Consider the following 72,089-nt stretch of genomic DNA (forward strand, 5'->3'; position numbering starts at 1 on the left):
TCTATAGTAGTCGTGTATCATTGAGATGTAAATGAAGCGCCTCAGCGGAAAGTAATTTGTGTCGTGCAGTACGTATTGTTTCAGAGACAATGAGAACATGTTATAAGCGCACAAAACGTGTATTATATAGTAAGTATATACTATTATTTGGAGAAGCTACCGCCAAACCCGTTTACTTTTACATTCCGCTCAGTTGTCGTGGTTGAATACAGGTTTTCTTAAGGCTACATCTAATGCACAGCGCTTACAAGGAAGTATAGTTTCCTGCGTCATGCTATTGCTAGCTAGGTGAAATATTTTGTGGTAGCCATGTTTAAAATGAATGTATTTTTGAAAGTATTGTTCGTCAAATGTTTGAATAAATAGTCAACTGTACATCTACATCTACATCTACACTTATACTCCGCAAGCCACCCAACGGTGTGTGGCGGAGGGCACTTTACGTGCCAGTGTCATTACCTCCCTTTCCTGTTCCAGTCGCGTATGGTTCGCGGGAAGAACGACTGTCTGAAAGCCTCCGTGCGCGCTCTAATCTCTCTAATTTTCCATTCGGGATCTCCTCGGGAGGTATAAGTAGGGGGAAGCAATATATTCGATACCTCATCCAGAAACGCACCCTCTCGAAACCTGGCGAGCAAGCTACACCGCGATGCAGAGCGCCTCTCTTGCAGAGTCTGCCACTTGAGTTTATTAAACATCTCCGTAACGCTATCACGGTTACCAAATAACCCTCTGACGAAACGCGCCGCTTTTCTTTGGATCTTCTCTATCTCCTTCGTCAACCCGATCTGGTACGGATCCCACACTGATGAGCTATACTCAAGTACAGGTCGAACGAGTGTTTTGTAAGCCACCTCCTTTGTTGATGGACTACATTTTCTAAAGACTCTCCCAATGAATCTCAACCTGGTACCCACCTTACCACAATTAATTTTATATGATCATTAAACTTCAAATCGTTCCGCACGCATACTCCCAGATATTTTACAGAAGTAACTGCTACCAGTGTTTGTTCCGCTATCATATAATCATACAATAAAGGATCCTTCTTTCTATGTATTCGCAGTACATTACATTACTCTATGTTAAGGGTCAGTTGCCAGTCCCTGCATCAAGTGCCTATCCGCTGCAGATCTTCCTGCATTTCGCTACAATTTTCTAATGCTGCAACTTCTCTGTATACTACAGCATCATCCGCGAAAAGCCGCATGGAACTTCTGACACTATCTACTAGGTCATTTATATATATTGTGAAAAGCAATGGTCCCATAACACTCCCCTGTGGCACGCCGGAGGTTACTTTAACGTCTGTAGATGTCTCTCCATTGATAACAACATGCTGTGTTCTGTTTGCTAAAATCTCTTCAATCCAGCCACACAGCTGGTCTGATATTCCGTAGGCTCTTACTTTGTTTATCAGGCGACAGTGCGGAACTGTATCGAACGCCTTCCGGAAGTCAAGAAAAATAGCATCTACCTGGGAGCCTGTATCTAATATTTTCTGGGTATCATGAACAAATAAAGCGAGTTGGGTCTCACACGATCGCTGTTTCCGGAATCCATGTTGATTCCTACATAGTAGATTCTGGGTTTCCAAAGACGACATGATACTCGAGCAAAAAACATGTTCTAAAATTCTACAACAGATCGACGTCAGAGATATAGGTCTATAGTTTTGCGCATCTGCTCGACGACCCTTCTTGAAGACTGGGACTAACTGTGCTCTTTTCCAATCATTTGGAACCTTCCGTTCCTCTAGAGACTTGCGGTACACGGCTGTTAGAAGGGGGGCAAGTTCTTTCGCGTACTCTGTGTAGAATCGAATTGGTATCCCGTCAGTCCAGTGGACTTTCCTCTGTTGAGTGATTCCAGTTGCTTTTCTATTCCTTGGACACTTATTTCGATGTCAGCCATTTTTTCGTTTGTGCGAGGATTTAGAGAAGGAACTGCAGTGCGGTCCTCCTCTGTGAAACAGCTTTGGAAAAAGGTGTTTAGTATTTCAGCTTTACGCGTGTCATCCTCTGTTTCAATGCCATCATCATCCCGGAGTGTCTGGATATGCTGTTTCGAGCCACTAACTGATTTAACGTAAGACCAGAACTTCCTAGGATTTTCTGTCAAGTCGGTACATAGAATTTTACTTTCGAATTCACTGAACGCTTCACCCATAGCCCTCCTTACGCTAACTTTGACATAGTTTAGCTTCTGTTTGTCTGAGAGGTTTTGGCTGCGTTTAAACTTGGAGTGAAGCTCTCTTTACTTTCGCAGTAGTTTCCTAATTTTGTTGTTGTACCACGGTGGGTTTTTCCCGTCCCTCACAGTTTAACTCGGCACGTACCTGTCTAAAACGCATTTTACGATTGCCTTGAACTTTTTCCATAAACACTCAACATTGTCAGTGTCGGAACAGAAATTTTCGTTTTGATCTGTTCGGTAGTCTGAAATCTGCCTTCTATTACTCTTGCTAAACGGATAAACCTTCCTCCCTTTTTTTATATTCCCATTAACTTAACTGTAGGTGTGCCTGCACATGTTATAGCAGCTGTAGCTGCGTTAGTTTGTTCTACAGACTTGGGTAGATTAGGTGTAACTTTGGATCCTTCAAGGGGTGACCGTGGCCCTACGGCCCGGGTCTGTACTAGCTGCGGCTCACAAGCTACGGGCCAGCCAGGCTGGCCGAGGCGAGACGCAAGTGAGCGAGCTGGCGGAGGCGTTGGTGAGCCAACAGCCCGGGACGAGGCAGCACGGCTGCGCCGCATGCCTCTGCCGCTGCCGCTCCGTTTCACGTAAATATGTTTACCTCCTCTCCTGGAATCAGTATAAGAGCGGGCAAGCAAAAATACACATCAGGCTGTCTGCCGTAATGGCTCGCTGAGAGAGGTCTATTCGAGGTAGAGTCAAAAAATGGTTCAAATGGCTCTGAGCACTATGGGACATTATCTGAGGTCATCAGTCCCTAGAACTTAGAACTACTTAAACCTAACTAACCTAAGGACATCACACATCCATTACCGAGGCAGGATTTGAACCTGCGACCGTAGCGGTCGCGCGGTTCCAGACTGAAGCGCCTAGAGCCGCTCGGCCACTTCGGCCGCCCGAGGTAGAGTCGTCGCTCTCATTGAGGAAGGAGGATGTTCCATCAGAGAAGCTGGCAGGCGGTATGGCGTACCACATACCACTGCAACAAGATTGTGGAGGATCTGTCTTGAAAGAGGCACCACCAACAGGGCGCCTGGCTCAGGCAGGAAGAGAGTGATTTCACAGCAGGAAGACATGGACCTACTGTCTAGGAGCAGAGAAAATCCCTTTCTGAACGCGAAGCAGATGCGGCGGGAGACCAACTTCCCCGACTCCAGTGACACGATTCGCCGAAGTCTGAGGGACGCTGGACTGCATGCACGACGATCCGCCGTGAATCAAAAGCTCAGCGAAGACAACGTTTTATACCGGCTGGCATTTGCGGAGCTCCATCTGAGGGCGTCGTGGGCAACGTCATTTTCACTTATTAGAAGGTGTTTTCCACCAATAACGACGGTCCACGAATCGTTTACAGGCCGCAAGGGACTCACCATCGTCGCGAATATGTAACCACGACGAGAAGAAGTGGCCGGCTACATGTTACCTGCTGGGGTTGGAATTCTGCGAGAGGGGCGGGAATTCTTCACAGGATAGAAGGAACTCTGGACAGCGCGCAGTATGCCCACATATTGGAAAATGTGATGCTTCCGTCAGTGCGAATGCTGTAGGCAGAATGGGACGTCACGTTGGAAGAGGACAATTCTCCCATTCACAAGTCTGCATTTGTTCAGCAGCGGCTCTCCACGATTGGCGTCAACGTCATGGACTGGCCGCCACGGGCGGCTGATATGAACCCCATGGAAAACATGTGGGCTGAGGTCGCCAGAACATTAACAGAGAACTGGCCACGAAACAAACCAACTACTGCGGACGCTCTTTGGGACTGCGTCCTGGAAGCCTGGGAGGAAGTTGCTTCCTCAGGCTGTTACGTCCGAAGGCTTATACATTCTGCCGGCCGAAGTGGCCGTGCGGTTAAAGGCGCTGCAGTCTGGAACCGCAAGACCGCTACGGTCGCAGGTTCGAATCCTGCCTCGGGAATGGATGTTTGTGATGTCCTTAGGTTAGTTAGGTTTAACTAGTTCTAAGTTCTAGGGGACTAATGACCTCAGCAGTTGAGTCCCATAGTGCTCAGAGCCATTTTTGAGCTTATACATTCTATGCCAAGACGCGTGATAGAAGTACAAAATAATGAAGGATTCTGGATAAAAATTTTTTGTTTTCTTTTTCGTCATTTTTCCTCATTGGAAGCTAGTGGAAGATCGCGTGGCAACAGAAAAGATACAAAATGGGTTAGCTTTCGTTTGAGTTGCCCTTTTAATTCAAGTGGGTTTCTTTTGAATATACAGTTTGTTAAGTATTCTATTTTGATTTCATTTATACCATGTCTACGTACTTACAAACTAATCAGCGTAGATGGACTCTGTCACAGTAGTTTTTGTTATTTCAAATACGTCTCTCTCTTCTCCTCCATCCATGAATACACCCTCCGTCCTTCACACAATACGCCAACGATTTCATATTATGTTTACTCGCCGCGCGGGATTAGACGAGCGGTCTACGGCGCTGCAGTCATGGACTGTGAGGCTGGTCCCGGCGGATGTTCGAGACCTCCCTCGGGCAAAGGTTTGTATGTTTGTCCTTAGGTTAATTTAGGTTAAGTAGTGTGTAAGATTAGGGACTGATGACCTTAGCAGTTAAGTCCCATAAGATATCACACACATATGAACATTTATGTTTACTCGTTGTTAATATTTCTTCTATTCTCTCACACTCTCTCTCTCTCTCTCTGACACTATCGCCGCAAGTGCCCTTCTATTACATTCTCCCAAAACTTTGTAAACAAATCTAGCGGTTTCCAATGACGCGACATTTTCTCTTTTAATTGCTGCTGTCTTTACTCTCTATCGTTCCTCTCACCACCTATGAAACCGTATTCGTTGATCTCCCCTTCCCTATAACCCAATCTTCGTTCTGAGAACAGTCCTTCCTTATCTCTCGGTCCTAAGATAAAACGAACTGTGGCACACATCTAAGTAAGCAATACTTTGTTAGCATTTCACGTTATATTTTGCACTTCTGCACTTCTATCCATTCCCAGATCCCGCCCTCCTTCCTGTTACCCGTCCCTTTACATCTGCATCTACATCTAAATGAATACTCTGCAATTCATAATTATTTGCTTGGCAGGGGGTTCTGTGGTCTGATGGATTAATCTTGTATTGATGTGTAAAACGTGTCTGTTCACATCTCACGTCAGGCGTGGATTTTTAACACACACAAGTAGCTCTTCTTCACCCCTAGTAACGCCAAGTGCAGAACGCCAGTAAGCTCCGTAGTTCAATATCCACAGTAAGGATAACATCCCTTCGCTGCCGACTGGGCATTCGTTTGAGCTGTGACAGATGGAGAAACCCCGTAAGGCAGAGACTTTGTCACCAGCAAGCTGTCTTAAACTAGAAAACGTATTTCATTTAATGAACCAATGCCCATGTAAGTTCAACAAGGGTCTTACTTTATTTGAAACTGAGACGTTGAAAATTGTGGTGCTGGACTGGGATTAGAATTCGATTTCACTATGTTCCCCAAGATTGCAAACTCTTCTAGACGTCCTCGAAAGGCACCTATCTGGTTTCGAATCCTGATCAGCACTAAATATTCATTATTTCATTTCAAGCCCTAGCATGTGCACTCCGAACTACTGGTGAAAAATAGTTGCATTTTCAACGTCTCTTCTTGCGTTGTCAGCTGTAACGTGTTCGTTTCAACTCACAGCCACATGATGAGCGTTCTATCACAACATTACAAGATCAAACGTTTCCTTACATCTTTTCAAGTTCAAACATTTCTCTCCATCCTACTGGTGAAAACGGATTTGGGTTTGGCATTGTGTTCGTTGTAATCACCAGGGACAACATGTTGTGGATTCAACTTCTAGCCAAAAGAGTATTTTCCTTCACATCATTGAAAGTACAAACATGTCATTCCTAGCTATTATTGGAAAAGAATTTGATAGTTAAAGTTTGTTGATGACCACGTGTGCGGGGTTTGAATTCCATTCCCACAGAACTTTTCGTCGCCTGATGTCTAGCTAAACATGGGCCCATCTCGCTACTGGTGAACCAACAATAGCTATTTATCGTCTGTTCCTGGCTAGAAAACGACGGTGCTAGATGCTGGGTTCGAATCCCAGTTAGGCAAAAACAATTCTATCGTCAATTAAGGTTCCAGCATTTCGCTATTGGTGAAAACATTTGATATTTAATTTCTGATTTTATGTACAGTCGTGCTCAAAAGTATCCGAACGACCTGAATTGCATTTCAACTGATTCCCATGCGACCTACATAACGCAGCTGTCTAGCAGGTCCTCTAATCGCTCCTTGGTACAGTCGTTTGACCATTGAAAACGTTTCCAACAATTCACTACTAGAAAACACTGCTCTGTATCGCAATAACTCAGGATGTAAAGTAATACCACGATACTAAAAATATCAAGGAACACCTCATCACGGATAAGACTGTCCTTAAGGCATGTAAGCTCGCATTTATTGCAATAACTGACATACCTGAAATGTTAGCACTCTCATTATTACGTCAGATAGGTAATGCACGTAGTAAGTTCGTCGTATAAATGATTTCCTCTTCAAAGTAACATACCTTACTTGTTATTTAACACAAAATGTCATTAAAAATTTACGTTATTTACGAGCAGCTAGTTGAGAATATGTATGAACTTCAAATGACACGACGAACCGCCTCGTTCTGCATATGGATTCAAACCCAAGTCATGCAGGCTAGGCCGCGGTGGCCGTGTGGTTCTAGGCACTTCAGTCCGGAACCGCGTGACTGCTACGGTCGCAGGTTCGAATCCTGCCTCGTGCATGGATGTGTGTGATGTCCTTAGGTTAGTTAGGTTTGAGTAGTAGGTTCTAGGGGACTGATGACATAAGATGTTGAGTCCCATACTGCTCAGAGCCATTTGAACCAATCATGCAGGCTAAGATTTCGTGGCTGACCGAAATTAACAGTCATTCCTGACTAGGCATAAAGAGAGTGATATACCTCATTTTTGGACAGTATCAGTTAGCCAATATCAACTTTAAATTACATAATGTAACATTTTTAACGGACGCGAATTCCTACCCAGCATCTATTGTCCCTGTTAACGAACTACGAGAGATGTTAAATACTGTTATTTCACAAGTAACTTACTTGAAATGCAGTGAGGCAACGCTTTGTGTTGGACAGGGATTCGAACCCAGAATGTAATCAGATTGTTATCGAAGTTCAATCAACTTTGACATATCGGATTTTCTCGGCAGTAGCTAGATGTATTAAATGAGAGGAAATAGTAATTTTTCCTTTCCAGGACTCCAACCCGGCACATATCATTGTTATATTCTAGAGAAAAGGAACGATGAGTATGGGTTTGTTACACAAGCAGCGACATGTGAGCATGTTTGAACTAGAAATAATATGACGAAGTGTTCAGTGCTGACTGAGAATCGAACCCCAAACATATCGTTGTTGACTACACACAAAGAGACGACACTTACCGAATTTTTCTCCACCAGCAGCTCGGAATAACATCCCTGAACTTACAGTGATCTCGGAAATAGTTCTGTGTCTCACTGGGAGTCAAAAACGTCAGATATCGTTAGTGTTGACAACGAATGAAAATGCATTAAAAATAAAAATTCTTATCCACCAGCAGATAGGTGTTCTCATGCTAGAGCATGAGAATACATAGTGAAAAGTTTAGTGCTGGACCAGGATTCCAACCCATTCATGCGCAATATGTGGAGATATTGAGGAATCTGCAGTTTTGAACAAACAACAAGTTGTAGTCGAGCTGTATTGTCACGAAGGGATCAAATTCCGCGTTAAGGGCGGTCTGAGTTGCATTCCCAGTTCAGAACCAATTTTATCGACATACAGAAGCTCAAATAAAAGAAGGAATAAGTGTCCTGTGACCATACAGAGGGTTTGTTTCGTCACTAGAAATAAATAACTTGTATAGGAAAAGTTACTGGTGATGGAGATTCTACAAGTCGCCACTCCTTACTTTATTGTGGTTCCACCTAAAATCTACTTAGTAGAGAAAGAATATCATGTTTAATGTCATTTTCAGACCACAATGCCATTATACCTTCTTCACTTGGCGTAGCCTCTCCCTATAAAAAAACATCGTCAGAAATTGGAATCGAACCGTGACCAACGTCATATGAAACTATCATCAGTACAACTGACCACCACACCCACATCTCTACCGCTCATTTCTCTATCGTAACACTGTTGCGACACACAAGATGAGAATTCCGACACACAGGCTCTCTGTAGTGGTTTGCAGGATGTTCAGTACATTCATTTACTCGGTTGACCGAAACACCATGAACTAGCTGCCTTGGCTACCCAGTGCATGCATTCGACTCTATTTTGTAATCACCGCAATAAAATAATGTAATTGCCACCCACACAGAACTGCCAACAGTGTAGGATGCAGAAATGTAAATAGGAAGTGTTTTTTTTTTCATTTGAGCTACTCTATTGCGCTATCTATTTGTTGAAACCATCGTGCAGTGCAAAAGAAATGCTGTAACCGTCTGTCTCTCAGAAGTCTATATCCGGCCATATGCATTATCTCACAGCACTGTGGAATGCCGAAGTTCTGGAGGAACTTTTATTCACTACCAGAGGTGCTGTAGCTACGTCACAGCTAGTAGGGTAACGGTAAGCGTCGTGCACTGTTGATGGGACGTCGCGTGTTCTATTACATTCGCTACTACATTTTTTTTAAACGCAATTCTGCTGTCTTGTAAAGTATCAACTTAATGGAACTTTGAACATAATTCTCTTCACTTCTCAACCCAAAATAGTCGCATGTGGAAAAGAGGGTAACTACTGCGTTATTTTGTTCTTTTCAGGTTTAATAGACGGCCAGGCATCAGATGCGCTCGAAGCTATTGTATTATGTATGGGGTGAGCGCATCGTGCCAAAATAGTCAGAAAAGTATTTTCTACATTAGCTGTCGTCTGGTAGTGGCATTTTATTCTTCTTCAAACCTTGTTTGACAGCTTTAACTCAGAACAAGTTTTCTACCTGCATGTAATCAATGAACTGCATGTGCATTGTCAGACTGTTGTAGATAACATAAGAGAATTCGCATATATCGTTGATGATTAATTTCTCTCTCATGTTTAGCATTGTTTTAACAACACTAAAAGAAACCTTACGAAAACTGTGCACTGTATTGTAAGAGATGAAATAAAACTACCCGTGATAACCTTACGACGAAAGTCTGTTTTAACAAAACTGAGTATCTGTACACAAGCGTGCCTCTATCTGCACGAATTAGTAAAACACTATTCACTTGGATTTCGATTGGGTCTGAGTTTAAACGGTATGCTGTGTCACACTCAACAGGTATGCAAACGTGGAATTTCATAAATAAAGTTACATATTAATAGAAACCCAAAATTTGCTTGTCAGCAGAGGAAAGAGGCGTTACCTGTTGTGCAGCATTGTAAGTTATCCACCATTGTACTATGAGCTGAAAGTATTTTCTTACGATTTGCTAACCAATTTATTTCCATCATACTTATCACCCAGAGTGGGAGTCTTAAGTGAAGATCATTATTGAATTTCGTATCGTTGACGGTCGATTCGAATTTCTTCACAGACGCTTATATTGTATAGCAGCTTGGCAGCCAGTAAGCCGAGATCTACAACCATTAACACAACTTACTGAGTCGAGCTGCCAAGAGGATTTGATGTGTAAAGGTCTTCTTCTGATTTTGTTACAGAATTTTTTCTGGTAATTCGCAGCTCCATGGAATAATACACAAAAACAGCTCGCATGCTCTGCCCCTATCACGGTTAGAACTAACGATTTTCTCAACCGGTGGAACACGAGACACGGGCGGTACCACGTGGCTACGGACACACTGCTGCCAGCACGCCACTCCCGTCATGGTATTGGTCGCTTAGCCTCATAACGCATCGTGAAAGATATTAAAAGTCGTCACTTATGTGAAAAATAGCATTTCTGAAGCCAAAAACTTGAAATTTCTGTCTCAGTGTCTTAGTTTACGCGCGGATTATATACCAAGAGTCATTCCAATGGAAAGGAAATATCAAGTGAATTTAGCGAGTCAGTTCAGTACCATACGCGGAACTAATTGCACTATAACAGTGTTGCCAAATGTTTGTGACGGTGTTGCCAATTCTCAGCTGTGCTAGAAACAGCTCTGTAGCGTTATAGGGGGAAAATCCTGTGCTCATGTCATAGGAAGATACGGAGAGGAGGCGCGGGGTTTGCTTAATATGCAGCGTTTTCTCCTACCAGCTGTGTCAAACATTTAGGTGTGTAATCTTCCATCGCGATTACAGTTTCCCACAAAATATATACGAATAAAACACTTACCATGTTACTTTGTTACAAAAGATTATTTCAGTACAATAAAAAGTCTTTGGAAATCAACTTTGCCAACCTGTCACGAAAAGTAAGATAACAAACACTTTGCACCTCGAAATCGATTGCATCTATCTGCAGTCTTGTGATCATACAACTAGAATTTGATGAATTGCACGAGAATGTAGAAAAATGTTGGTGAGAATGGAAGCTGTAAGAAACCCAGTTACCTAATTATTCTGTACCACGTAATAATCAATTAATTTGATAATTCAGAAGAGAAGAAACTATAAATTATGGCCATTAAGACAGAAACTAAAGTGCAGATGCGGGCACTGTGCAGATCTGCGCTTTTTCATCTTCAGATCTATACAAATAATGTATACTAACCAGCGTATTCATTGCTTTCGTAATGTTTCCCTCTTGTTTAGTCTTTTTATGATGAACTTATGATGAACTGGATCCACACCCATGAGCCTGATTTTTTCTTTGTATCCTTCCATCTACTATCTCTGTGTGTTATTGTTCGGCGTTCAAAAAGCAAAATATTATGCCTCCTCCCACGAGGTATTATAATGAGGTCGCAAACTGTGGGAAGTTTGTTTTACAACCTTCGTACCTGGATAAAGAGCTTTTCCTATTTGAGATATCTGTGAACGTTGCTGCATAAGACGATTTAAGAAGAAACTAAATTCCTTCAGCTACGCCAATGTTTAAAGAAACCGTGTTAACGGCACTAAATCGTGGTTTGTAAATCGTTTACCAGCCGTACTCTGCCGCATTTCGCTGGTTCGAAGGCAAAAAGCTTACGACAAATTTCACAGAAGGAATAGGGGGACGAAATGTCTCCCACCCGAAGGTAATGTTGTTTTACTTAAATGATTACAAAATCGGGTAAAACGAACATTGAGGTTGTCAGTATAAGCACATTACTGTTGTCAATATGATGTTGCACCACCCAGGGACTGTAATGATAAAGGGCCCCTATAGGTCAGGCATATTGTACACAGAAGTGGAAGAGAGAGCACCACTAAATTCTACAATCCGTATGCATTGCATACACACAGAAATTACTGTTACAGTGTACCTATGGAGCCCAATGAGTGAATTGCATATTTTACGGCGAGAAAGAGCACTGGCAAACAGTCTTCGCTACATTAGGTTACTTAAACTGGCGTCACTTTGAGCTAGAATTTACGGCCAGCGACTAAGTGTAAGGACAGTGAGTCGGATGCAGGTTTTGCAACTGTGAAATACTTTCCTAACATTATGGAAGCGAATATTAAATTTGGACTAATATTGCGAAAATTCTTGACTTGGATAGCTTAGAATGAAAATCTTTCTGTTTATTGCAAAGGAAAAAATCGATTTTCTAAAACATTCTGTGTCATACACAACTTGAATCTGGCCACGTCGACCAAATAATATCGAAGAACCGACAGCGGCGTATATTGGCTTTTGGTTTGGCAGTATTCGGCAGCCATTTCTAGGCGCAAGTAAATGAAGAAAGACAGCGCGTTTTCGTTATCAAGTAAGGTCTTCATCAATTACTTTAGTTTCAATGTGATCTACGAGTAATTGCTGATGTTTGATATTAACATGAAAAGTCTTCCGTAGACAGGGAAAGAACTTGTTCTTGGGCAACTACTTCTATAATGACCAAAAGAACTTAAATGATCTTCAAGCGCATGTGTTCCAGCAGCGGTATTTAGAAAATGATAGTAACAATGACGGTGGTAATCGAATTATCCAGTAACTTCACACTTCACAGTGGATTTTCTGGAACTAAGAAATTTCCTGAAGTAGCGAAAATTTCAAAATGGCTTCAAATCAAGGCTATGACGCCTAGAAGAGTCTTTACATCCTGCTGACATGAGAACAGCATAATCTCCACGTCAGAGGCTTGCTTCTACTTAACCATTTAATAGACTCGCGTTTTTTCCACCGTGACTAGTTTAGTAAGCTAAGCACATCATCCATTGCAGCACACTTCTGGGGCTGGGAAATGTGGCCACAATGGTCTGGTGGAACGAACTATCACAGATGCAATGCGTGGGTTCAGGCATTTACTTTTAAGAGGCACAAACTGATTTACTTTACCTCTGGTAACCTCAAGAGAAAGCTGTTATAATCCAGAATACGCATTAAACATCACGTTCCTTTATTCCAATCTGGGCAGAGCCGGTTTACGTTGGAAAATGACATAGGTGGAGGTCAGGGTAAACAGAAATATTGTCACCAGTAAACTTACTTACATTAGAAAAAATTATTTTATTTGATAAACTGATAACCGCCTAAAGGAACAGGGCTCTTATTTTACTTGCTCTTGATTGAACTAGAGACGTTGAAAAATTTGGTGCTGGACTGTGATTCGAAGTCGTATCTCCTCTTTCGAGGATCTGAATCTCTCGGAACAGTATAGTTCAATCATTTCATTCCTTTTCCCAAGACTGCAGTCTTCTTTAGGTCTCCTCCAAAGGTAAATATGCGAGTCCGAATCCTGATCCAGTACAAAAATATTCATAACTTCATTTCAAGCCGTATCACGTGCTCACCGGCCTGCTAGTGAAAATTAACGTGCATTTTTAATGTCTTTTCATGTTGCCAACAATTTCTGGACAAACACGCACACATCTTACTGTTGGTGAGTAAGCAATTGATACTTAAGCAATATTCGTGGACAGTAAGGAAGAAAGATAGGAGTGCGGTTCGATTGTCGCTCAGGCACAAAAATTTGTATCCCTATTTTAGATCGAACACCTAGTAGCTGGCAAGAAAAACCGATACGTAACATTTGATTTTACTCAGTTAACAATCCGATTACGTCTTGGGTTCGTATCCCCGTCGCAGAACTTCACATCATGCGCTTCATCTTTAAAGTCATACACACTTCGTTACTTCTGAATTGAGATATATGAGACATCTTTCATGGTTAGTTAACAGGGATGAAAGGGTCTTGATAGGAGTCCCGGTTTATTACAAAAACTGTCGTCTTTTATTTTCAAGTTTAGATTTGGTGACTGATATAGGCGAAAATTTCGGTACTTCATCACTCATCATGGATAGTATGCAATATGATATGATTAGATTAGATTAATACTTGTTCCATAGATCATGAATACGACATTTCGTAATGATGTGGAACGAGTTATTTTAATGAAAGATTTCTTTACATACCAGTATTCAATTTCTTTACAACAATTTTTTACCCTCTCTCTCTCTCTCTCTCTCTCTCACACACACACACACACACACACACACACACATTCTCTTTTTATTTTTGTTTGTTGTGCTCGACTATCGGGGAATCACGAAAACGTCCGTGAATGAATTTCTTAGTTTTGACTACAGTTACGAAAGAAATATAAAAACAACTATGAGAGTTACTGATTTATGATGCTTAGTAGCAGTCAGTTCTGAGTATTATTAGCAACTAAGCTCCAGTCCTTAAACCTAATTACAGAAATGCGAATCAGAAGCATTACGTATTCCAGGCCATAGCAGCCGCGTCTTTGAGACGCCAGCTATGGTCACTTCCCAGCCCGCTGTAGGATCACATCGGTTCGTCTTCTTCCTGCTAGTAATGTAACTGAGATTTGGCAACAGCGCTAGGTATGTTTGGCAACTCTGTGATCGACGAGTTACTTCCTGGTGTGCACGGAATTAAGCCTCTACGTTCACTTGATTTCTCGTGTCATTTCCATTGAATAACCTGACTTGTTATCGCTTGAGGTGTAACAGAAGATTGTAAATTTACGGTTTTCAGCCCAGCAAAGCCATTGAACATGGCAATCGCAACTAATCTCGTCCTGTAAATAGCGTTTTACGGGTTCTAGTCACTACCTATGGTCTAGGGGCGCCGGCACGGTAGCTCAGCGTGTTCGGTCAGAGAGTTATGTGCTCTCTGTAATAAAGAAACTGAGTCAATAGATCAACAAAAATGGATGTCTTACGACGTCCGCCCCGAGTAGATGCAACGAACTATAGCGAACAAAATGAAATTAAAAAAAAAGGGGTAGCGTCTTCGGTACCGGGTTAGAACCCCGTCAATGCCTAAATTTTGGTAAATGATCAGCATTGGCGGCCGAAGACTTCCGGCATAAGAAGTCAGCCTCATTCTGCCAACGGCCTTGTCAAAGAGGGCGGAGGAGCGGATAGAGGTTCAGGGCACTCTCTTGTCCTAGGGGTGGGAAATTGCCCCTAAAGGCGGAAGAATCAGCAATGATCAACGACATGAGGATGCAGAAGGCAATGGAAACCACTGAATTAAAGACACGTAACGTGTATCCACAGGACATGTGGCCTGTAATTAAAGAAGTGTCATGATGATCTCTCCATTGGCAAAAGATTCCGGAATAGTCCCCCATTCGGATCTCCGAGAGGGGACTGCCAAGGGGGAGGTTACCATGAGAAAATGATTGAATAATCTACGAAAGCATAACGTTCTACGAGTCGGGGCATGGAATGTCAGAAGCTTGAACGTGGTAGGGAAACTAGAAAATCTGAAAAGGGAAATGCAAAGGCTCCATCTAGATATAGTAGGGGTCAGTGAAGTGATGTGGAAGGAAGACAAGGATTTCTGGTCAGATGAGTATCGGGTAATATCAACAGCAGCAGAAAATGGTATAACAGGTGTAGGATTCGTTATGGGTAGGGCAGAGGGTGTGTTACTGTGAACAGTTCAGTGACCGGCTTGTTCTAATCAGAATCGACAGCAGACCAACACCGCCAACGATAGTTCAGGTATACATGCCGACGTCGCAAGCTGAAGATGAACAGATAGAGAAAGTGTATGAGGATATTGAAAGGGTAATGCAGTATGTAAAGGGGGACGAAAATCTAATAGTCATAGGCGACTGGAATGCAGTTGCAGGGGAAGGAGTAGAAGAAAAGGGTACAGGAGAATATGGGCTTGGGACGAGGAATGAAAGAGGAGAAAGACTAATTGAGTTCTGTAACACGTTTCAGCTAGTAATAGCGAATACCCTGTTCAAGAATCACAAGAGGAGGAGGTATACTTGGAAAAGGCCGGGAGATACGGGAAGATTTCAATTAGATTACATCATGGTCAGACAGAGATTCCGAAATCAGATACTGGATTGTAAGGCGTACCCAGGAGCAGATATAGACTCAGATCACAATATAGTAGTGATGAAGAGTAGGCTTAAGTTTAAGACATTAGTCAGGAAGAATCAATACAAAAAGAAGTGGGGTACGGAAGTACTAAGGAATGACGAGATACGTTTGAAGTTCTCTAACGCTATAGATACAGCAATAAGGAATAGCGCAGTAGGCAGTACAGTTGAAGAGGAATGGACAACTCTAAAAAGCGCCATCACAGAAGTTGGGAAGGAAAACATAGGTACAAAGAAGGTAGCTGTGAAGAAACCATGGGTAACAGAAGAAATACTTCAGTTGATTGATGAAAGGAGGAAGTATAAACATGTTCCGGGAAAATCAGGAATACAGAAATACTAGTCGCTGAGGAATAAAATAAATAGGAAGTGCAGGGAAGGTAAGACGAAATGGCTGCAGGAAAAATGTGAAGACATCGAAAAAGATATGATTGTCCGAAGGACAGACTCAGCATACAAGAAAGTCAAAACAACCTTTGGTGACATTAAAAGCAACGGTGATAACATTAAGAGTGCAACGGGAATTCCACTGTTAAATGTAGAGGAGAGAGCAGATAGGTGGAAAGAATACACTGAAAGTCTCTATGGGGGTGAAGATTTGTCTGATGTGAAAGAAGAAGAAACAGGAGTCGATTTAGAAGAGATAGGGGATCCAGTATTAGAATCGGAATTTAAAAGAGCTTTGGAGGACTTATGGTCAAATAAGGCAGAGGGGATAGATAACATTCCATCAGAATTTCTAAAATCATTGGCGGAAGTGCAACAAAACGACTAATCACGTTGGTTTGTAGAATATATGAATCTTTCGATGTACCATCTGACTTTCGGAAAAGCATCATCCACACAATTCCGAAGACGGCAAGAGCTGACAAGTGCGAGAATTATCGCACAATCAACTTAACAGCTCATGCATTGTGGTGTCACAGCCAGACACCACACGTCCTAGGTGGTAGCTTAAATCGGCCGCGGTCCGGTAGTACATGTCGGACCCGCGTGTCGCCACTGTGTGATCGCAAACCTAGCGCCACCAAAAGGCAGGTCTCGAGAGACTGACTCGAACTCAGCCCCAGTTGTACGGACGACAGAGCTAGCGACTAGACGTACGAAGCCTTTCTCTCTCATTAGCCGAGAGACAGAATAGCCTTCAGCTAAGTTAATGGCTACGAACTAGCAAGGCGCCATTAGCCTTACAGTGATTGTAATTAGAGTCTCACTTGTGTTCACCATAGAGATGTACAAGAAGACATTAAAGATAAGTATATGAGAAGCTCCGTTCTTTTCTTCATAGCATTAATTACGTATCCTGTTCCAGTACTTCACGCCCGTCTGCGTTAGTCTCGCGTGCCCTTTAAGCCACCTCTTTCTACAAGGTGTTGGCCCAGCTGCCGACACATCATGCATCGAAGCTGCTTACAAGAATAATATACAGGAGAATGGAAAAGAAAATTGAGAATGCGCTAGATGACGATCAGTTTGGCTTTAGGAAAAGTAAAGGGACGAGAGAGGCAATTCTGACGTTACGGATAATAATGGAAGCAAGGCTAAAGGAAAATCAAGACACTTTCATAGGATTTGTCGACCTGGAAATAGCGTTCGACAATATAAAATGGTGCAAGCTGTTCGAGATTCTGAAAAAAGTGGGGCTGAGCTATAGCGAGAGACGGGCCGAATACAATATGTACAACAACCAAGAGGGAATAATAAGAGTGGACGATCAAGAACGAAGTGCTCGTATTAAGAAGGGTGTAAGACAAGGCTGTAGCCTTTCGCCCCTACTCTTCAATCCGTACATCGAGGAGGCAATGATGGAAATAAAAGAAAGGTTCAGAGTGGAATTAAAATACAAGGTGAAAGGATATCAATGACACGATTCGCTGATGACATTGCTATCCTGAGTGAAAGTGAAGAAGAATTAAATGATCTGCTGAACGGAATGGACAGTCTAACGAGTACACAGTATGGTTTGAGAGTAAATCGGAGAAAGACGAAGGTAATGAGAAGTAGTAGAAATGAGAACAGCGAGAAACTTAACATCAGGATTAATGGTCAAGAAGTCATTGAAGTTAAGGAATTCTGCTACCTAGGCAGTAAAATAACCACTGACGGACGGAGCTAGGAGGACATCAAAAACAGACTCGCTATGGCAAAAAAGGCGTTTCTGGCCAAGAGAAGTCTACTAATATCAAGTACCGGCCTTAATTTAAGGAAGAAATTTCTGAGGATGTACGTCTGGAGTACAGCATTGTATTTTATTGAAACATGGACTGTGGGAAAACCGGAACAGAAGAGAATCGAAGCATTTGAGATGTGGTGCTTTAGACGAATGTTGAAAATTAGGTGGACTGATAAGGTAAGGAATGAGGAGGTTCTACGCAGAATCGAAAGGAATATGTGGAAAACACTGATAAGGAGAAGGGACAGGATGATAGGACATCTGCTAAGACATGAGGGAATAACTTCCATGGTACTAGAGGGAGCTGTAGAGGGCAAAAACTGTAGAGGAAGACAGAGACTGGAATACGCCAAGCAAATAGTTGAGGACGTAGGTTGCTAGTGCTAGTCTGAGATGAAGAGATTAGCACAGGAAAGGAATTCGTGGCAGGCCGCATCAAACCAGTCAGTAGGCTGATGACAAAAAAAAAAAAAAAAGCCACTATTGAACTCGTAAAAGGATGGCACAAGCCATATCTATCCGCTAGCTCTCTGTTGACGTGCTGACCTGTGGAAACGCGACTGTTATGGTTCGCGATTCCCGCCTCGCTGAATGTAACATTTTTATCCCTTCTTTGTAAGAGCTGCAAGGCCTCAGATCAAACATCGATAAGCAAAACGTAAGAAAATACTTTCAGCTCATAGTGCAATGGTGAAAAACTTACAACGCTGCACAACAGGTAACGCCTCTTTCCGCTGCTGACAATCAAATTTTTGGTTTCTAGGAATACGTAACTTTATTTATGGTGGTGGCTGTTGTTAGTGTTTAACGTCCCGTCGACAACGATGTCATTAGAGACGGAGCGCAAGCTCGGGTTAGGGAAGGATTGGCAAGGAAATCGACCGTGCCCTTTCAAAGGAACCATCCCGGCATTTGCCTGAAACGATTTAGGGAAATCACGGAAAACCTAAATCAGGATGGCCGGAGACGGGATTGAACCGTCGTCCTCCCGAATAGCGAGTCCAGTGTGCTAACCACTGCGCCACCTCGCTCGGTTAACTTTATATATGAAATGCCACGTTTGCATACCTGTTGAGTATGACACAGCATACCGTTTAAACTCAGACCCAATCGAAATCCAAGTGAATAGTGTTTTACTAATTCGTGCAGATAGAGGCACGCTTGTGTACAGATACTGTTTTGTTAAAATAGACTTTCGTTGTAAGGTTATCATGGGTAGTTTTATTTCATCTCTTACAATACAGTGCACAGTTTTCGAAAGGTTTCTTTTAGTGTTGTTAAAACAATGCTAAACATGAGAGAGAAATTAATCATCAACGATATATGCGAATTCTCTTATGTTATCTACAACAGTCTGACAATGCACATGCAGTTTATTGATTACATGCATGTAGAAAACTTGTTCTGAGTTAAAGCTGTCAAACGAGGTTTGAAGAAGAATAAAATGCCACTACCAGACGACAGCTAATGTAGAAAATACTTTTCTGACTATTTTGGCACGATGCGCTCACCCCATACATAATACAATAGCTTCGAGCGCATCTGATGCCTGGCCGTCTATTAAACCTGAAAAGAACAAAATAACGCAGTAGTTACCCTCTTTTCCACATGCGACTATTTTGGGTTGAGAAGTGAAGAGAATTATGTTCAAAGTTCCATTAAGTTGATACTTTACAAGACAGCAGAATTTCGTTTAAAAAAAATGTAGTAGCGAATGTAATAGAACACGCGACGTCCCATCAACAGTGCACGACGCTTACCGTTACCCTACTAGCTGTGACGTAGCTACAGCACCTCTGGTAGGGAATAAAAGTTCCTCCAGAACTTCGGCATTCCACAGTGCTGTGAGATAATACATATGGCCGGATATAGACTTCTGAGAGACAGACGGTTACAGCATTTCTTTTGCACTGCACGATGGTTTCAACAAACAGATAGCGCAATAGAGTAGCTCAAATGAAAAAAAAAAAAACACTTCCTGTTTACATTTCTGCATCCTACACAGTTGGCAGTTCTGTGTGGGTGGCAATTACGTTATTTTATTGCGGTGATTACAAAATAGGGTCGAATGCATGCACTGGGTAGCCAAGGCAGCTAGTTCATGGCGATTCGCTCAACAAAGTAAATGAATGTACTGAACATCCTGCAAATCACTACAGGGAGCCTGTGTGTTGGAATTATCATCTTGTGTGCCGCAACGGTGTTACGATAGAGAAATGAGCGGTAGAGAAGTGGATGTGGTGGTCTGTTGTACTGATGATAGTTTAATATGATGTTGGTCTCCGTTCGATTCCAACTTCTGTCGATGTTTTTTTTTTTTTTTTTTTTTTTTTTTTTTTTTTTTTTTTTATAGGGAGAGGCAGATTCTATTCTCTTCTGGCTACAACAAGTGAAGAAGGTGTAATGGCATTGTGGTCTAAAAATCACATTAAACATGATATTCTTTCTCTACCAAGTAGATGTTAGGTGGAACCACAATAAAGCAAGGAGTGGCGACATGTAGAATCTCTATCACCAGTAACTTTTCCTATTCAATTTATTTATTTCTAGTGACGAAACAAACCCTCTGTATGGTCACAGGACACTTATTCCGTCTTTTATTTGAGCTTCTGTATGTTGATAAAATTGTTTCTGAACTGGGAATGCAACTCTGACCGCTCTTAACGCGGAATTTGATCCCTTCGTGACAATACAGCTCGACTACAACTTGTTGTTTGTTCAAAACTGCAGATTCCTCAACATCTCCACATATTGCGCATGAATGGGTTGGAATCCTGGTCCAGCACTAAACTTTTCACTATGTATTCTCATGCTCTAGCATGAGAACACCTATCTGCTGGTGGATAACAATTTTCATTTTTAATGCATTTTCCGGGTTCCCGGGTTCGATTCCCGGCGGGGTCAGGGATTTTCTCTGCCTCGTGATGGCTGGGTGTTGTGTGATGTCCTTAGGTTAGTTACGTTTAAGTAGTTCTAAGTTCTAAGGGACTGATGACCATAGATGTTAAGTCCCATAGTGCTCAGAGCCATTTTTGCATTTTCATTCGTTGTCAACAGTAACGATATCTGACGTTTTTGACTCCCAGTGAGACACAGAACTATTTGCGAGATCACTGTAAGTACAGGGACGTTATTCCGAGCTGCTGGTGGATAAAAATTCGGTAAGTGTCGTCTCTTTGTGTGTAGTCAACAACGATATGTTTGGGGTTCGATTCTCAGTCAGCACTGAGCACTTCGTCATATTATTTCTAGTTCAAACATGCTCACATGTCGCTGCTGGTGTAACAAACCCATACTTAACGTTCCTTTTCTCTGGAATATAACAGCGATATGTGCCTGGTTGGAGTCCTGGAAAGGAAAAATTACTGTTTCCTCTCTTCATTTCATTTAATACATCTAGGTACTGCCGAGAAAATCCGATATGTCAAAGTTTATTGTACTTCGATAACAGTCCGGTTAGGTTCTGGGTTCGAATCCCTGTCCAACACAGAGATTTACCTCACTGCATTTCAAGTAAGTTACTTGTGAAGAAGCAGTATTTAACATCTCTCGTAGTTCGTTAACAGGGACAATAGATGCTGGGTAGGAATTCGCGTCCGTTAAGAATGTTACATTATGTAATTTAAAGTTGATATTTGTTAACTGATACTGTCTAAAATGGAGGTATAGCACTCTCTTTATGCCTAGTCAGGAATGACTGTTAATTTCCGTCAGTCACGAAATCTTAGTTTGCATGACCTGATTTTGAATCCATATGCAGAACGAGTCGGTTCGTCGTGTCATTTGAAGATCATACATATTCTCAACTCTGCTGCTCGTTAATAACGTAAATTTTTAATGACATTTTGTGTTAAATAACAAGTATGGTATGTTACTTAGAACAGGAAACTAGTCTTACTGTAAGTCAAGACACCAGAACTTTTAAACAGGAAACAGTTTCGGACATTGTCTTCCAAAATTAAGAGAGTTTGTGCAGTTGAGTGCTAACAGTCATGAGGACTGAGGACACCGCGCCAGGTAGTGGCGGTTTACTATGCTATTCCGGAAACAAGAGTAGACCTCCTCCTGTTCGGTGGACGCACTATTGCGTCGCATCAGAATTATTACCGATTAGTACGTGGAAACTGACTACTGAATGTACTGTAGGGAGTCGCGTGATGAATGGCCGGTATCAATATGACAAGCATGCGCCGGCCGAAGTGGCCGTGCGGTTAAAGGCGCTGCAGTCTGGAACCGCAAGACCGCTACGGTCGCAGGTTCGAATTCTGCCTCGGGCATGGATGTTTGTAATGTCATTAGTTAGGTTTAATTAGTTCTAAGTTCTAGGGGACTAATGAACTCAGCAGTTGAGTCCCATAGTGCTCAGAGCCATTTGCACCATTTGACAAGCATGCACACCCGTGGATAACAGCGGCAAACCACTTGCTGACCATAGTCCCGAACTTGTTCCAACTAAGAACTAATTTCAGCTTAACATCAATTCCCGTCACTTTTGTGTACGAAAATCTAAAGAGCAGACAGAAGAATAGGTCCAACACGTGTGGCTCTTGCGAATAACGTCTGGCTCTTTAATGCAGTCCCTGTAGCCCACAGGTCAGGAAACGGAATAGCAGGCCAGGGTGTGTCCCTCCACCGCTGGCGAAGAAGGATTGATATTCAAACTGATGTCTGCCTTGGCATTCCAGAAACATGGCCTATTGTACAGATTCAATATTACTGAAACCAGATATCAGAAAATTATAATCTCTTCAGAAGCCAGTATTCCGTAGGTAAGGCAAGCCTACGGAGGCCTCCAACTTCTGGGAAAGTCATTTGATGCGATTTATTCGGCTTTTAATTAAGTAGAACTTTAGACTACTAGGCCGTTTAGCCCTTGAACTATATCACTCGACTAATAACTAAAAGATAAATCTGCATCTGCGATCAGGAGTAGTAACTAAATTTGATTTGTTCACTCTCCTTTTGTCAGAGGGCTCGACTAGTTGCCACCGTGCTTCCACGTGCTTTATGGCTAGGTAGCACGATAAATGAGTGCTACAAGTCCACGTATCAGTATGAGGAAATGAGGTTGCACCCACCCTGTCCTGGAGGCACTCTGTTGAGATGGTTGTCATAAGGCGGTTGTATTCTCTCCGGAGACCAGCTGGCCAACAGCTGTTGTAACTGGTCCTTATTAACCTAGAAACTTACGCTGGGACGGATCTGACGTCCGAGATGTTTCCAAACATGTTTTATAGAACACACTTTTGAGGCTCCGGATTACCTCAGCATCATGCAAAGAATTCAGGGCAACACATATTATATGTGGAGAGCATTGCCCTGTTGAGAAAGGGCACCATGGTACTGATGCATGAGGGGTAACACAAGAGGACGCAGAAAGTCAGTGACGTGTCAGGGTCCCGTCAATGTTCCCTCAGTCAGTCATATAGCAGCGGTGACCTAAGGCCATATCCGATTACTCCACACACCGTGACAGCAGGAGTGGCAGTTCTGCCTGCCATACTAACCTGTTATATACCCAACGATGGTGTGTACGTGTGCTAAGTTATATTTAACGCGCCTTTTTTTTTTGGTTGCTTAAAATATTTTGTCAAGCAGTCTATATGCCCATTTACGTTTCTTTTCAAATGGCTCTGAGCACTATGGGACTTAACATCTGTGGTCATCAGTCCCCTAGAACTTAGAACTATTTAAACCTAACTAACCTAAGGACATCACACACATCCATGTCCGAGGCAGGATTCGAACCTGCGACCGTAGCAGTCGCGCGGTTCCGGACTGCGCGCCTAGAACCGCTAGACCACCGCGGCCGGCACGTTTCTTTTCCTTCATTTCTGTAACAGTCACTCATTGGTTTTCTTTCGTACTCTTCTCTATATTCTGTCAAGTCGACGACTCAAATGCCTTCAGCCTTGCTGTACTTTGCTATGTCCACAACTCACAGTCCTTCAGTATTGCTATACCTATCTTCCTCATTGTCCACATTTCACCTGTACTGAGGAGGACACTCCACACCGCATAGGCTATTCCTAGAACATTTGTCCATGTTGCTGCAGAAAACATTTTTTTTATAAAAGTGTCTTTGGCTAATGCTCTCCTAGTTTCAAGATCTGTCCTCCTCTTCTAGACTCTTTTTTATCGTTCTACCTAGGCATCTAAAAGCTTGCTCGTGTTCGGTATATCTCCATTCAGCATTATATGTACCCTTTGATTTCCTCCTAGTGTCAGATACTCCGCAAAATACCGTACGGTGCGTGGCGGTACCCTGTACAGCTACTTGTCACTTCCTTTCGAGTTACCGAGCGAGGTGACGCAGTGGTAGCACACTGGACTAGCATTCGGGAGGACGACAGTTCAATCCCGCGTCCGGCCATCCTGATTTGGGTTTCCCGTGATTTCCCTAAATCGCTCAAGGCAAATGCCGGGAAGGTTCCTTTGAAAGAGCACGGCCGACTTCCTTCCCCGTCCTCCCTAATCCGACGAGACCGATGACCTCGCTGTTTTGTCTCTTTCTTCAAACAATCTAATCCAAAACCTTCATTGTCGTCGCCTTTCCTGTTCCACTCGCAAACAGAGCGAGGAAAAAACGACGATCTGTATTCCTCCATATGATCCCTAATTTCACGTATCTTATCTTCTTTGTCCTTGTACGCAGTGTATGTTGGTGACAGTAGAATCTCTTCGGCAGTCAGCTTCAGATGCCAATTAAATTTTCTCAATAGTGTTTCACGAAAAGAACGTAGCCCTCCCTCTGGGGATTCGCATTTGAATTCGCGAAACATCTCCGTAACACGTACATGTTATTCGAACCTACCAGTAACAAATCTAGAAGCACACTCTGTTTTTCTTCGATGTCTTCCTTCAATCCGTCGTGGTACGGAACCCAAACACTCGAGCAGTACACAGGAATAGATGAACCACCCTTTCCTGAAACTCTCCCTATAAGCCGAAGCCTACCATTCGCCTTCTCTACCACAGTCCTCACATGCTCGTTCCATTTCACATCGGTTTCCAATATTGCGCCCAGATATTTAAACGGCTTGACTGTGTCAAGCAGGACCATAGTAATACTGTTCTTACTACTCATCCACATCAACTCACATTTATCTAAATTCAGAGCTAGCTGCCCTTCATCACACCAACTAGAAAATTTGTCTGTCTTGTATCTTCCTACAGTCACTCAATATCGACTCCTTGCCGTGCACCACAGCATCATCAGCAAACAAAGCAGACTGCTGCTCATCCTTTCAGCCAAATCACTTATGTAAATACAGAACAACAGTGATCCTATCATACTTCCCAGGTGAACTGTTGACGATACCCACTGTCGAGGACAACATACAGGGGCACAGTGTCAAATGCTTTGCGAAAATCTAGAAATATGGAGCCTGCCTGTTGCCGTTCATCCAGAGGTCGCACTACATCATTCGACATAGGGGCAAGCAGAGCTTCACACGAGCGATGCTTTATATAACCATGATGATTCGTGCACATAAGCTTCTTAGTACCAACAAATTTTTATTATTTTCGAATTAAGAATATGCTGAAGGATTCTGCAGCATACAGAAGTTAGGAATATAGGTCTGTAATTTTGCAGATCCGTTCTTTTACTTTTCCTATATACTGGAATCACCTGCGCTTTCTTGCAGCTGGGTAAGGGACCATTGCCGCACAGTACTATTTCGAAATAGAACTGGGATTCCATCCGGACCTGATGACTCATTCGCATTCATATGCTTCAGCTGTTGCTCTGCGCTAGGTATGCTTATTACTGTGTCGTCCATACGGGAGTCTGACTGATGGTCAAATGACGATTCTCCTGTGTGAACGATTTCTTGTACATGAAATTTATAACTTGGACTTCCGTTTTGCTATCTTCAACTGTCACACCGGATTGGTCGACAAGGGACTCAATGGAAGCCGTAGCCCCTCTTAGTGATTTTGCACACGACGAGAATTTTCTCGGGCTCTCTGCCAGACCTTATGCTAAGGCGTGACGGTGGTAGTTGTATGTTTCGCGCATAGATCTTCTTTCAGACGCTCGAATCTCTACAATCTTTTGCTTGTCGTCACTTGCGTGTTCCCTTTTGAACCGACAGCCTCTGCTTCCTCAGCATCAGCCGAAATTTTTTATTAAATCATGGTGGGTGTTTTCCATTCTTCATCTACTTAGTAGGCACGTAACTATCCAGACCACGATTCACAGTCTGCTTCCACTTTGCCCATAGCACTAAGTCATGCCAGTTCACTGTCTAAGAGAGATGTTAATAACTGCTCATCTGCTCTGTCTAGAAGAAACACGCTCCTTGCCTTTTTGACTGATTTATTAACTTCCATAATCTTAGTTGCTCTAACACCATGATCGCAATTCCCCGTTTCTATAGTGACACTCTCAGTACCGTACGGCCTATTTGTTGTTACAAGGTCCAAGATATTTTCATAGCGTATTGGCTGCCATGCTAGCCGCTCAAGACAACTGTCAGAAAACGTGTTCAAAAGTATTTCGCTTGAGTGTCTGTCTGTACCCCTGGGATGTCTGAATCCATAGACATCCCAGTTTATACCCAACACGTTAAAGAGTTGCCTCCAACCAGTATTGCATGGTCTGGGTATTTACGCACTACTTAGCGTAGAGTTACTTCGAATGACTGAAGAACTGTCGCAGTAGAATCGAGTGGCCGGTAAAACGTCCAACAAATAACTTGGTTTCACCTATACCTGTTGTACCTGACAAGCAGACTTCACTGTCACACCCAACTTCGACCTCAATAGAGACAATATGTTTGTCAACTGCAATGAACACTCCCTTTCCTACGGCCTCTAATCTCTCTTTCCTGTATACGTTCCACGAATCGCTAAATATTTCAGAGCTTTCCACTTTGGTTTCAGTCAGCTCACGATCCCAAGAATAATTTGAGCACGAGAACTTTCCTGGATGACAGTAAATTCGGGAACTTTATTAAAAATACTTCAACAGTGCAATGTTAGTTGCCTTTACAGGGCTATAAACATGCGCGCAAACATATGCTCGCACCACACACACACATTTGCGAGAGTCCTACTGCATCTCTTGTGCCTGCATTCCGTCTGAAACTTAATTCTTCCTGAAACTTCCTGGACAACTACAACGGCGTGCCAGACCGAGACTCGAACTCAAGACGCCGGCCGCGGTGGCCATGCGGTTCTAGGCGCGTCAGTCCGGAGCCGCGCGACAGCTACGGCCGCAGGTTCGAATCCTGCCTCGGGCATGCATGTGTGTGGTGTCCTTAGGTTAGTTAGGTTTAAGTAGTTCTAAGTTCTAGGGGACTGATGACCTAATATGTGAAGTCCAATAGTGCTCAGAGCCATTTGAACCATTTTTTTTACTCGAGACCTTTGCCTTTCATGGGCAACTGCATTGCCATCTGAGCTACCAAAGCACGACTAGCGACCCGTTCTCACTGCATCTATTCTGCCCGTACCTCGTCTGCTACCTTCCCAACTTCACAGACGCTCTTCTGCGAACCTTGCTGTCTCGGTCCGGCACACCGTTTTAGTCTGCCAGGAAGTTTCATATCAGCGTACACTCCGTTGCAGAGTGAAAATCTCATTCTGGAAACATCCCCCAGACTGTGGCTAAACCATGTCTCCGCAATATCCTTTCTTCCAGTAGTGCTAGTTCCGCAGGGTTCGCGGAAGATCATCTGTGAGGTTTGGAAGGTAAGAGACGAGGTACTGGCAGAATTGTAACTGTGAGGGCGGGTTGCGAGTGGTATTTTGGTAGCTAAGAAGGTAGAGAAGGTACCCGCGAAAGGCAAAGGTCCCGAGTTCGAGTCTCGGTCCGGCATGCCGTTGTAGTCTGCCAGGAAGTTTCATATCAGCGCACACTCCTCTGCAGAGTGAATATCTTATTCTGATAATTCTTCATTTCCTCCTTAGCATGCATCACACGAAATAGCTTCCAAATACTAAATCATAGTCTCACGAAATTGTGTTCAAATATTGAATCACAGTTATTTTCGCTGAACTACTTCCACTCTAATGTCAAAACAGATACCCAGAGGGCATTGAGAATGACGGAGCCCACCCACATTCATAGCCGAGACATCTTATGAACTCTGAAGTGGAATTCGCCTCGCGAGGAAGAGAGTTCCAATTATGGTGGTAGAAAAAGTTTATGATCACCACACTTGATGCAACTGTGTTGGAACGAATTCCCAAACTCTTCGCAATGACTCGTGGAGCAAGGTCATGTATCACTATTGATGATCATTCGTTTGTCAGATGTGGACATTACGCCACGTGGTGCGCCTAACATTATTACAGAAGAGTAGGATATGTTGGGGTAGAGATTTCATTCTTTCCCTCCACTCATCATGATGTAACGCATACACGACACTACATTGTTCACATATTCATTACTGGCGATGACACTAAATGAATACGCAAGGACACAAGGCCCACTGCCAGAAAAGAACCACTGTTCTCATAGGAGAACAACCCTTTCTAATTAGGCGGCTGAAGCCTCATCTTTCGATTTCCCATCAATAATTACATAAACGTTTCGCTTTCATTCTTACGTTACGTACATCAGCACAAATGTGCCTCAGACGTACGGGTATTCTCCATAGATATACTTCCAGACGAGGTACAATGGATTTAGTTGTCTATGGACAAATTCCGTTCCTTGTTTCCTCTTTCCACTGACCAGCCAGTGCCTTTATTCACTGCAAGGCATCATCAGTGGCCTGGAGTATGTACATATTTTTAGTATTTGGTTTGATATTTGGGAAAATTTTTTTTTTTTTTTGGTCATCAGTCTACTGACTAGTTTGATGCGGCCCGCCACGAATTCCTTTCCTGTGCTAACCTCTTCATCTCAGAGTAGCACTTGCAACCTACGTCCTCAATTATTTGCTTGACGTATTCCAATCTCTGTCTTCCTCTATAGTTTTTTTCCCTCTACAGCTCCCTCTAGTACCATGGAAGACATTCCCTCATGTCTTAGCAGATGTCCTATCATCGTGTCCCATCTCCTTATCAGTGTTTTCTTTATATTCCTTTCCTCTCCGATTCTGCGTAGAACCTCCTCATTCCTTACCTTATCAGTCCAACTAATTTTCAACATTCGTCTAAAGCACCACATCTCAAATGCTTCGATTCTCTTCTGTTCCGGTTTTCCCACAGTCCATGTTTCACTACAATACAATGCTGTACTCCAGACGTAAATCCTCAGAAATTTCTTCCTCAAATTAAGGCCGGCATTTGATATTAGTAGACTTCTCTTGGACGGAAATGCCTTTTATGCCATAGCGAGTCTGCCTTTGATGTCCTCCTTGCTCCGTCCGTCATTGGTTATTTTACTGCCTAGGTAGCAGAATTCCTTAACTTCATTGACTTCGTGACCATCAATCCTGATGTTAAGTTTCTCGCTGTTCTCATTTCTACTACTTCTCATTACCTTCGTCTTTCTCCGATTTACTCTCAAACCATACTGTGTACTCATTAGACTGTTCATTCCGTTCAGCAGATCATTTAATTCTTCTTCACTTTCACTCAGGATAGCAATGTCATCAGCGAATCGTATCATTGATATCCATTCACCTAGTATTTTAATTCCACTCCTGAACCTTTCTTTTATTTCCATCATTGCTTCCTCGATGTACAGATTGAAGAGTAGGGGCGAAAGGCTACAGCCTTGTCTTACACCCTTCTTAATACGAGCACTTCGTTCTTGATCGTCCACTCTTATTATTCCCTCTTGGTTGTTGTACATATTGTATATGACCCGTCCCACCCTATAGCGTACCCCTACTTTTTTCAGAATCTCGAACAGCTAGTACCATTTTATATTGTCGAACGCTTTTTCCAGGTCGACAAATCCTATGAAAGTGTCTTGATTTTCCTTTAGCCTTGCTTCCATTATTAGCCGTAACGTCAGAACTGCCTCTCTCGTCCCTTTACTTTTCCTAAAGCCAAACTGATCGTCACCTAGCGCATTCTCAATGTTCTTTTCCATTCTTCCGTATATTATTCTTGTAAGCAGCTTCGATGCATGAGCTGTTACGCTGATTGTGCGATAATTCTCGCACTTGTCAGCTCTTGCCGTCTTCGGAATTGTGTGGATGATGCTTTTCCGGAAGTCAGATGGTATATCGAAAGATTTATATAATCTACACACCAACGTGATTAGTCGTTTTGTTGCCACTTCCCACAATGATTTTAGAAATTCTGTTGGAATGTTAGCTATCCCTTCTGCCTTATTTGACCATAAGTCCTTCAAAACTCTTTTAAATTCCGATTCTAATTCTGGATCCCCTATCTCTTCTAAATCGACTCCTGTTTCTTCTTCTATCACAGCAGACAAATCTTCACCCTCATAGAGGCTTTAAATATATTCTTTCCACCTATCTGCTCTCTCCTCTGCATTTAACAGTGGAATTCCCGTTGCACTCTTAATGTTATCACCGTTGCTTTTAATGTCCCCAAAGGTTGTTTTGACTTTCTTGTATGCTGAGTCTGTCCTTCCGACAATCATATCTTTTTCGATGTCTTCACATTTTTCCTGCAGCCATTTCGTCTTAGCTTCCCTGCACTTCCTATTTATTTTATTCCTCAGCGTCTTGCATTTCTGTATTCCTGATTTTTCCCGGAACATGTTTGTACTTCCTCCATTCATCAATCAACTGAAGTATTTCTTCTGTTACCCATGGTTCCTTCGCAGCTACCTTCTTTGTACCTATGTTTTCAATCCCAACTTCTGTGATGGCCGTTTTTAGAGATGTCCATTCCTCTTCAACTGTACTGCCTACTGCGCTATTCCTTATTGCTGTATCTATAGCGTTAGAGAACTTCAAACGTATCTCGCCATTCCTTAGTACTTCCGTACCCCACTTCTTTGTGTACTGATTCTGCCTGACTAATGTCTTAAACTTAAGCCTACTCTTCATCACTAATATATTGTGATCTGAGTCTATATCTGCTCCTGGGTACACCTTACAATCCAGTATCTGATTTCGGAATCTCTGTCTGACCATGATGTAATCTAATTGAAATCTTCTCGTATCTCCCGGCCTTTTCCAAGTATACCTCCTCCTCTTGTGATTCTTGAACAGTGTATTCGCTATTACTAGCTGAAACTTGTTACAGAACTCAATTAGTCTTTCTCCTCTTTCATTCCTTGTCCCAAGCCCATATTCTCCTGTAACCTTTTCTTCTACTCCTTCCCCTACAACTGCATTCCAGTCGCTTATCAGTATTAGATTTTCGTCCCCCTTTACATACTGCATTACCTTTTCAATATCCTCATACACTTACTCTATCTGTTCATCTTCAGCTTGCGACGTCGGCGGTGTTGGTCTGCTGTCGATTCTGATTAGAACAAGCCGGTCACTGAACTGTTCACAGTTACACACCCTCTGCCCTACCTACCTATTCATAACGAATCCTACACCTGTTATACCATTTTCTGCTGCTGTTGATATTATCCGATACTCATCTGACCAGAAATCCTTGTCTTTCTTCCACTTCACTTCACTGACCCCTACTATATCTAGATTGAGCCTTTGCATTTCCCTTTTCAGATTTTCTAGTTTCCCTACAACGTTCAGGCTTCTGACATTCCACGCCCCGACTCGTAGAACGTTATCCTTTCGTTGATTATTCAATCTTTCTCATGGTAACCTCCCCCTTGGCAGTCCCCTCTCGGAGATCCGAATGGGGGACTATTCCGGAATCTTTTGCCAATGGAGAGATCATCATGACACTTCTTTAATTACAGGCCACATGTCCTGTGGATACACGTTACGTGTCTTTAATTCAGTGGTTTCCATTGCCTTCTGCATCTTCATGTCGTTGATCATTGCTGATTCTTCCGCCTTTAGGGGCAATTTCCCACCCCTAGGACAAGAGAGTACCCTGAACCTCTATCCGCTCCTCCGCCCTCTTTGACAAGGCCGTTGGCAGAATGAGGCTGACTTCTTATGCTGGAAGTCTTCGGCCGCCAATGCTGATTATTTATCAAAACTTAGGCAGTGGCGGGGATCGAACCCGGGACCGAAGACGTTTTGATTATGAATCAAAGACACTACCCCTAGACCACGGGCTACCCCTTTGAGACAACTTATAAATAGATTATGAACAGTTTCCGTATCTCCCGGTCTTTATTAAGTACACTCCCTCCTCTTGTGATTCTTGAACAGAGTATTCAGTGGTACTATCTGAAATTTATTACAGAGCTCAATTCGCCTTTCTCTTTTCTCAATCCTCTTAGCAAGCCGATATTCTCCCGTAAGTCTTTCTTCTAATCCTTCCCCTACAGTCACATTCCAATCCCCCCATGACTATAAGATTTTCATCTGCCTTTACATGCTGAATTACCAATTCAATATTATCATATACTTTGTCTATCTACTCATCCTCGGCTTGCGACGTCGGCGTGTATACCTAAACTATACTTGTTGGAGTTGGTTTGCTGTCGATTCTGGGGAGAACAATGCTATCACTACACTGTTCACAGTTACTCGCTCTCTGTCCTACCCTCCTATTCGTACCGAACCATAATCCTAATATACTTCTGGTGCTGTTGATGTTACCCTATGCTCACCAGACCAGAAATCCTTGTCTTCTTTTCATTTCTCTTCACTGATCCACACTATATCTGGATTGAGCCTTACTTAGCATTTTCCTTTTCCCGTTTTCTAGATTTCTGACGTCCACACTCAGTCTCGTAGAACGTTATGCTTCAGTGGGCCCGTGGGTCACATTCGCCATTGAATTATAGACCACGTGTCCTGTGAAAACACATTATTTCTCATTAATGCAGTGGTTTCCATTGCCTTTTGGATTCTCACGCCATTGATGATTGGTGATTCCTCTGCCTTTAGGAGCAGTTTCCCACCCAAGGGCAAATGGATTCCCTGAATCTCTCTCTGCTCCTCCACCCTCTTTGACAAGGCCGTTGGCAGATGAAGGCGACGTCTTATGCCAGAAGTCTTCGGCCACCATTGCTGATCATTTTTATTCAAAATGTAAGCTGTGGCAATGTTCGATCCCAGACTTTACACTTTCTTGCCCTTTTTTTAAAAACTTTCGCTGTGGGAAGTATTGTACTGAGTAGTGATCATAATATGTTGCTGAATAAAGGCCTACAACATAACATCACTCCACATGTTAGTCAAGCAAATATTAAGCGAGTAATAGTTGAAACTAAAATGGCTTGTGAAGCGGTTCGGATGACGAAATTAGAAATTGCGGACACAGCTGTTAAGGTTAATAAGGCATCGTCTGTTCAAAACAGCTATAATAATGTGGTTAATCATGAGAGCCGTATTTTAAAGGGTCTCAATACCAAGTTACAGAGGGAGAAAGCAATAGTCATTCGTGCTGACAAGGGGAACACGGCTGTTCTTATATATGAAGACGATTACATTAAGAAAACAGAAGATTTTTTTGAAGAAAATGATATTATAGACATTCACAAAGACCCAACGGATAAGTTTCAGACTAATTTGAGGCGAAAGATTGACAGCTCTCAGTTTCTTCTTAACGATTATGAAAAGAAATCACTCAAAATGATGAATGTCAAACTTCCCCAGCTCATATCTCAAGTTAAGATCCACACAGTTGGAAATCCGGTTCATCCGATTGTTAACAGTATGTCATCACCATGCTATAAATTAAATAAGTTCCTTAATAATAAACTTAAATCAGTTTACATGTTCGGTAATTAATTTGGGGTCAAAAACAGTGCTGAGCTAGCGAATGTAATTAAGGGTATACATATACCAAATAATGTGACATTACCATATTTGGACGTAAATTTTTTTTATAATAATGTCCCAGTAAAAGAAACTATTGACATTATTAGACGCAATCTCTTCTCCCACAAGATTAGTACTGCAGAGTGTACAGAAGTAACTGAAATCCTCGATTTTGTCTGAGCTTACAATTTTTTTTTTACATTTAATGACAAAGGACGGACTTGGGATGGGTAATAGCCTAGCTTGCACTTTAGCTGACATTTTTATCAATGATTTAGAAAGTAAATTTTTTTCCAAGTATCTACAACTAAAAGCAAAAACGATTTATTACAAACGGTATGTCGATGACATTTTATTACTGCTAGAAGGTGCCACCGTCGAGGTCAACACATTCGCCCAGGCAATAGGTAGCATGCATCCCAAAATAACTTTTCCCACTGAAACAGAAGAAGATGGCTACCTTGATCTCACTATTAGGAAAGTTAATAACAAACATAAGTTTTCGATTTTTAGGAAACCAACTTGTACAGACAATATCATCAATGCCAGTTCATGCCATCCTCCCCGATACAAAAAGCTTTCTTCACTTCCATTGTTCACTGGTTCCTTCGCCTGCCTTTGGACGAAAACGAAATACGTGAAGAACTTAGCATTTTAAAGCAGATCGCGGTAGCTAACGGCTTTTCTATAAATGACGTCACGTGCCCCTACAGTAGGCTAAAGAAACGTTTACCAAATAGCACACACACGCACACCCACACATAAAAAGAGAACCGGCAATGATTGAATGAAAAACATTCCTATGGAATTTAACGGCAAAATGTCCCTGCTAATAGAAAAATGTTTTAAAAAGTCTCATTTCAGATGTGGCTTACAGGTTAATAACAACCTAAAACTACGAATAAAATACAAACTGAAAGGGAATCATCATAAATTTGAGGGCTCAGGAGTATACAGGATTGACTGCAGTAACTGCGACAAACATTATATCGGTCAAACAGGCCGCTCTTTTAAATTAAGGTTTAAAGAACACTCACAGCCACGAAACAAAATGACTTTGGCACAGCAATTTTCTGATACTGTCATTCCGCAGGGAATATTTAGAATTGTATGCGTATTCTTCGCAGAGTAAAAAAGGCCGGGCTCTTAATTTGTTAAAAAAGCTTGAAAGTTATAAAGAAACAATTAGAGAAACCAACCGAAATGCTGAACTGGCAAAATAACTTTTTGCCCAAAGCCTACTTTGCTTTATTTTACTATGTTTTACTCTAATCACATTTTTTTTTGTTTTATGTTAAACACCTTGTACAAAGGTGGGCTGTCAGCAGCATAATACGCTGCTGTTCAGCTACGAGTGGTACAATAAATGACATAAAGTAGGTACAGATAATACAATAAAAATGGCGGGTAAAAACTGTAGACACGAAAAACAAGATGCATGAAGCCGTTCACGCTGGACAAAAAAAAACACGGACGCCTGCGACGGCACAGGTGAACGGTGGTGGCGTGACGGCGAAGAACACTAAACACAAACATGAAGGCACACACACTAGACACTGATGGCGATAATATCCGGCGCGCGAATGTCCACTGAGCGTGTACAAGTCCAGGGACATGCCAAGAGAGGAGGAGGGGGGGAGGGAGAGGGAGAGGGGAGAGCAGAGATGCCATGGGCAGGGGAGATAGGGGGAAGGAGGAAGGGATGAAGGGGGAGGGGAAACCTGGGGTAAGAGGGGTGGAGGAAGGGGGGATGGGGGGAAAAGAAGAGAGAAGGGAGGGAGGGTGCCCAAGGGAAAAGACACAGGAAGTGGGAGGATCAAAGTAGATAGGAGAGGTAGATGGAGGGGAGTACGACATCATGAGGGAGGGGGAGCTGGCGGAAGCCACCTTGGGAGAGGGTAAGGAGGGTGGAGAGATGGAGACCGGGTGCAATGTGGGCATACAGGTGCGGCAGCGGGGAGGGGTGGGAGAGGATGGGTGAGACAATCGGGTGAGGAGGATCGAGTTTATGGGAGGTGTACAGGATCCAAATCCATTTGAGGAAAAGGAGGCGGTGGGGGAATGGAATAAGGTGGTACGGGATCCGCGTGGGGGAGGGTAGACGGAAGCTATATGTGAGGTGGAGAGCATGGCGTTCAAGGATCTGAAGGGATTTATAAAAGGTAGGGGGGGCAGAGATCCAGGCAGGATGGGCAAACAAAGGATAGGGCAGATGAGGGATTTATAGGTGTGGAGCATGGTGGAGGGGTCCAGACCCCACGTATGACCGGAAAGAGCTTGAGGAGACGGAGTTGGGAGCATGCCTTGACTTGGATTGTCCGGACATGGGGGATCCAGGAGAGCCGACGGTCGAGGGTGACGTCAAGGTACTTAACGGTGGGGATGAGGGCGATAGGATGGCCATAGATAGTTCGATAGAAATCGAGGCGGCGGAAGGAGAAGTTGGTTTTGCCTACAATGATCGCCTGGGTTTTGCGGGGATTGACCTTTAGCAACCATTGGTTGCACCAAGTGGTGAACCAGTCAAGATGGGATTGGAGAAGGTGTTGGGAACTCAGCAGGGTGGGGGCAAGGGCAAGGAAGGCGGTGTAATCGGCAAACTGGAGAAGGTGGACGTGGGGTGACGGAGACGGCACGTCCGCCGTATACAAAATGCCAATATTGACGAAAGATCCAAAGGCTGGTAACAGACGTAACGCAATCGTGACAGGCATAAGTAAGATGTGGGCCAGTGAGACAGACGAGAAGCCAGATAGGTGCTGAAAAAGTGTGTTCGTTGAATGATTGGTCGTTGGTGGACGACGGGAGCCCTGACGTGTTGCAGAAGGCGCCGACAGTTAAGGACAGCTGTCCAGCGTACGTCGCTATTGAATTCGAAGCATAGCCACTTCATTGAGTGACAAAGTCGGAGGGGGTGACACATACGACCGATTTTTCGACATCAAGGACGCTATGTGAGGACATACAGTATGCATATATCCAGTCGAGTTCATTCGAGACATTGTTGCCATTTTGGAGCACAACCACCGTCGGCGCAGGCTGTAGATCGAAACATAACTCCACCGAACATCATGCCCATAACTGTCTGCCGATGGCAGCATAACAGAGGTTCAAACGCCAGATACAGGCTTTTCAGTGACGGATATCCGTGCCGCACCGAACGTTCGACGGGAACAAGACACGTGGTGCAATCTTTGATCAGTACTACCCTTAGACTGCGGGTGTAACGCTCGTACTATCCTAACAGTCCCAAATTAGTTCAATACGGTCCAGCGTACCCTCTACACGACCTGTTGAAAGGGAACACAATAATATGCAGAGCGTAATTTCAAACGCATATTTCAGAGCTTGCATTTGAGAAGCTATGAGGTTGTCCCACATTCGTGCTACTATGAGGTCATCAGTGTGGGACTGTGGCTTAGTGATAAAGAGCCAGACGACGAATCCATGAATATAGTATTTGATTCCTGGTAAGTCCTAGGTTGTTTATCTATCACTATTCACGTCTTGTTGTGAAGCATACCCAGCTGCACAGTTGTTCTGAATTCATGTTAATCTGTAGGTGTCCCTACAGGTGTGCTGATGGGTAAACCTATTCAGAGGTCGGAAGAGGACAGCGGCATACCACCTCTGATACCAGCATGCCGAATAGAGCATTGTGGTATCAAACCACCTTCTGGTTGTTAACAGAGTTGGATTAGAAATCAATAAAGATACTCTTTCGGAAAGGAACGCTTTGGCTTGGTAGATACGTATAAGTTAAAAAAATAATAAAATGTTTATATATATACTGCCGTGACAGTTCAGCAAAACCAAGTATTTTGTTTCCGATCACAAAAATACGAGACCGAGCTTTCAGCACAGCGTATTGTGTCTCAGTAGCTTTCATTCGTTTCAGAGGATCGATGACGTGTGAGTGAACATATTACACATTGGAAGAATACAGTCTCGCCGTGGTAAGGGGGGAGAGGATGGAGCCTTGGGGCACACCGGCGGAGGAAAGAAAGATGTAGGAATCCGTGTTATGGATGGTGACGTAGGAAGGACGGTGGGAGAGAAAGGAGCCGATCAGACGGACGTAGTTAATGAGAAGGGCGAAGGTTTGGAGCTTGAAGAGGAGTCCGGAATGCCACACATGGTCATAAGCACGTATCTGGTCCAGGGAGAGGAAGATTTTGGAGCGACGGGAGTTAAGCTGTTCGGAAAGGATATGAGTGAGGTGAAGGAGAAGGTCATCGGAAGAGAAAGACGTCCGAAAGCCACACTGGGTAACGGGAAGGAGGCGGTGCTGGCGGAGATGCTGGTGGATGCGTCAGGTGAGGATGGATTCCAGGACCTTGCTGAAGATCGAGGTAAGGCTAATGGGAAGGCAGCTTACCGGGTTTAAGGAACATCAGGATACGGGAGGTTTTCCACAGGTTGGGGTAGTATCCGGTGGACAGGAGTCTAATCACAGCACGCCTGTGTTATATATAGTGTGTTGATAAGCTCTCGTGGTATTGAGTGCATCACATATTTACTTCTTTTTCATACGTTTTACACATGACTCTGCCGGCCGAAGTGGCCGTGTGGTTAAAGGCGCTGCAGTCTGGAACCGCAAGACCGCTACGGTCGCAGGTTCGAATCCTGCCTCGGGCATGGATGTTTGTGATGTCCTTAGGTTAGTTAGGTTTAACTAGTTCTAAGTTCTAGGGGACTAATGACCTCAGCAGTTGAGTCCCATAGTGCTCAGAGCCATTTGAACACATGACTCTAGTATGTTCTTCTTCCTTCTCTACTCATGTCATAGACTGCATTAATCAGATACTGTGGATCATCCACTGATACGGAATTTCATTATTCTTTCCTTGCAATGGAGCACCGCTGGGTACGACGTGCCTCCTGGCGCTCACGTTCCTCAACCACTTCCCGCCTGTGCGGAATTCTGGCGTTGGCGCTAACAGAGGGCGCTGATTATGTGCAACACTATGTTTTCTTTCATTTGTGGCTCCTTTAGTGATTTGTTCTATGGTTGTTTAATATTACCTGGTGCACTATCAACGGTGTTTAATATTGGCATTGGAGCAATGTCGACCACTGTTCCCTTAACTCTTCGTCTTTTTAACAATATTACTTTTGTCATGTTCTTCTTTTTATTACGTTTTATTACTGTAATGCCTTCATCTCCGGCGGTACTCCAAAAGGATACCGCCCTTCGATTGTGCCATTCCAGCACTAATCGAAGTGCTAGGATTTCAGGTGCCAGCCAGCAGCCAGCCAAGCAGCAGCGGTCCAGCCGAGCATCTGCGGTCCAGCCGAGCAGCAGCGATCCAGCCGAGCAGCAGCGGTCCAGCCGAGCAGCAACGGTCCCGCCAGCAGCGGCGGTCCAGTCAGCCAGCCAGCCCTCCAGCAGCAGCGACAGCAGCAGCAGCAGCAGCAGTGGCCCAATCCCGTCCGCGGCAGCAGCAGCAGCTGCGGTATTCCTGCCAGCCGTCGCCAGCGCCAGCGCCAGCAGCGTGGGACTCTGGTCTTCATCCATCTTCGTCTTTGTCTTTGTCCGTCTTCGTCTTCGTCTGTCTTCGTCTGTCCCTTTTTCCTTTCCTTTTCGTCCTGTGCATTTTTGTTTATCCCTGTCGTCATGTCAGCCCCCACGACCACTACCACCACAGCTATAGTTTATACTTCCCCCTCCGCCGCCACCACCACCATTACATGGTGTGCCCAGTCACACCCCCCTCTTTCCATCCCTCCTCTTCTCACTCTTCCTTCGCCCTCGCTCTTTGTCGCCCCCTCTCCAGCTTCTTCCTCCCACTCCTCTCCCTCTGATCCTTTCCCCCTACTCCCTCAGCCTGTCACTACAGCTCCAGCTAGGATGGTGGCCTGTCGGGCCACTGCCCATGCCCATCTCTCCCCATCGCCTTCGCCATCACCGCCACCACCTTCGCCATCGCTGTCGCCTTCACCGTCACCATCTCCGGGGCCAACTGCTGCGTCCACGCCGGGACCTGCCCCTTCCCGCCACCTCCCTATTTCTCCCATCCCTCATGTCACCACGCACCCTTCTGCCGCTGTTAAACGCCCTAGTGGCACCACCACCTCGTCTTCTCCCAAAAAGGCACTGCCCCTTCCTTCTCCCCCCCCCCCACAGGATGCCATGGATCTCCCTGCCTGAACCTGCTCCCTCCTCCTCCTCCTCCCCTCCCTTTTTATACAAATACCTCCTTTCCCTTCCCACTCCTTCCTTCTCGAGGCCCAGAATCTCTCCCTCCTCCTCTGCCAACACTTCCCTGTTGCCCCCATCTCTCTCCTCACTCCCAGACGGGATTCTGTTCTCATCTCCTCCCCCAGCCCAACCCTCCACACTGATATCCTCTCCCACCTCTCAATCACTAATGTTGGCCCCAACGCCTCCCTCACCCCTGCTCCCTCTCCTACCCGCACAACCCCAAACCCCGCATCGCCCGCCAACCCTCACCGCCGTGATCACTCGGCTCAGTCTGTCGATCACGGAGGAGGAGGTGCTGGCAGAGCTCAAGGCGCAGCCCACACTGGAGGTGCGGGTGGTCCGCCGCATATTTAACTTGGCTGGCCCCCACCTGCCTTAAGCGGGTTTTCTCAGAGGACGTCCCCTCCATTGACCGTCTCTTGAAGGAAGGTGCCCTCCTCTTCAACCAGCGCTATTAGGTCGACCCCTCCCATTCCCCTCCTCAATCCCTGCATTGCCAGAGGTGTCTGCGCTATAACGCACAAGCAACAGCCGAGTGCCGCGAGAGCCCAACCTGCCTGCATTGTAGGCAACCACACTTCCTCTGCCAGTGCCCTTTCAATCCCCTCCCTCCTGTAACACCTGCAATCTCCCCCATCCCACCTACTCCCAAAAGTGTAAAGCCCGACCCCCTCCGACCACTCCTGAACTCATCGTCCTTGTCTCCACCCCTCCTGGCAATTCCCTTCCCCCCTCCTCCGCTGAGGACGTCATCAGGTTCCTCACCATTGTCTTACAAAACGTCCACCCCTTCCAGCGCCCTCACACCCTCCAACAGGTCTCCCTCGCCGCCCGTTCCATTTTCCACTTAAGAATGTATGCCACCTCCTCCAACAACCAGGCTCATTTCATCTTCTCCCGTCTTGACACCATTGTCTAAAGCCCTGTCATGGCACAACACCACCATATCCTTTTCAACAACATCCGCTCCCTTCCTGCCAAGAAGATCCTTATCCTGCACAGCCTTGCCAGCCACCACGTGCATGCCTTCCTCCTCAATGAAACTTTCCTCCAGCCCAACCACACCGTGCACACGTCGCCCTACCTCCTTCACCACTCCGATAATCCCCCTCCAGATTGCACGTGGCGGAGTTGCCATTGGTTACCACTGCCAGATCCCAGTTCGGCTCCAACCTCTCCATGCCAACCCCACCGAACACCTGATCCTTAGTCTCTTCTTTCCTGGCCTTACCGTCACCTGCGCCACCATCTATGTCCGCCCTAACGTCCCTATTCCCTTCGACTTCCTCTGCCACATTGACCGTACCTTCTCCTCCTATGAGATCGCCGCCGACCTCAACATCCACAGTCGTTCCGCCGCCCAGTTACGGCGGTGGCATCGGTTCAAGGCGACCTCATCCCCACCCCCCAGCACACCTGTCCCGAATCCACTCCAGATGTTATCCTTTCCTCCCCTAACCTCCTTGGCCGCATAATAGTGGATGTCCTGGAGCCTATTGGTAGCGACCATCTCCCTGTCCTCCTCACCGTTTCAGATGGTCGTCGCCCCCGCCCCGACCCTCGTAATAACCCTCCCCTAAAGTACGACCATGACTATTCCTGTGCCAACTGGAATGCCTACCGGGATACCCTCTCCACCCAGGTCGATAGCCACCCCTACACCTACCGCCACCCTGACGATGTAACCCATGCCGCCTCCTTCCACCAGCAGACCTTGTCTGAGGCCTTGGAGGCCCACGTCCCTACTGTCGCCATCCACCCCCACTGTCCTACCTTACCCCCACAGGCTGTCCTCCTCCTCCGTGAATCCCGCCGTCTCTAATGCGCCTTCCTACACACGCGTGACCTGGACACACTTCGACACCACTGGCAACTCCAGCGACACATTCGAAATTTGCTCGCGGCTAAGAAACGCCAGGACTGGCGACAGACATGCACCCGTTTAAATGCTACCCTACCTATCAAATCGTCCAAGTTCCGGTCAGCCTTCCGTCGCAATACCGGAAGTAAACCCTCCCCCTATTATCCTCTTCTCCATGATGATCACCCCTTCCCTGACACCCTTAGTAAGGCCAATCACTTTGCCTCTTACCTCTCCGATGTCTTTCCCATCCCTGATGATCCCCAGTTCGATTACTCCCTCTTCCCGGATGTCCGTGATCGAACTGACACCTCTGTCCCTCCACTCGCACCTGGTTTCTAGTACTTGGACAACATTGCACACATGGATCTCAATGCCCCTATCACTACACAGGATCTCATAGCTACACTCCGCACGAAACGCAACCCAGCTCCTGGTCACGATCGTGTCACCTACCGTCACCTTCGTGAAGCTCCTCTCTCTGTCCTCTCCGCCCTGGCCAGGCTCTACAATGTAGTCCTGTCCACCAGGTACTACCACCAACCTGTGGAAAACCTCCCGTATCCTGATGTTCCTTAAACCTGGTAAACTGCCGTCCGCCGTCTCCTCCTACCATCCCATCAGCCTTACCTCGGTCTTCAGCAAGGTCCTGGGATCTATCCTCACCTGCCGCATCCACCAGCATTTCCGCCAGCACTGCCTCCTTCCCGTTACCCAGTGTGGCTTCCGGCCGTCCTTCTCTTCCGACGACCTTCTCCTTCACCTCACTCATATCCTTTCCGAGCAGCTTAATTCCCGTCGCTTCGCAATCTTCCTCTCCCTGGAACTCGAACGTGCTTATGACCACATGTGGCATTCCGGTCTCTTCTTCCAGCTTCAAACCTTCGCCCTTCCCATTAACTACGTCCGTCTGATCGGCTCCTTTCTCTCCCACCGTCCTTCCTACGTCACCATCCATAACATGGATTCCTACACCTTTTTTCCCTCCGCTGCTGTGCCCCAAGGCTCTGTCCTCTCTCCCCTTCTGTACCTTTTATATATGGCGGACATGCCGCCGCCGTCACCCCCCCCCCTCCCCGGCCACCTTCTCCAGTTTGCTGATGACACCACCTTCCTTGCCCTTACCCACACCCTGCAGCGCTTCCCACACCTTCTACAACCCCATCTTGACCGGTTCACCGCTTAGTGCAACCAGTGGTTGCTCAAGGTCATTCCCTCCAAAACCAAGGCGATCATTGAAGGCAAAACCACTCCTTCCTTCCGCCTCCTTGATTTCTATCTCACCATCTATGGCCGTCCTATCGCCCTCATCCCCACCCTTAAGTACCTTGGCGTCACTCTCGACCGTCGACTCTCCTGGACCCCCCATCTCCGGACAATCCAAGCCAAGGCACGCTCCCGACTGTCTCCTGAAGCTCATTTCCGGCCATACGTGGGGTCTGGACCCGTCCACCATACTCCACACCTATAAATCCTTCATCCGCCCTATACTTTGTTACGCCCATCCGGCCAGGATCTCTGCCCACCCCCTACCTTTTATAAATCCCTTAAAATCCTTGAATGCCATGCTCTCTGCCTCGCCTATTGCATCCGTCTCCCCTCCCCCACCTCCTCCTTTTCCTTGAAAGGTTCCTGTACACCTCCCAAAAACTCGATCCTCCTGACCTGCTTGTCTCGCCCATCCTCTCCCGCCCCTGCCCGCTGCCGCACCTGTACTCCCACATCCCACCCGGTCTCCATCCCTCCACCCTCCTTACCCTCTCCCAAGGTCGCTTCCGCCAGCTCTCCCTCCCTTATATTGTCCTCCTCCCCACCATCTACCCCTCCTATTAACTTTGATCCTCCCTCCTACTTCCTGTGTCGTTTCCTTTAGGCGCCCTCCCTCCCTTCCCCTCCCTTCTCTTTCCTTTTCCCCCATCTCCCTTCCTCCACCCTCTTCCCCCCGGCTTCACCACCCACCTCCTCCCTTCCCCCTATCTCCCCTGCTCATGGCATTTCTGCTCTCCCCTCTCCCACCTCCCGCCTCCTCCTCTCTTGGCAGGTCCCCGGACTCGTACACACTCAGTGGACATTCGCGTGCCGGAGATCATCGCCATCAGTGTCTCGTGTTTGTGCCTTCGTTTTGTGTTTAGTGTTCTTTCGCCGTCACGCCTCCACTGTTCACGTGTGCCGTCGCAGTCATCCGTGTTATGTGCGCCGTGTCAACAAGTGTTAGTGTTTTTTCTCGTCCGGCGTGAACGGCTTCATGTTTATTGTTTTTTGTATCTACATTTTTTGCCAACCGTTTTTATCGTACTGTCTGTGTCACCTATATGTCATATTATTGTACCACTTAAGGCTGAAGAGCAGCGTAATATGCTGCTGACAGTCCGCCTGTATGAGGTGATTAAAATTACAATAAAGAAAGAAACTCTAATGCCTTTATACGTTATAAGCTTATTACAGACTTCAACTATTGTATCCCCCTTTATTTTCGCTGTTTCAATTAATTATTGAAAACTAGTGTATGACTAATTAGCGACATCTGGTGAACTTGCAACACAAACATCTTGTGGCTACTGTACGGCAGCTTGTTTTAAACAGTAGTACTACTGACAACATGACTCGTGCATCTGATGTGATTTATATGAATTTGACGATGCTGGTGCTCATACCGCATTTAACATTTGACGATGCCACTATGGCTGCAGTACATTAGGACATTGTTTTTATTAAACAGTGCCCTTTGATCGATAGAACTGTGTTAGTTTTCATACAAGGATAGTAAGTGTCATCTAGGAAACAACAGGATTTGTGGAGTAATGTGCGCCGACGTCACCCGGAGAAAATAGACGAGGAATTTTCTTACCAGTTACCAGATGACACTCACCACTCCACAGCAAAGACGATATTCACCTATGTTCGACGTCCTGCAGTCTGTGCAAATGGGTTGATCCAGTGAATCTTGATTGTGTCACCTGTTTTAAATTGACCGTTACATATTAGAGGACGTGATTGACATCCCGCGTCATCATATGACAAATTGTCGGTACAGCGAGGCGAACATAGCAACATTAGACGTAAAAATCGCTTGGATTGTATAAAGAGGGGAGAACACGTCGTGTCATCACAGTGGGTGCGAATGGAGATGTCTTAAACGATTATAGGAGGAGGACCGTCAGGCTTTGTGGACAAGTCTTCCAGAGCTTACGTTGTGTGGTCAGGAAGATGGCCACCGTCCTGTCATGGACTTGAACAAGCCTGAGACCCCGTCGATTAGAGGGTAGTGTGAGGGATCCGTAATGCCAATATTGACGAAAGATCCAAAGGCTGGTAACAGACGTAACGCAATCGTGACAGGCATAAGTGAGATGTGGGCCAGTGAGACAGACGAGAAGCCAGATAGGTGCTGAAAAAGTGTGTTCGTTGAATGATTGGTCGTTGGTGGACGACGGGAGCCCTGACGTGTTGCAGAAGGCGCCGACAGTTAAGGACAGCTGTCCAGCGTACGTCGCTATTGAATTCGAAGCATAGCCACTTCATTGAGTGACAAAGTCGGAGGGGGTGACACATACGACCGATTTTTCGACATCAAGGACGCTATGTGAGGACATACAGTATGCATATATCCAGTCGAGTTCATTCGAGACATTGTTGCCATTTTGGAGCACAACCACCGTCGGCGCAGGCTGTAGATCGAAACATAACTCCACCGAACATCATGCCCATAACTGTCTGCCGATGGCAGCATAACAGAGGTTCAAACGCCAGATACAGGCTTTTCAGTGACGGATATCCGTGCCGCACCGAACGTTCGACGGGAACAAGACACGTGGTGCAATCTTTGATCAGTACTACCCTTAGACTGCGGGTGTAACGCTCGTACTATCCTAACAGTCCCAAATTAGTTCAATACGGTCCAGCGTACTCTCTACACGACCTGTTGAAAGGGAACACAATAATATGCAGAGCGTAATTTCACACGCATATTTCAGAGCTTGCATTTGAGAAGCTATGAGGTCATCAGTGTGGGACTGTGGCTTAGTGATAAAGAGCCAGACGACGGATCCATGAATATAGTATTTGATTCCTGGTAAGTCCTAGGTTGTTTATCTATCACTATTCACGTCTTGTTGTGAAGCATACCCAGCTGCACAGTTGTTCTGAATTCATGTTAATCTGTAGGTGTCCCTACAGGTGTGCTGATGGGTAAACCTATTCAGAGGTCGGAAGAGGACAGCGGCATACCACCTCTGATACCAGCATGCCGAATAGAGCATTGTGGTATCAAACCACCTTCTGGTTGTTAACAGAGTTGGATTAGAAATCAATAAAGATACTCTTTCGGAAAGGAACGCTTTGGCTTGGTAGATACGTATAAGTTAAAAAAATAATAAAATGTTTATATATACTGCCGTGACAGTTCAGCAAAACCAAGTATTTTGTTTCCAATCACAAAAATACGAGACCGAGCTTTCAGCACAGCGTATTGTGTCTCAGTAGCTTTCATTCGTTTCAGAGGATCGATGACGTGTGAGGGAACATATTACACATTGGAAGAATACAGTCTCGCCGTGGTAAGGGGGGAGAGGATGGAGCCTTGGGGCACACCGGCGGAGGAAAGAAAGATGTAGGAATCCGTGTTATGGATGGTGACGTAGGAAGGACGGTGGGAGAGAAAGGAGCCGATCAGACGGACGTAGTTAATGAGAAGGGCGAAGGTTTGGAGCTTGAAGAGGAGTCCGGAATGCCACACATGGTCATAAGCACGTATCTGGTCCAGGGAGAGGAAGATTTTGGAGCGACGGGAATTAAGCTGTTCGGAAAGGATATGAGTGAGGTGAAGGAGAAGGTCATCGGAAGAGAAAGACGTCCGAAAGCCACACTGGGTAACGGGAAGGAGGCGGTGCTGGCGGAGATGCTGGTGGATGCGTCAGGTGAGGATGGATTCCAGGACCTTGCTGAAGATCGAGGTAAGGCTAATGGGAAGGCAGCTTACCGGGTTTAAGGAACATCAGGATACGGGAGGTTTTCCACAGGTTGGGGTAGTATCCGGTGGACAGGAGTCTAATCACAGCACGCCTGTGTTATATATAGTGTGTTGATAAGCTCTCGTGGTATTGAGTGCATCACATATTTACTTCTTTTTCATACGTTTTACACATGACTCTGCCGGCCAAAGTGGCCGTGTGGTTAAAGGCGCTGCAGTCTGGAACCGCAAGACCGCTACGGTCGCAGGTTCGAATCCTGCCTCGGGCATGGATGTTTGTGATGTCCTTAGGTTAGTTAGGTTTAACTAGTTCTAAGTTCTAGGGGACTAATGACCTCAGCAGTTGAGTCCCATAGTGCTCAGAGCCATTTGAACACATGACTCTAGTATGTTCTTCTTCCTTCTCTACTCATGTCATAGACTGCATTAATCAGATACTGTGGATCATCCACTGATACGGAATTTCATTATTCTTTCCTTGCAATGGAGCACCGCTGGGTACGACGTGCCTCCTGGCGCTCACGTTCCTCAACCACTTCCCGCCTGTGCGGAATTCTGGCGTTGGCGCTAACAGAGGGCGCTGATTATGTGCAACACTATGTTTTCTTTCATTTGTGGCTCCTTTAGTGATTTGTTCTATGGTTGTTTAATATTACCTGGTGCACTATCAACGGTGTTTAATATTGGCATTGGAGCACATGTCGACCACTGTTCCCTTAACTCTTCGTCTTTTTAACAATATTACTTTTGTCATGTTCTTCTTTTTATTACGTTTTATTACTGTAATGCCTTCATCTCCGGCGGTACTCCAAAAGGATACCGCCCTTCGATTGTGCCATTCCAGCACTAATCGAAGTGCTAGGATTTCAGGTGCCAGCCAGCAGCCAGCCAAGCAGCAGCGGTCCAGCCGAGCATCTGCGGTCCAGCCGAGCAGCAGCGATCCAGCCGAGCAGCAGCGGTCCAGCCGAGCAGCAACGGTCCCGCCAGCAGCGGCGGTCCAGTCAGCCAGCCAGCCCTCCAGCAGCAGCGACAGCAGCAGCAGCAGCAGCAGTGGCCCAATCCCGTCCGCGGCAGCAGCAGCAGCTGCGGTATTCCTGCCAGCCGTCGCCAGCGTCAGCGCCAGCAGCGTGGGACTCTGGTCTTCATCCATCTTCGTCTTTGTCTTTGTCCGTCTTCGTCTTCGTCTGTCTTCGTCTGTCCCTTTTTCCTTTCCTTTTCGTCCTGTGCATTTTTGTTTATCCCTGTCGTCATGACAGCCCCCACGACCACTACCACCACAGCTATAGTTTATACTTCCCCCTCCGCCGCCACCACCACCATTACATGGTGTGCCCAGTCACACCCCCCTCTTTCCATCCCTCCTCTTCTCACTCTTCCTTCGCCCTCGCTCTTTGTCGCCCCCTCTCCAGCTTCTTCCTCCCACTCCTCTCCCTCTGATCCTTTCCCCCTACTCCCCCAGCCTGTCACTACAGCTCCAGCTAGGGTGGTGGCCTGTCGGGCCACTGCCCATGCCCATCTCTCCCCATCGCCTTCGCCATCACCGCCACCACCTTCGCCATCGCTGTCGCCTTCACCGTCACCATCTCCGGGGCCAACTGCTGCGTCCACGCCGGGACCTGCCCCTTCCCGCCACCTCCCTATTTCTCCCATCCCTCATGTCACCACCCACCCTTCTGCCGCTGTTAAACGCCCTAGTGGCACCACCACCTCGTCTTCTCCAAAAAAGGCACTGCCCCTTCCTTCTCCCCCCCCCCCACAGGATGCCATGGATCTCCCTGCCTGAACCTGCTCCCTCCTCCTCCTCCTCCCCTCCCTTTTTATACAAATACCTCCTTTCCCTTCCCGCTCCTTCCTTCTCGAGGCCCAGAATCTCTCCCTCCTCCTCTGCCAACACTTCCCTGTTGCCCCCATCTCTCTCCTCACTCCCAGACGGGATTCTGTTCTCATCTCCTCCCCCAGCCCAACCCTCCACACTGATATCCTCTCCCACCTCTCAATCACTAATGTTGGCCCCAACGCCTCCCTCACCCCTGCTCCCTCTCCTACCCGCACAACCCCAAACCCCGCATCGCCCGCCAACCCTCACCGCCGTGATCACTCGGCTCAGTCTGTCGATCACGGAGGAGGAGGTGTTGGCAGAGCTCAAGGCGCAGCCCACACTGGAGGTGCGGGTGGTCCGCCGCATATTTAACTCGGCTGGCCCCACCTGCCTTAAGCAGGTTTTCTCAGAGGACGTCCCCTCCATTGACCGTCTCTTGAAGGAAGGTGCCCTCCTCTTCAACCAGCGCTATTAGGTCGACCCCTCCCATTCCCCTCCTCAATCCCTGCATTGCCAGAGGTGTCTGCGCTATAACGCACAAGCAACAGCCGAGTGCCGCGAGAGCCCAACCTGCCTGCATTGTAGGCAACCACACTTCCTCTGCCAGTGCCCTAACTTTCAATCCCCTCCCTCCTGTAACACCTGCAATCTCCCCCATCCCACCTGCTCCCAAAAGTGTAAAGCCCGACCCCCTCCGACCACTCCTGAACTCATCGTCCTTGTCTCCACCCCTCCTGGCAATTCCCTTCCCCCCTCCTCCGCTGAGGACGTCATCAGGTTCCTCACCATTGTCTTACAAAACGTCCACCCCTTCCAGCGCCCTCACACCCTCCAACAGGTCTCCCTCGCCGCCCATTCCATTTTCCACTTAAGAATGTATGCCACCTCCTCCAACAACCAGGCTCATTTCATCTTCTCCCGTCTTGACACCATTGTCTAAAGCCCTGTCATGGCACAACACCACCATATCCTTTTCAACAACATCCGCTCCCTTCCCGCCAAGAAGATCCTTATCCTGCACAGCCTTGCCAGCCACCACGTGCATGCCTTCCTCCTCAATGAAACTTTCCTCCAGCCCAACCACACCGTGCACACGTCGCCCTACCTCCTTCACCACTCCGATAATCCCCCTCCAGATTGCACGTGGCGGAGTTGCCATTGGTTACCACTGCCAGATCCCAGTTCGGCTCCAACCTCTCCATGCCAACCCCACCGAACACCTGATCCTTAGTCTCTTCTTTCCTGGCCTTACCGTCACCTGCGCCACCATCTATGTCCGCCCTAACGTCCCTATTCCCTTCGACTTCCTCTGCCACATTGACCGTACCTTCTCCTCCTATGAGATCGCCGCCGACCTCAACATCCACAGTCGTTCCGCCGCCCAGTTACGGCGGTGGCATCGGTTCAAGGCGACCTCATCCCCACCCCCCAGCACACCTGTCCCGAATCCACTCCAGATGTTATCCTTTCCTCCCCTAACCTCCTTGGCCGCATAATAGTGGATGTCCTGGAGCCTATTGGTAGCGACCATCTCCCTGTCCTCCTCACCGTTTCAGATGGTCGTCGCCCCCGCCCCGACCCTCGTAATAACCCTCCCCTAAAGTACGACCATGACTATTCCTGTGCCAACTGGAATGCCTACCGGGATACCCTCTCCACCCAGGTCGATAGCCACCCCTACACCTACCGCCACCCTGACGATGTAACCCATGCCGCCTCCTTCCACCAGCAGACCTTGTCTGAGGCCTTGGAGGCCCACGTCCCTACTGTCGCCATCCACCCCCACTGTCCTACCTTACCCCCACAGGCTGTCCTCCTCCTCCGTGAATCCCGCCGTCTCTAATGCGCCTTCCTACACACGCGTGACCTGGACACACTTCGACACCACTGGCAACTCCAGCGACACATTCGAAATTTGCTCGCGGCTAAGAAACGCCAGGACTGGCGACAGACATGCACCCGTTTAAATGCTACCCTACCTATCAAATCGTCCAAGTTCCGGTCAGCCTTCCGTCGCAATACCGGAAGTAAACCCTCCCCCTACTATCCTCTTCTCCATGATGATCACCCCTTCCCTGACACCCTTAGTAAGGCCAATCACTTTGCCTCTTACCTCTCCGATGTCTTTCCCATCCCCGATGATCCCCAGTTCGATTACTCCCTCTTCCCGGATGTCCGTGATCGAACTGACACCTCTGTCCCTCCACTCGCACCTGGTTTCTAGTACTTGGACAACATTGCACACATGGATCTCAATGCCCCTATCACTACACAGGATCTCATAGCTACACTCCGCACGAAACGCAACCCAGCTCCTGGTCACGATCGTGTCACCTACCGTCACCTTCGTGAAGCTCCTCTCTCTGTCCTCTCCGCCCTGGCCAGGCTCTACAATGTAGTCCTGTCCACCAGGTACTACCACCAACCTGTGGAAAACCTCCCGTATCCTGATGTTCCTTAAACCTGGTAAACTGCCGTCCGCCGTCTCCTCCTACCATCCCATCAGCCTTACCTCGGTCTTCAGCAAGGTCCTGGGATCTATCCTCACCTGCCGCATCCACCAGCATTTCCGCCAGCACTGCCTCCTTCCCGTTACCCAGTGTGGCTTCCGGCCGTCCTTCTCTTCCGACGACCTTCTCCTTCACCTCACTCATATCCTTTCCGAGCAGCTTAATTCCCGTCGCTTCGCAATCTTCCTCTCCCTGGAACTCGAACGTGCTTATGACCACATGTGGCATTCCGGTCTCTTCTTCCAGCTTCAAACCTTCGCCCTTCCCATTAACTACGTCCGTCTGATCGGCTCCTTTCTCTCCCACCGTCCTTCCTACGTCACCATCCATAACATGGATTCCTACACCTTTTTTCCCTCCGCTGCTGTGCCCCAAGGCTCTGTCCTCTCTCCCCTTCTGTACCTTTTATATATGGCGGACATGCCGCCGCCGTCACCCCCCCCCTCCCCGGCCACCTTCTCCAGTTTGCTGATGACACTGCCTTCCTTGCCCTTACCCACACCCTGCAGCGCTTCCCACACCTTCTACAACCCCATCTTGACCGGTTCACCGCTTAGTGCAACCAGTGGTTGCTCAAGGTCATTCCCTCCAAAACCAAGGCGATCATTGAAGGCAAAACCACTCCTTCCTTCCGCCTCCTTGATTTCTATCTCACCATCTATGGCCGTCCTATCGCCCTCATCCCCACCCTTAAGTACCTTGGCGTCACTCTCGACCGTCGACTCTCCTGGACCCCCCATCTCCGGACAATCCAAGCCCAGGCACGCTCCCGACTGTCTCCTGAAGCTCATTTCCGGCCATACGTGGGGTCTGGACCCGTCCACCATACTCCACACCTATAAATCCTTCATCCGCCCTATACTTTGTTACGCCCATCCGGCCTGGATCTCTGCCCACCCCCCTACCTTTTATAAATCCCTTAAAATCCTTGAATGCCATGCTCTCCGCCTCGCCTATTGCATCCGTCTCCCCTCCCCCACCTCCTCCTTTTCCTTGAAAGGTTCCTGTACACCTCCCAAAAACTCGATCCTCCTGACCTGCTTGTCTCGCCCATCCTCTCCCGCCCCTGCCCGCTGCCGCACCTGTACTCCCACATCCCACCCGGTCTCCATCCCTCCACCCTCCTTACCCTCTCCCAAGGTCGCTTCCGCCAGCTCTCCCTCCCTTATAATGTCCTCCTCCCCACCATCTACCCCTCCTATTAACTTTGATCCTCCCTCCTACTTCCTGTGTCGTTTCCTTCCCCTCCCTTCTCTTTCCTTTTCCCCCATCTCCCTTCCTCCACCCTCTTCCCCCCGGCTTCACCACCCACCTCCTCCCTTCCCCCTATCTCCCCTGCTCATGGCATTTCTGCTCTCCCCTCTCCCACCTCCCGCCTCCTCCTCTCTTGGCAGGTCCCCGGACTCGTACACACTCAGTGGACATTCGCGTGCCGGAGATCATCGCCATCAGTGTCTCGTGTTTGTGCCTTCGTTTTGTGTTTAGTGTTCTTTCGCCGTCACGCCTCCACTGTTCACGTGTGCCGTCGCAGTCATCCGTGTTATGTGCGCCGTGTCAACAAGTGTTAGTGTTTTTTCTCGTCCGGCGTGAACGGCTTCATGTTTATTGTATTTTGTATCTACATTTTTTGCCAACCGTTTTTATCGTACTGTCTGTGTCACCTATATGTCATATTATTGTACCACTTAAGGCTGAAGAGCAGTGTAATATGCTGCTGACAGTCCACCTGTATGAGGTGATTAAAATTACAATAAAGAAAGAAACTCTAATGCCTTTATACGTTATAAGCTTATTACAGACTTCAACTATTGTATCCCCCTTTATTTTCGCTGTTTCAATTAATTATTGAAAACTAGTGTATGACTAATTAGCGACATCTGGTGAACTTGCAACACAAACATCTTGTGGCTACTGTACGGCAGCTTGTTTTAAACAGTAGTACTACTGACAACATGACTCGTGCATCTGATGTGATTTATATGAATTTGACGATGCTGGTGCTCATACCGCATTTAACATTTGACGATGCCACTATGGCTGCAGTACATTAGGACATTGTTTTTATTAAACAGTGCCCTTTGATCGATAGAACTGTGTTAGTTTTCATACAAGGATAGTAAGTGTCATCTAGGAAACAACAGGATTTGTGGAGTAATGTGCGCCGACGTCACCCGGAGAAAATAGACGAGGAATTTTCTTACCAGTTACCAGATGACACTCACCACTCCACAGCAAAGACGATATTCACCTATGTTCGACGTCCTGCAGTCTGTGCAAATGGGTTGATCCAGTGAATCTTGATTGTGTCACCTGTTTTAAATTGACCGTTACATATTAGAGGACGTGATTGACATCCCGCGTCATCATATGACAAATTGTCGGTACAGCGAGGCGAACATAGCAACATTAGACGTAAAAATCGCTTGGATTGTATAAAGAGGGGAGAACACGTCGTGTCATCACAGTGGGTGCGAATGGAGATGTCTTAAACGATTATAGGAGGAGGACCGTCAGGCTTTGTGGACAAGTCTTCCAGAGCTTACGTTGTGTGGTCAGGAAGATGGCCACCGTCCTGTCATGGACTTGAACAAGCCTGAGACCCCGTCGATTAGAGGGTAGTGTGAGGGATCCGTAATGCCAATATTGACGAAAGATCCAAAGGCTGGTAACAGACGTAACGCAATCGTGACAGGCATAAGTGAGATGTGGGCCAGTGAGACAGACGAGAAGCCAGATAGGTGCTGAAAAAGTGTGTTCGTTGAATGATTGGTCGTTGGTGGACGACGGGAGCCCTGACGTGTTGCAGAAGGCGCCGACAGTTAAGGACAGCTGTCCAGCGTACGTCGCTATTGAATTCGAAGCATAGCCACTTCATTGAGTGACAAAGTCGGAGGGGGTGACACATACGACCGATTTTTCGACATCAAGGACGCTATGTGAGGACATACAGTATGCATATATCCAGTCGAGTTCATTCGAGACATTGTTGCCATTTTGGAGCACAACCACCGTCGGCGCAGGCTGTAGATCGAAACATAACTCCACCGAACATCATGCCCATAACTGTCTGCCGATGGCAGCATAACAGAGGTTCAAACGCCAGATACAGGCTTTTCAGTGACGGATATCCGTGCCGCACCGAACGTTCGACGGGAACAAGACACGTGGTGCAATCTTTGATCAGTACTACCCTTAGACTGCGGGTGTAACGCTCGTACTATCCTAACAGTCCCAAATTAGTTCAATACGGTCCAGCGTACTCTCTACACGACCTGTTGAAAGGGAACACAATAATATGCAGAGCGTAATTTCACACGCATATTTCAGAGCTTGCATTTGAGAAGCTATGAGGTCATCAGTGTGGGACTGTGGCTTAGTGATAAAGAGCCAGACGACGGATCCATGAATATAGTATTTGATTCCTGGTAAGTCCTAGGTTGTTTATCTATCACTATTCACGTCTTGTTGTGAAGCATACCCAGCTGCACAGTTGTTCTGAATTCATGTTAATCTGTAGGTGTCCCTACAGGTGTGCTGATGGGTAAACCTATTCAGAGGTCGGAAGAGGACAGCGGCATACCACCTCTGATACCAGCATGCCGAATAGAGCATTGTGGTATCAAACCACCTTCTGGTTGTTAACAGAGTTGGATTAGAAATCAATAAAGATACTCTTTCGGAAAGGAACGCTTTGGCTTGGTAGATACGTATAAGTTAAAAAAATAATAAAATGTTTATATATACTGCCGTGACAGTTCAGCAAAACCAAGTATTTTGTTTCCAATCACAAAAATACGAGACCGAGCTTTCAGCACAGCGTATTGTGTCTCAGTAGCTTTCATTCGTTTCAGAGGATCGATGACGTGTGAGGGAACATATTACACATTGGAAGAATACAGTCTCGCCGTGGTAAGGGGGGAGAGGATGGAGCCTTGGGGCACACCGGCGGAGGAAAGAAAGATGTAGGAATCCGTGTTATGGATGGTGACGTAGGAAGGACGGTGGGAGAGAAAGGAGCCGATCAGACGGACGTAGTTAATGAGAAGGGCGAAGGTTTGGAGCTTGAAGAGGAGTCCGGAATGCCACACATGGTCATAAGCACGTATCTGGTCCAGGGAGAGGAAGATTTTGGAGCGACGGGAATTAAGCTGTTCGGAAAGGATATGAGTGAGGTGAAGGAGAAGGTCATCGGAAGAGAAAGACGTCCGAAAGCCACACTGGGTAACGGGAAGGAGGCGGTGCTGGCGGAGATGCTGGTGGATGCGTCAGGTGAGGATGGATTCCAGGACCTTGCTGAAGATCGAGGTAAGGCTAATGGGAAGGCAGCTTACCGGGTTTAAGGAACATCAGGATACGGGAGGTTTTCCACAGGTTGGGGTAGTATCCGGTGGACAGGAGTCTAATCACAGCACGCCTGTGTTATATATAGTGTGTTGATAAGCTCTCGTGGTATTGAGTGCATCACATATTTACTTCTTTTTCATACGTTTTACACATGACTCTGCCGGCCGAAGTGGCCGTGTGGTTAAAGGCGCTGCAGTCTGGAACCGCAAGACCGCTACGGTCGCAGGTTCGAATCCTGCCTCGGGCATGGATGTTTGTGATGTCCTTAGGTTAGTTAGGTTTAACTAGTTCTAAGTTCTAGGGGACTAATGACCTCAGCAGTTGAGTCCCATAGTGCTCAGAGCCATTTGAACACATGACTCTAGTATGTTCTTCTTCCTTCTCTACTCATGTCATAGACTGCATTAATCAGATACTGTGGATCATCCACTGATACGGAATTTCATTATTCTTTCCTTGCAATGGAGCACCGCTGGGTACGACGTGCCTCCTGGCGCTCACGTTCCTCAACCACTTCCCGCCTGTGCGGAATTCTGGCGTTGGCGCTAACAGAGGGCGCTGATTATGTGCAACACTATGTTTTCTTTCATTTGTGGCTCCTTTAGTGATTTGTTCTATGGTTGTTTAATATTACCTGGTGCACTATCAACGGTGTTTAATATTGGCATTGGAGCACATGTCGACCACTGTTCCCTTAACTCTTCGTCTTTTTAACAATATTACTTTTGTCATGTTCTTCTTTTTATTACGTTTTATTACTGTAATGCCTTCATCTCCGGCGGTACTCCAAAAGGATACCGCCCTTCGATTGTGCCATTCCAGCACTAATCGAAGTGCTAGGATTTCAGGTGCCAGCCAGCAGCCAGCCAAGCAGCAGCGGTCCAGCCGAGCATCTGCGGTCCAGCCGAGCAGCAGCGATCCAGCCGAGCAGCAGCGGTCCAGCCGAGCAGCAACGGTCCCGCCAGCAGCGGCGGTCCAGTCAGCCAGCCAGCCCTCCAGCAGCAGCGACAGCAGCAGCAGCAGCAGCAGTGGCCCAATCCCGTCCGCGGCAGCAGCAGCAGCTGCGGTATTCCTGCCAGCCGTCGCCAGCGCCAGCGCCAGCAGCGTGGGACTCTGGTCTTCATCCATCTTCGTCTTTGTCTTTGTCCGTCTTCGTCTTCGTCTGTCTTCGTCTGTCCCTTTTTCCTTTCCTTTTCGTCCTGTGCATTTTTGTTTATCCCTGTCGTCATGACAGCCCCCACGACCACTACCACCACAGCTATAGTTTATACTTCCCCCTCCGCCGCCACCACCACCATTACATGGTGTGCCCAGTCACACCCCCCTCTTTCCATCCCTCCTCTTCTCACTCTTCCTTCGCCCTCGCTCTTTGTCGCCCCCTCTCCAGCTTCTTCCTCCCACTCCTCTCCCTCTGATCCTTTCCCCCTACTCCCCCAGCCTGTCACTACAGCTCCAGCTAGGGTGGTGGCCTGTCGGGCCACTGCCCATGCCCATCTCTCCCCATCGCCTTCGCCATCACCGCCACCACCTTCGCCATCGCTGTCGCCTTCACCGTCACCATCTCCGGGGCCAACTGCTGCGTCCACGCCGGGACCTGCCCCTTCCCGCCACCTCCCTATTTCTCCCATCCCTCATGTCACCACCCACCCTTCTGCCGCTGTTAAACGCCCTAGTGGCACCACCACCTCGTCTTCTCCAAAAAAGGCACTGCCCCTTCCTTCTCCCCCCCCCCACAGGATGCCATGGATCTCCCTGCCTGAACCTGCTCCCTCCTCCTCCTCCTCCCCTCCCTTTTTATACAAATACCTCCTTTCCCTTCCCGCTCCTTCCTTCTCGAGGCCCAGAATCTCTCCCTCCTCCTCTGCCAACACTTCCCTGTTGCCCCCATCTCTCTCCTCACTCCCAGACGGGATTCTGTTCTCATCTCCTCCCCCAGCCCAACCCTCCACACTGATATCCTCTCCCACCTCTCAATCACTAATGTTGGCCCCAACGCCTCCCTCACCCCTGCTCCCTCTCCTACCCGCACAACCCCAAACCCCGCATCGCCCGCCAACCCTCACCGCCGTGATCACTCGGCTCAGTCTGTCGATCACGGAGGAGGAGGTGTTGGCAGAGCTCAAGGCGCAGCCCACACTGGAGGTGCGGGTGGTCCGCCGCATATTTAACTCGGCTGGCCCCACCTGCCTTAAGCAGGTTTTCTCAGAGGACGTCCCCTCCATTGACCGTCTCTTGAAGGAAGGTGCCCTCCTCTTCAACCAGCGCTATTAGGTCGACCCCTCCCATTCCCCTCCTCAATCCCTGCATTGCCAGAGGTGTCTGCGCTATAACGCACAAGCAACAGCCGAGTGCCGCGAGAGCCCAACCTGCCTGCATTGTAGGCAACCACACTTCCTCTGCCAGTGCCCTAACTTTCAATCCCCTCCCTCCTGTAACACCTGCAATCTCCCCCATCCCACCTGCTCCCAAAAGTGTAAAGCCCGACCCCCTCCGACCACTCCTGAACTCATCGTCCTTGTCTCCACCCCTCCTGGCAATTCCCTTCCCCCCTCCTCCGCTGAGGACGTCATCAGGTTCCTCACCATTGTCTTACAAAACGTCCACCCCTTCCAGCGCCCTCACACCCCTCCAACAGGTCTCCCTCGCCGCCCATTCCATTTTCCACTTAAGAATGTATGCCACCTCCTCCAACAACCAGGCTCATTTCATCTTCTCCCGTCTTGACACCATTGTCTAAAGCCCTGTCATGGCACAACACCACCATATCCTTTTCAACAACATCCGCTCCCTTCCCGCCAAGAAGATCCTTATCCTGCACAGCCTTGCCAGCCACCACGTGCATGCCTTCCTCCTCAATGAAACTTTCCTCCAGCCCAACCACACCGTGCACACGTCGCCCTACCTCCTTCACCACTCCGATAATCCCCCTCCAGATTGCACGTGGCGGAGTTGCCATTGGTTACCACTGCCAGATCCCAGTTCGGCTCCAACCTCTCCATGCCAACCCCACCGAACACCTGATCCTTAGTCTCTTCTTTCCTGGCCTTACCGTCACCTGCGCCACCATCTATGTCCGCCCTAACGTCCCTATTCCCTTCGACTTCCTCTGCCACATTGACCGTACCTTCTCCTCCTATGAGATCGCCGCCGACCTCAACATCCACAGTCGTTCCGCCGCCCAGTTACGGCGGTGGCATCGGTTCAAGGCGACCTCATCCCCACCCCCCAGCACACCTGTCCCGAATCCACTCCAGATGTTATCCTTTCCTCCCCTAACCTCCTTGGCCGCATAATAGTGGATGTCCTGGAGCCTATTGGTAGCGACCATCTCCCTGTCCTCCTCACCGTTTCAGATGGTCGTCGCCCCCGCCCCGACCCTCGTAATAACCCTCCCCTAAAGTACGACCATGACTATTCCTGTGCCAACTGGAATGCCTACCGGGATACCCTCTCCACCCAGGTCGATAGCCACCCCTACACCTACCGCCACCCTGACGATGTAACCCATGCCGCCTCCTTCCACCAGCAGACCTTGTCTGAGGCCTTGGAGGCCCACGTCCCTACTGTCGCCATCCACCCCCACTGTCCTACCTTACCCCCACAGGCTGTCCTCCTCCTCCGTGAATCCCGCCGTCTCTAATGCGCCTTCCTACACACGCGTGACCTGGACACACTTCGACACCACTGGCAACTCCAGCGACACATTCGAAATTTGCTCGCGGCTAAGAAACGCCAGGACTGGCGACAGACATGCACCCGTTTAAATGCTACCCTACCTATCAAATCGTCCAAGTTCCGGTCAGCCTTCCGTCGCAATACCGGAAGTAAACCCTCCCCCTACTATCCTCTTCTCCATGATGATCACCCCTTCCCTGACACCCTTAGTAAGGCCAATCACTTTGCCTCTTACCTCTCCGATGTCTTTCCCATCCCCGATGATCCCCAGTTCGATTACTCCCTCTTCCCGGATGTCCGTGATCGAACTGACACCTCTGTCCCTCCACTCGCACCTGGTTTCTAGTACTTGGACAACATTGCACACATGGATCTCAATGCCCCTATCACTACACAGGATCTCATAGCTACACTCCGCACGAAACGCAACCCAGCTCCTGGTCACGATCGTGTCACCTACCGTCACCTTCGTGAAGCTCCTCTCTCTGTCCTCTCCGCCCTGGCCAGGCTCTACAATGTAGTCCTGTCCACCAGGTACTACCACCAACCTGTGGAAAACCTCCCATATCCTGATGTTCCTTAAACCTGGTAAACTGCCGTCCGCCGTCTCCTCCTACCATCCCATCAGCCTTACCTCGGTCTTCAGCAAGGTCCTGGGATCTATCCTCACCTGCCGCATCCACCAGCATTTCCGCCAGCACTGCCTCCTTCCCGTTACCCAGTGTGGCTTCCGGCCGTCCTTCTCTTCCGACGACCTTCTCCTTCACCTCACTCATATCCTTTCCGAGCAGCTTAATTCCCGTCGCTTCGCAATCTTCCTCTCCCTGGAACTCGAACGTGCTTATGACCACATGTGGCATTCCGGTCTCTTCTTCCAGCTTCAAACCTTCGCCCTTCCCATTAACTACGTCCGTCTGATCGGCTCCTTTCTCTCCCACCGTCCTTCCTACGTCACCATCCATAACATGGATTCCTACACCTTTTTTCCCTCCGCTGCTGTGCCCCAAGGCTCTGTCCTCTCTCCCCTTCTGTACCTTTTATATATGGCGGACATGCCGCCGCCGTCACCCCCCCCTCCCCGGCCACCTTCTCCAGTTTGCTGATGACACTGCCTTCCTTGCCCTTACCCACACCCTGCAGCGCTTCCCACACCTTCTACAACCCCATCTTGACCGGTTCACCGCTTAGTGCAACCAGTGGTTGCTCAAGGTCATTCCCTCCAAAACCAAGGCGATCATTGAAGGCAAAACCACTCCTTCCTTCCGCCTCCTTGATTTCTATCTCACCATCTATGGCCGTCCTATCGCCCTCATCCCCACCCTTAAGTACCTTGGCGTCACTCTCGACCGTCGACTCTCCTGGACCCCCCATCTCCGGACAATCCAAGCCCAGGCACGCTCCCGACTGTCTCCTGAAGCTCATTTCCGGCCATACGTGGGGTCTGGACCCGTCCACCATACTCCACACCTATAAATCCTTCATCCGCCCTATACTTTGTTACGCCCATCCGGCCTGGATCTCTGCCCACCCCCCTACCTTTTATAAATCCCTTAAAATCCTTGAATGCCATGCTCTCCGCCTCGCCTATTGCATCCGTCTCCCCTCCCCCACCTCCTCCTTTTCCTTGAAAGGTTCCTGTACACCTCCCAAAAACTCGATCCTCCTGACCTGCTTGTCTCGCCCATCCTCTCCCGCCCCTGCCCGCTGCCGCACCTGTACTCCCACATCCCACCCGGTCTCCATCCCTCCACCCTCCTTACCCTCTCCCAAGGTCGCTTCCGCCAGCTCTCCCTCCCTTATAATGTCCTCCTCCCCACCATCTACCCCTCCTATTAACTTTGATCCTCCCTCCTACTTCCTGTGTCGTTTCCTTCCCCTCCCTTCTCTTTCCTTTTCCCCCATCTCCCTTCCTCCACCCTCTTCCCCCCGGCTTCACCACCCACCTCCTCCCTTCCCCCTATCTCCCCTGCTCATGGCATTTCTGCTCTCCCCTCTCCCACCTCCCGCCTCCTCCTCTCTTGGCAGGTCCCCGGACTCGTACACACTCAGTGGACATTCGCGTGCCGGAGATCATCGCCATCAGTGTCTCGTGTTTGTGCCTTCGTTTTGTGTTTAGTGTTCTTTCGCCGTCACGCCTCCACTGTTCACGTGTGCCGTCGCAGTCATCCGTGTTATGTGCGCCGTGTCAACAAGTGTTAGTGTTTTTTCTCGTCCGGCGTGAACGGCTTCATGTTTATTGTTTTTTGTATCTACATTTTTTGCCAACCGTTTTTATCGTACTGTCTGTGTCACCTATATGTCATATTATTGTACCACTTAAGGCTGAAGAGCAGTGTAATATGCTGCTGACAGTCCACCTGTATGAGGTGATTAAAATTACAATAAAGAAAGAAACTCTAATGCCTTTATACGTTATAAGCTTATTACAGACTTCAACTATTGTATCCCCCTTTATTTTCGCTGTTTCAATTAATTATTGAAAACTAGTGTATGACTAATTAGCGACATCTGGTGAACTTGCAACACAAACATCTTGTGGCTACTGTACGGCAGCTTGTTTTAAACAGTAGTACTACTGACAACATGACTCGTGCATCTGATGTGATTTATATGAATTTGACGATGCTGGTGCTCATACCGCATTTAACATTTGACGATGCCACTATGGCTGCAGTACATTAGGACATTGTTTTTATTAAACAGTGCCCTTTGATCGATAGAACTGTGTTAGTTTTCATACAAGGATAGTAAGTGTCATCTAGGAAACAACAGGATTTGTGGAGTAATGTGCGCCGACGTCACCCGGAGAAAATAGACGAGGAATTTTCTTACCAGTTACCAGATGACACTCACCACTCCACAGCAAAGACGATATTCACCTATGTTCGACGTCCTGCAGTCTGTGCAAATGGGTTGATCCAGTGAATCTTGATTGTGTCACCTGTTTTAAATTGACCGTTACATATTAGAGGACGTGATTGACATCCCGCGTCATCATATGACAAATTGTCGGTACAGCGAGGCGAACATAGCAACATTAGACGTAAAAATCGCTTGGATTGTATAAAGAGGGGAGAACACGTCGTGTCATCACAGTGGGTGCGAATGGAGATGTCTTAAACGATTATAGGAGGAGGACCGTCAGGCTTTGTGGACAAGTCTTCCAGAGCTTACGTTGTGTGGTCAGGAAGATGGCCACCGTCCTGTCATGGACTTGAACAAGCCTGAGACCCCGTCGATTAGAGGGTAGTGTGAGGGATCCGTAATGCCAATATTGACGAAAGATCCAAAGGCTGGTAACAGACGTAACGCAATCGTGACAGGCATAAGTGAGATGTGGGCCAGTGAGACAGACGAGAAGCCAGATAGGTGCTGAAAAAGTGTGTTCGTTGAATGATTGGTCGTTGGTGGACGACGGGAGCCCTGACGTGTTGCAGAAGGCGCCGACAGTTAAGGACAGCTGTCCAGCGTACGTCGCTATTGAATTCGAAGCATAGCCACTTCATTGAGTGACAAAGTCGGAGGGGGTGACACATACGACCGATTTTTCGACATCAAGGACGCTATGTGAGGACATACAGTATGCATATATCCAGTCGAGTTCATTCGAGACATTGTTGCCATTTTGGAGCACAACCACCGTCGGCGCAGGCTGTAGATCGAAACATAACTCCACCGAACATCATGCCCATAACTGTCTGCCGATGGCAGCATAACAGAGGTTCAAACGCCAGATACAGGCTTTTCAGTGACGGATATCCGTGCCGCACCGAACGTTCGACGGGAAAAAGACACGTGGTGCAATCTTTGATCAGTACTACCCTTAGACTGCGGGTGTAACGCTCGTACTATCCTAACAGTCCCAAATTAGTTCAATACGGTCCAGCGTACTCTCTACACGACCTGTTGAAAGGGAACACAATAATATGCAGAGCGTAATTTCACACGCATATTTCAGAGCTTGCATTTGAGAAGCTATGAGGTCATCAGTGTGGGACTGTGGCTTAGTGATAAAGAGCCAGACGACGGATCCATGAATATAGTATTTGATTCCTGGTAAGTCCTAGGTTGTTTATCTATCACTATTCACGTCTTGTTGTGAAGCATACCCAGCTGCACAGTTGTTCTGAATTCATGTTAATCTGTAGGTGTCCCTACAGGTGTGCTGATGGGTAAACCTATTCAGAGGTCGGAAGAGGACAGCGGCATACCACCTCTGATACCAGCATGCCGAATAGAGCATTGTGGTATCAAACCACCTTCTGGTTGTTAACAGAGTTGGATTAGAAATCAATAAAGATACTCTTTCGGAAAGGAACGCTTTGGCTTGGTAGATACGTATAAGTTAAAAAAATAATAAAATGTTTATATATACTGCCGTGACAGTTCAGCAAAACCAAGTATTTTGTTTCCAATCACAAAAATACGAGACCGAGCTTTCAGCACAGCGTATTGTGTCTCAGTAGCTTTCATTCGTTTCAGAGGATCGATGACGTGTGAGGGAACATATTACACATTGGAAGAATACAGTCTCGCCGTGGTAAGGGGGGAGAGGATGGAGCCTTGGGGCACACCGGCGGAGGAAAGAAAGATGTAGGAATCCGTGTTATGGATGGTGACGTAGGAAGGACGGTGGGAGAGAAAGGAGCCGATCAGACGGACGTAGTTAATGAGAAGGGCGAAGGTTTGGAGCTTGAAGAGGAGTCCGGAATGCCACACATGGTCATAAGCACGTATCTGGTCCAGGGAGAGGAAGATTTTGGAGCGACGGGAATTAAGCTGTTCGGAAAGGATATGAGTGAGGTGAAGGAGAAGGTCATCGGAAGAGAAAGACGTCCGAAAGCCACACTGGGTAACGGGAAGGAGGCGGTGCTGGCGGAGATGCTGGTGGATGCGTCAGGTGAGGATGGATTCCAGGACCTTGCTGAAGATCGAGGTAAGGCTAATGGGAAGGCAGCTTACCGGGTTTAAGGAACATCAGGATACGGGAGGTTTTCCACAGGTTGGGGTAGTATCCGGTGGACAGGAGTCTAATCACAGCACGCCTGTGTTATATATAGTGTGTTGATAAGCTCTCGTGGTATTGAGTGCATCACATACTTACTTCTTCTTCATACGTTTTACACATGACACTAGTATGTTCTTCTTTCTTCTCTACTCATGTCATAGACTGCATTAATCAGATACTGTGGATCATCCACTGATACGGAATTTCATTATTCTTTCCTTGCAATGGAGCACCGCTGGGTACGACGTGCCTCCTGGCGCTCACGTTCCTCAACCACTTCCCGCCTGTGCGGAATTCTGGCGTTGGCGCTAACAGAGGGCGCTGATTATGTGCAACACTATGTTTTCTTTCATTTGTGGCTCCTTTAGTGATTTGTTCTATGGTTGTTTAATATTACCTGGTGCACTATCAACGGTGTTTAATATTGGCATTTGAGCACATGTCGACCACTGTTCCCTTAACTCTTCGTCTTTTTAACAATATTACTTTTGTCATGTTCTTCTTTTTATTACGTTTTATTACTGTAATGCTTTCATCTCCGGCGGTACTCCAAAAGGATACCGCCCTTCGATTGTGCCATTCCAGCACTAATCGAAGTGCTAGGATTTCAGGTGCCAGCCAGCAGCCAGCCAAGCAGCAGCGGTCCAGCCGAGCATCTGCGGTCCAGCCGAGCAGCAGCGATCCAGCCGAGCAGCAGCGGTCCAGCCGAGCAGCAACGGTCCCGCCAGCAGCGGCGGTCCAGTCAGCCAGCCAGCCCTCCAGCAGCAGCGACAGCAGCAGCAGCAGCAGCAGTGGCCCAACCCCGTCCGCGGCAGCAGCAGCAGCTGCGGTATTCCTTCCAGCCGTCGCCAGCGCCAGCGCCAGCAGCGTGGGACTCTGGTCTTCATCCATCTTCGTCTTTGTCTTTGTCCGTCTTCGTCTTCGTCTGTCTTCGTCTGTCCCTTTTTCCTTTCCTTTTCGTCCTGTGCATTTTTGTTTATCCCTGTCGTCATGTCAGCCCCCACGACCACTACCACCACAGCTATAGTTTATACTTCCCCCTCCGCCGCCACCACCACCATTACATGGTGTGCCCAGTCACACCCCCCTCTTTCCATCCCTCCTCTTCTCACTCTTCCTTCGCCCTCGCTCTTTGTCGCCCCCTCTCCAGCTTCTTCCTCCCACTCCTCTCCCTCTGATCCTTTCCCCCCACTCCCCCAGCCTGTCACTACAGCTCCAGCTAGGGTGGTGGCCTGTCGGGCCACTGCCCATGCCCATCTCTCCCCATCGCCTTCGCCATCACCGCCACCACCTTCGCCATCGCTGTCGCCTTCACCGTCACCATCTCCGGGGCCAACTGCTGCGTCCACGCCGGGACCTGCCCCTTCCCGCCACCTCCCTATTTCTCCCATCCCTCATGTCACCACCCACCCTTCTGCCGCTGTTAAACGCCCTAGTGGCACCACCACCTCGTCTTCTCCCAAAAAGGCACTGCCCCTTTCTTCTCCCCCCCCCCCACAGGATGCCATGGATCTCCCTGCCTGAACCTGCTCCCTCCTCCTCCTCCTCCCCTCCCTTTTTATACAAATACCTCCTTTCCCTTCCCGCTCCTTCCTTCTCGAGGCCCAGAATCTCTCCCTCCTCCTCTGCCAACACTTCCCTGTTGCCCCCATCTCTCTCCTCACTCCCAGACGGGATTCTGTTCTCATCTCCTCCCCCAGCCCAACCCTCCACACTGATATCCTCTCCCACCTCTCAATCTCTAATGTTGGCCCCAACGCCTCCCTCACCCCTGCTCCCTCTCCTACCCGCACAACCCCAAACCCCGCATCGCCCGCCAACCCTCACCGCCGTGATCACTCGGCTCAGTCTGTCGATCACGGAGGAGGAGGTGTTGGCAGAGCTCAAGGCGCAGCCCACACTGGAGGTGCGGGTGGTCCCACGCATATTTAACTCGGCTGGCCCCACCTGCCTTAAGTGGGTTTTCTCAGAGGACGTCCCCTCCATTGACCGTCTCTTGAAGGAAGGTGCCCTCCTCTTCAACCAGCGCTATTAGGTCGACCCCTCCCATTCCCCTCCTCAATCCCTGCATTGCCAGAGGTGTCTGCGCTATAACGCACAAGCAACAGCCGAGTGCCGCGAGAGCCCAACCTGCCTGCATTGTAGGCAACCACACTTCCTCTGCCAGTGCCCTAACTTTCAATCCCCTCCCTCCTGTAACACCTGCAATCTCCCCCATCCCACCTACTCCCAAAAGTGTAAAGCCCGACCCCCTCCGACCACTCCTGAACTCATCGTCCTTGTCTCCACCCCTCCTGGCAATTCCCTTCCCCCCTCCTCCGCTGAGGACGTCATCAGGTTCTTCACCATTGTCTTACAAAACGTCCACCCCTTCCAGCGCCCTCACACCCTCCAACAGGTCTCCCTCGCCGCCCGTTCCATTTTCCACTTAAGAATGTATGCCACCTCCTCCAACAACCAGGCTCATTTCATCTTCTCCCGTCTTGACACCATTGTCTAAAGCCCTGTCATGGCACAACACCACCATATCCTTTTCAACAACATCCGCTCCCTTCCCGCCAAGAAGATCCTTATCCTGCACAGCCTTGCCAGCCACCACGTGCATGCCTTCCTCCTCAATGAAACTTTCCTCCAGCCCAACCACACCGTGCACACGTCGCCCTACCTCCTTCACCACTCCGATAATCCCCCTCCAGATTGCACGTGGCGGAGTTGCCATTGGTTACCACTGCCAGATCCCAGTTCGGCTCCAACCTCTCCATGCCAACCCCACCGAACACCTGATCCTTAGTCTCTTCTTTCCTGGCCTTACCGTCACCTGCGCCACCATCTATGTCCGCCCTAACGTCCCTATTCCCTTCGACTTCCTCTGCCACATTGACCGTACCTTCTCCTCCTATGAGATCGCCGCCGACCTCAACATCCACAGTCGTTCCGCCGCCCAGTTACGGCGGTGGCATCGGTTCAAGGCGACCTCATCCCCACCCCCCAGCACACCTGTCCCGAATCCACTCCAGATGTTATCCTTTCCTCCCCTAACCTCCTTGGCCGCATAATAGTGGATGTCCTGGAGCCTATTGGTAGCGACCATCTCCCTGTCCTCCTCACCGTTTCAGATGGTCGTCGCCCCCGCCCCGACCCTCGTAATAACCCTCCCCTAAAGTACGACCATGACTATTCCTGTGCCAACTGGAATGCCTACCGGGATACCCTCTCCACCCAGGTCGATAGCCACCCCTACACCTACCGCCACCCTGACGATGTAACCCATGCCGCCTCCTTCCACCAGCAGACCTTGTCTGAGGCCTTGGAGGCCCACGTCCCTACTGTCGCCATCCACCCCCACTGTCCTACCTTACCCCCACAGGCCGTCCTCCTCCTCCGTGAATCCCGCCGTCTCTAATGCGCCTTCCTACACACGCGTGACCCGGACACACTTCGACACCACTGGCAACTCCAGCGACACATTCGAAATTTGCTCGCGGCTAAGAAACGCCAGGACTGGCGACAGACATGCACCCGTTTAAATGCTACCCTACCTATCAAATCTTCCAAGTTCTGGTCAGCCTTCCGTCGCAATACCGGAAGTAAACCCTCCCCCTACTATCCTCTTCTCCATGATGATCACCCCTTCCCTGACACCCTTAGTAAGGCCAATCACTTTGCCTCTTACCTCTCCGATGTCTTTCCCATCCCCGATGATCCCCAGTTCGATTACTCCCTCTTCCCGGATGTCCGTGATCGAACTGACACCTCTGTCCCTCCACTCGCACCTGGTTTCTAGTACTTGGACAACATTGCACACATGGATCTCAATGCCCCTATCACTACACAGGATCTCATAGCTACACTCCGCACGAAACGCAACCCAGCTCCTGGTCACGATCGTGTCACATACCGTCACCTTCGTGAAGCTCCTCTCTCTGTCCTCTCCGCCCTGGCCAGGCTCTACAATGTAGTCCTGTCCACCAGGTACTACCACCAACCTGTGGAAAACCTCCCGTATCCTGATGTTCCTTAAACCTGGTAAACTGCCGTCCGCCGTCTCCTCCTACCATCCCATCAGCCTTACCTCGGTCTTCAGCAAGGTCCTGGGATCTATCCTCACCTGCCGCATCCACCAGCATTTCCGCCAGCACTGCCTCCTTCCCATTACCCAGTGTGGCTTCCGGCCGTCCTTCTCTTCCGACGACCTTCTCCTTCACCTCACTCATATCCTTTCCGAGCAGCTTAATTCCCGTCGCTTCGCAATCTTCCTCTCCCTGGAACTTGAACGTGCTTATGACCACATGTGGCATTCCGGTCTCTTCTTCCAGCTTCAAACCTTCGCCCTTCCCATTAACTACGTCCGTCTGATCGGCTCCTTTCTCTCCCACCGTCCTTCCTACGTCACCATCCATAACATGGATTCCTACACCTTTTTTCCCTCCGCTGCTGTGCCCCAAGGCTCTGTCCTCTCTCCCCTTCTGTACCTTTTATATATGGCGGACATGCCGCCGCCGTCACCCCCCCCCTCCCCGGCCACCTTCTCCAGTTTGCTGATGACACCGCCTTCCTTGCCCTTACCCACACCCTGCAGCGCTTCCCACACCTTCTACAACCCCATCTTGACCGGTTCACCGCTTAGTGCAACCAGTGGTTGCTCAAGGTCATTCCCTCCAAAACCAAGGCGATCATTGAAGGCAAAACCACTCCTTCCTTCCGCCTCCTTGATTTCTATCTCACCATCTATGGCCGTCCTATCGCCCTCATCCCCACCCTTAAGTACCTTGGCGTCACTCTCGACCGTCGACTCTCCTGGACCCCCCATCTCCGGACAATCCAAGCCAAGGCATGCTCCCGACTGTCTCCTGAAGCTCATTTCCGGCCATACGTGGGGTCTGGACCCGTCCACCATACTCCACACCTATAAATCCTTCATCCGCCCTATACTTTGTTACGCCCATCCGGCCTGGATCTCCGCCCACCCCCCTACCTTTTATAAATCCCTTAAAATCCTTGAATGCCATGCTCTCCGCCTCGCCTATTGCATCCGTCTCCCCTCCCCCACCTCCTCCTTTTCCTTGAAAGGTTCCTGTACACCTCCCAAAAACTCGATCCTCCTGACCTGCTTGTCTCGCCCATCCTCTCCCGCCCCTGCCCGCTGCCGCACCTGTACTCCCACATCCCACCCGGTCTCCATCCCTCCACCCTCCTTACCCTCTCCCAAGGTCGCTTCCGCCAGCTCTCCCTCCCTTATAATGTCCTCCTCCCCACCATCTACCCCTCCTATTAACTTTGATCCTCCCTCCTACTTCCTGTGTCGTTTCCTTCCCCTCCCTTCTCTTTCCTTTTCCCCCATCTCCCTTCCTCCACCCTCTTCCCCCCGGCTTCACCACCCACCTCCTCCCTTCCCCCTATCTCCCCTGCTCATGGCATTTCTGCTCTCCCCTCTCCCACCTCCCGCCTCCTCCTCTCTTGGCAGGTCCCCGGACTCGTACACACTCAGTGGACATTCGCGTGCCGGAGATCATCGCCATCAGTGTCTCGTGTTTGTGCCTTCGTTTTGTGTTTAGTGTTCTTTCGCCGTCACGCCTCCACTGTTCACGTGTGCGTCGCAGTCATCCGTGTTATGTGCGCCGTGTCAACAAGTGTTAGTGTTTTTTCTCGTCCGGCGTGAACGGCTTCATGTTTATTGTTTTTTGTATCTACATTTTTTGCCAACCGTTTTTATCGTACTGTCTGTGTCACCTATATGTCATATTATTGTACCACTTAAGGCTGAAGAGCAGTGTAATATGCTGCTGACAGTCCACCTGTATGAGGTGATTAAAATTACAATAAAGAAAGAAACTCTAATGCCTTTATACGTTATAAGCTTATTACAGACTTCAACTATTGTATCCCCCTTTATTTTCGCTGTTTCAATTAATTATTGAAAACTAGTGTATGACTAATTAGCGACATCTGGTGAACTTGCAACACAAACATCTTGTGGCTACTGTACGGCAGCTTGTTTTAAACAGTAGTACTACTGACAACATGACTCGTGCATCTGATGTGATTTATATGAATTTGACGATGCTGGTGCTCATACCGCATTTAACATTTGACGATGCCACTATGGCTGCAGTACATTAGGACATTGTTTTTATTAAACAGTGCCCTTTGATCGATAGAACTGTGTTAGTTTTCATACAAGGATAGTAAGTGTCATCTAGGAAACAACAGGATTTGTGGAGTAATGTGCGCCGACGTCACCCGGAGAAAATAGACGAGGAATTTTCTTACCAGTTACCAGATGACACTCACCACTCCACAGCAAAGACGATATTCACCTATGTTCGACGTCCTGCAGTCTGTGCAAATGGGTTGATCCAGTGAATCTTGATTGTGTCACCTGTTTTAAATTGACCGTTACATATTAGAGGACGTGATTGACATCCCGCGTCATCATATGACAAATTGTCGGTACAGCGAGGCGAACATAGCAACATTAGACGTAAAAATCGCTTGGATTGTATAAAGGGGGGAGAACACGTCGTGTCATCACAGTGGGTGCGAATGGAGATGTCTTAAACGATTATAGGAGGAGGACCGTCAGGCTTTGTGGACAAGTCTTCCAGAGCTTACGTTGTGTGGTCAGGAAGATGGCCACCGTCCTGTCATGGACTTGAACAAGCCTGAGACCCCGTCGATTAGAGGGTAGTGTGAGGGATCCGTAATGCCAATATTGACGAAAGATCCAAAGGCTGGAAACAGACGTAACGCAATCGTGACAGGCATAAGTGAGATGTGGGCCAGTGAGACAGACGAGAAGCCAGATAGGTGCCGAAAAAGTGTGTTCGTTGAATGAATGGTCGTTGGTGGACGACGGGAGCCCTGACGTGTTGCAGAAGGCGCCGACAGTTAAGGACAGCTGTCCAGCGTACGTCGCTATTGAATTCGAAGCATAGCCACTTCATTGAGTGACAAAGTCGGAGGGGGTGACACATACGACCGATTTTTCGACATCAAGGACGCTATGTGAGGACATACAGTATGCATATATCCAGTCGAGTTCATTCGAGACATTGTTGCCATTTTGGAGCACAACCACCGTCGGCGCAGGCTGTAGATCGAAACATAACTCCACCGAACATCATGCCCATAACTGTCTGCCGATGGCAGCATAACAGAGGTTCAAACGCCAGATACAGGCTTTTCAGTGACGGATATCCGTGCCGCACCGAACGTTCGACGGGAACAAGACACGTGGTGCAATCTTTGATCAGTACCACCCTTAGACTACGGGTGTAACGCTCGTACTATCCTAACAGTCCCAAATTAGTTCAATACAGTCCAGCGTACTCTCTACACGACCTGTTGAAAGGGAACACAATAATATGCAGAGCGTCATTTCAAACTCATATTTCAGAGCTTGCATTTGAGGAGCTATGAGGTTGTCCTACATTCGTGCTACTATGAGGTCATCCGTGTGGGTCTGTGGCTTAGTGATAAAGAGCCAGACGACGGATCCATGAATGTAGTATTTGATTCCTGGTGAGTCCTAGGTTGTTTATCTATCACTATTCACGTCTTGTTGTGAAGCATGCCCAGCTGCACAGTTGTTCTGAATTCATGTTAAACTGTAGGTGTCCCTACAGGTGTGCTGATGGGTAAACCTATTCAGAGGTCGGAAGAGGACAGCGGCATACCACCTCTGATACCAGCATGCCGAATACAGCATTGTGGTATCAAACCACCTTCTGGTTGTTAACAGAGTTGGATTAGAAATCAATAAACAGATACTCTTTTGGAAAGGAACGCTTTGGCTTGGTAGATACGTATAAGTTAAAAAAATAATAAAAAGTTTATATATACTGCCATGACAGTTCAGCAAAACCGAGTATTTTGTTTCCGATCACTAAAATACGAGACCGAGCTTTCAGCACAGCGTTTTGTCTCTCAGTAGCTTTCATTCGTTTCAGAGGATCGATGACGTGTGAGTGAACATATTACACATTGGAAGAATACAGTCACGCCGTGGTAACATTGAATAGAAATTACTGGGGTTTCCAGCCCCGTCAAGAAATTAAAATTATACGAGCTCTCGGCTAATACACTAGCTGAAGGCTGCGACGTCACTGGTGCTCGGAGCATCGCCACATGTAGCCATATGTTGACTCGATGATCTATGTGCC

The sequence above is a fragment of the Schistocerca nitens genome, chromosome 5, assembly GCF_023898315.1.
Source record: "Schistocerca nitens isolate TAMUIC-IGC-003100 chromosome 5, iqSchNite1.1, whole genome shotgun sequence".
Lineage (NCBI taxonomy): Eukaryota > Metazoa > Arthropoda > Insecta > Orthoptera > Acrididae > Schistocerca > Schistocerca nitens.